Raw genomic sequence first — 72,089 nt, 5'->3', positions numbered from 1 at the left:
AAAAAATTTTTTTTCAACGTTTATTTATTTTTGGGACAGAGAGAGAGCATGAATGGGGGAGGGGGAGAGAGAGAGGGAGACACAGAATCGGAAACAGGCTCCAGGCTTTGAGCCATCAGCCCAGAGCCCGATGCGGGGCTTGAAATCACGGACCGCGAGATCGTGACCTGGCTGAAGTCGGACGCTTAACCGACTGCGCCACCCAGGTGCCCCACACCACATCTTCTTTATCCATTCATCCATCGATGGACATTTGGGCTCTTTCCATACTTTGGCTATTGTTGATAGTGCTGCTATAAACATGGGGGTGCATGGGTCCCTTCAAAACAGCACACTGGTATCCCTTGGATAAATGCCTAGTAGCACAATTGCTGGGTCGTAGGGTAGTTCTATTTTTAGTTTTTTGGGGGAACCTCCATACTGTTTTCCAGAGTGGCTGCACCAGCTTGCATTCCCACCAACAATGCAAAAGAGATCCTCTTTCTCCACATCCTGGCCAACATCTGTTGTTGCCTGAGGTGTTCATGTTAGCCAATCTGACAGGGGTAAGGTGGTATTTCATTGTGGTTTTGATTTGTACTTCCCTGATGATGAGTGAAGTTGAGCATTTTTTCATGTGTCAGTTGGCCGTCTGGATGTCTTCTTTGGAGAAGTGTCTATTCATGTCTTTTGCCCATTTCTTCATTGAATTGTTTGTTTTTTGGGTGTTGAGTTTGATAAGTTCTTTATATATACTAACCCTTTATCTGATATGTCATTTGCAAATATCTTCTCTCATTCTGTTGGTTGCCTTTTAGTTTTGCTGATTGTTCCCTTCACTGTGAAGAAGTTTTTATTTTGCTGAGGTCCCAGTAGTTCATTTTTGCTTTTGTTTCCCTTGCCTCCAGAGACGTGTTGAGCAAGAAGTTGCTGCGGCCAAGATAAAAGAGGTTTTTGCCTTGCCTCAAGGTTTTCTCCTTGAGGATTTTGATGACTTCCTGTCTTACATTTGGGTCTTTCATCCATTTTGAGTTTACTTTTGTGTTTGGTGTAAGAATGTGGTCCAGGTTCATTCTTCTGCATGTCGCTGTCCAGTTTTCCCAGGACCACTTGCTGAAGAGACTGTCTTTATTCCATTGGGTATTCTCTCCTGCTTTGTCAAAGATTAGTTGGCCATAAGTTTGTGGGTACATTTATGGGTTCTCTATTCCATTGATCTAAGTGCCTGTTCTTGTGCCAGTACCATACTGTCTTGATGATTACAGCTTTGTAATACATCTTGAAGTCCAGGAGTGTGATGCCGCCAGCTTTGTTTTGTTTTTGTTTTGTTTTGTTTTTCTCTCAAGATTGCTTTGGCTGTTCAGGGTCTTTTCTGGTTCCATCCAAATTTTAGGATTATTTGTTCTAGCTCTGTGAAGAATGCTGGTGTTACTTTGATAGGGATTGCATGGAATATGTAGATTGCTTTGAGTAGTATCGACATTTTAACAGTATTTGTTCTTCCTATCCAGGATCATGGGATCTTTTTCCATTTTTGGTGTCTTCTTCAATTTCTTTCATAAGCTTTCTATAATTTTCAGTGTATAGATTTTTCACCTCTTTGGTTAGAGTTATTCCTAGCTATTTTATGGTTTTTGGTACAACTTTAAATGGGATCGATTCCTTGATTTCTCTGTTGCTTCATTGTTGATGTATAGGAATGCAACCAAATTCTGTGCATTGATTTTATATCCTACAACTTTGCTGAATTCATGAATCAGTTCTAGCAGTTTTTTGGTGGAATCTTTTGGGTTTTCCATGCAGAGTATCATGTCATCTGCGAAGAGTGAAAGTTTCACCTCCTCCTGGCCAATTTGGATGCCTTTTATTCCACTGTGTTGTCTGATTGCAGAAGCTAAGACTTCCAATACTATGTTGAATAACAGTGGCGAGAGTGGACATCCCTGTCTTCTTCCTGACCTTAGGGGGAAAGCTCTCAGGTTTTCCCCATTGAGGATGATGTTAGCGTTGGGTTGTTCATATATGGCTTTTATGATGTCGAGGTATGATCCTTCTATCCCTACTTTCTTGAGGGTTTTTATCAAGAAAAGTTGCTGTATTTTGTCAAATCATTTCTCTGCATCTATTGAAAGGATCATATGGTTCTTGTCGTTTCTTTTATTGATGTGATAAATCACGTTAATTGTTTTGCAGATATTGAACCAGCCCTGTATGCCAGGTATAAATCTCACTTGGTCGTGGTTAATAATTATTTTAATGTATTGTTGGAGCTGGTTGGCTAATATCTTGTTGAGGATTTTTGCATCCACGTTCATCAGGGAAATTGGTCTATAGTTCTCCTTTTTAGTGGGGTCTCTGTCTGGTTTTGGAATCAAGGTAATGCTGGCTTAACAGAAAGAGTTTGGAAGTTTTCCTTCCATTTCTATTTTTTGGAAAATTTTCAAGAGAATAGGTGTTAACTCTTCCTTAAATATTTGATAGAATTCACATGGAAAGCCATCTGGTCCTGGACTCTTGTTTTTTGGCATATTTTTGATTACTGATCCGATTTCCTTACTGATTATGGGTCTGTTCAAGTTTTCTATTTCTTCTTGTTTCAGTTTTGGTAGTGTATATGTTTCTAGGAATTTGTCCATTTCTTCCAGATTGCCCATTTTATTGGCATATAATTGCTTATAATATTCTCTTATTATTGTTTTTACTTTTGTTGTATTGGTTGTGCTCTCTCCTCTTTCATTCTTGATTTTATTTATTTGGGTCCTTTCCTTTTTCTTCTTGATCAAACTGGCTAGTGGTTTATCAATTTTGTTAATTCTTTCAAAGAACCAGCTTCTGGTTTCATTAATCTGTTCTACCTTTTTTTGGTTTTGATAGCATTAATTTCTGCTCTAATCTTTATAATTTCCTGTCTTCTGCTGGTTTTGGGTTTTATTTGAAGCTCCTTAAGGAGATTTTTCCAGCTCCTTAAGGCATAAGGTAAGGTTGTATATCTGAGATCTTTCTTCCTTCTTTAGGAAGGTTTGGATTGCTATATACTTTCCTCTTATGACTGCCTTTGCTGTGTCCCAGAGGTTTTGGGTTGTGGTGCTATCATTTTCACTGACTTCCATATGCTTTTAATTTCCTCTTTAACTGCTTGGTTAGCCAATTCATTCTTTAGTAGGCTATTTTTCAGTCTCCAAGTATTAGTTTCCTTCCCAAATTTTTTCTTGTGGTTGATTTCGAGTTTCATACCATTGTGGTCTGAAAATATGCACGGTATGATTTTGATCTTTTTGTACTTTCTGAGGGCTGATTTGTGTCCCAGTATATGGTCTATTATGGAGAATGTTCCATGTGTACTGGAGAAGAATGTATATTCTGCTGCTTTAGGATGAAATGTTCTGAATACATCTGTTAAGTCCATATGGTCCAATGTGTCATTCAAAGCCATTGTTTCCTTGTTGATTTTTTGATTAGATGATCTGTCCATTACTGTGAGTGGGGTGTTGAAGTCTCCTACTATTACGGTATTACTATTGATGAGTTTCTTTATGTGGTGATTAATTGAGTTATGTATTTGGGTGCTCCACATTTGGCACATAAATGTTTATAATTGGTGCGTCTTCTTGGTGGATAGACCCCTTAATTATGATATAATGCCCTTCTTCACCTCTTGATACAGTCTTTATTTTAAAGTCTAGATTGTCTGATAGAAGTATGGCTACTCTGGCTTTCTTTTGTTGACCATTAGCATGATAGATGGTTCTCCATCCCCTTACTTTCAATCTGAAGGTGTCTTTAGGTCTCAAGTGGGTCTCTTTTAAGCAGCATATAGATGGATCTTGTTTTCTTATCCATTCTGTTACCTTTCTTTTGATTGGAGCATTGAGTCCATTGACATTTAGAGTGAGTACTGAAAGATACTAGTTTATTGCCATTATGATGTTTGTAGAGTTGGAGTTTCTGGTGGTGTTCTCTGGTCCTTTCTAATCTTTGTTGCTTTGGGTCTTTTTATATATATATATATATATATATATTTTTTTTTTCATCTTTTCTCCCCTCAGAGCATCCCCCTTCAAATTTCTTGCAGGGCTGGTTTAGTGGTCACAAAAACTCCTTTAATTTTTGTTTGTCTGGGAAACTTTTTATCTCTCCTTCTATTTTGAATGACAACCTTGTTGGATAAAGAATTCTTGGCTGCATATTGTTCTGATTCAGCACACTGAATATATCCCGCCATTCCTTTCTGGCCTGCCAAGTTTCTGTGTGTAGGTCTGCTGCAAACCTGATCTGTCTTTCCTTGTAGGTTAGGAACTTTTTTTCCCTTGCTGCTTTCATGATTCTCTCCTTGCCTGAGTATTTTGTGAATTTGACTATAAGATGCCTTATTGATGGTCGGTGTTTGTTGAATCTATTGGGAGTCCTCTGTGCTTCCTGGATTTTGATGTCTGTGTCTTTCCCCAGGTTAGGAAAGTTTTCTGCTATGATTTTCTCACATAACCCTTCTACCTCTATTTCTCTCTCTTCCTCCTCTGGGACCCCTATGATTCTGATGTTCCTTTTCCATGAGTCACTGATTTCTCTAATTCTTAAATCATGTTCATTTGCCTTAATCTCCCTCTTTTTTTCTGCTTCGTTATTCTCTATAAGTTTATCCTTTATATCATTGATTCTCTGTTCTGCCTCGTCCATCCTTGCCACCGTGGCATCCATCCATGATTGCAGCTCAGTTGTAGCATTTTTAATTTCATTCTGGCTATTTTTTATTTCTTTTTCTCCGCAGAAAGGGATTCTAGTCTATTTTCGACTCCAGATGGTATTCTTATTATTGTGATTGTAAATTCTGGTTCAGACATCTTGCTTTTATCTGTGTTGGTTAAATCCCTGGCTGTTGTTTCTTCGTGCTCTTTCTTTTGGGGTGAATTGCTTCATTTTGTCATTTTGAAGGGAGAAAAGGAATTAATGAGGTAGAAAAATTGAAATTAAAAAAATTAAAATTAAAAAATATATTAAAATTGAAAATTAAAAATTAAAAACACACACACACACAAAAATCGATTATATGATGCTAGATCCTAGGTATGTTTTGGTCTGGGTGTTGAAAGTGGTTTGACAGTTTAGAGAAACAAAAAAAAAGGGTGGGGGGGAAGGAAATTTTTTGAGAATTTGAAAAAATGAATACACTAAAGTAGACTAAAATGAGATGATGTGTGTTAAATGGAATTTGAAATAATATACACAAAAGTTGAGAATATAGTAGAAAAAATTAAAGAGAAACATTTTAATAAAAATTAAAAAGAAATATGAATTTTTTTGTTTTCTGTATTTAAGAAAAAAGAAAAGAAACGAAAAAGTGAAAAAAGATAAAAAGGAAAAAAAAAGAAATCGTTTGAAAATTTGAAAAAGTGAATACACTGTAGTAGACTGAAATAAAATATTAGGAGTAAGATAGAATTTGAAAAAGATTACATAAAAGCAAAAAATACAGTAATAAAAAGTTACTAAAATATTTTTAAAAGAAAATGAAAGTAAAAATGAAGTTTTTCTCTTTCTGCATTCAAGAAAAAGAAAAGAGATGAAAAAGAGAAAAAAAAAGAAAGAAGAAAAGTAAATTGTTTGAAAATTTGAAAAGGAGAGTACACTGAAGTGGACGAAAATAAAATGATGGAAGTAAAGTAGAATTTGAAAAAAATTACACAAAAGTAAAAATAGTAATAAAAATTAAAGACAGATATTTTTAATAAAAATTGAAAATAAAAATGTCTTTTTTCTCTTTCTGTTCTCAAGAAAAAGAAAAGAATTGTAAAAGAGAAAAAGGAAAAAGAGAAAAAAAAGAAAAAAGAAAAGAAATTTAATAGATGAACCTGCTAACAGATTGAAGTAGGACTGAAATTGCTTTGTTTTCCCCTAGAGGTCAGTCCATGTAGCTCTTTATAGTCCATAAATTAAGCTGGTGGTGAGGTTTGTGTTCTTGAAGAGGGAAGTTGGCCCAGTTGGGTGGGGCTCGGTGTAAGAGCTCCGCTCTCCACTAGATGGTGCTGCTAGACTAATGTGGTAGATTGTTGCAGTGCTCATAGGTATGCACGCTCATGCGCGGGAGCAGTGAAAATGGCACCACCCAGCTACCCAGTCTGTTTTTGCAGATCAGCAATTGCACACCTGTCCTTGGTCTTCAGCTCTCTTCCACTCTCCACTTTTCCACTCTCTGTGACCAGGCCCCAGGCAGTACATCTCTCCCAAGTTTTGTCTCAGATGCAGCTGTTTTTCCCCGCCCCTTACTTCCGAAGGACTGAGGCTTTGACCTGTTTTGCCCCTCTGCAGGAGGGTCTCACCAAGCAATGGTCGAATCAGCAATGGTCGAATGTCGGCTGCAGCCAGGAACACCAGGAACACTGTTGTTGCCAGTGCCCCGAGACTGCGGCCAGGTGCCAGCCATCCCCAGAAAAATTTCACAAGATAGTGTAGCAGTAGCGTCTCAAGGATTATGGAGACTTGCAACACACATCTGGCACCAGGCTTCACCCTCAGTGACCTTGCCCCAGCACCAGCGAATGTGGCTGCCTTCCAGGGTCTGCTGGGACCAGGTGGCTTCAACAGTCTCTACCAAATGTCCTCTAGCAGTGGAATCGCTTTTCCCCATGTGGCCTGAGAACCTCCTGGACTCCACTCTGTTCCTGGGGATTCTCCCTTCCCACCAGAGCACCGCCAGGTGTCGAGCTGCGGAGTTGCAGCCTATGCGCTCCCCTTGTTTACAGTCTTAATGGAATTTAAACCCTCTCCTTTCTCCTTTCTCCCTTTTTAGTTTAGTCCCTGCTGCTGTTTCCAATTTTCCACTTTCTCTCCAGCTGCCTTTGGGGGGGGTGCTTTTCCCATATGCTTCTCCCCTTCCCAGTCTCTGTCCTCTCTCTGCCCACAAAAGGGGTTCCCTACCTTTCGTGGCTTCTTGATCCACAAGTTCAGCTCTTCATGTCTCATACCTGCTGAATTCTGTGGTTCAGGTTGTGCAGATTGGAAGAAAACTTCCAATCAGTTTTCTAGGTATGTAGGATGGTTCAGTGTTGGTCTGGCTGTATTTCATGGATGCGAGACACACAAAAAGCTTCCATGCTGTTCCACCATGTTGGCTCCTCCTCATTTGGACATTTCTAAAGACTAAGATTGAGTTTGACCTGTTTGTGAATTATATACATGTAATAATACATATAACAGATGTGCTTTTGTAACTGTTTTTTCCCTTAACATTGTTTAATGATATTTATCCATGCCACTGAATTATAATTTATTCATGTTGATCCATTTCTTTCTTCAACTCACTCCAATAAGTCTCTTTCTATACCATTTCACCTAAACTGTTCTTGTCAAGCTTGTCTATGACCTTCATCAAGGTTAGACCATTCCTCTTCTCAGTTTAAGGCACTAGACCCTCTAAAATTTTTTTATATTTATTCATTTTTGAAAGACAGAGAGAGACAGAGAACAAGCAGGGGTGGGGCAGAGAGAGAGGGCGACACAGAATCCGAAGCAGGCTCCAGGCTCTGAGCTGTCAGCACAGAGCCCGACATGGGGCTTGAACTCACGAACCGCGAGATTATGACCTAAACTGAAGTCACATGCTCAACCAACTGAGCCACCCAGGTGCCCCAAGTACTAGACCCTCTAAACTTCTTCCCTCCTCCTCCTCCCTTCCATCTCCAGTTTATTCATTCAGTTCATAGATAGGTCCTTAGGCATGACCCCACAGCAATAAAGAGCATACGTGTGCAGATCACTAAATTTTGTGGAAACCATGGAATGTATGTGAACATATCTAAAGGTAGTGTACGTATTTACTATAGTTCATCTGAGATATGCCAGATTCCTCTATGTAACCACTGAATATACATATCAGAAAATGAAATAAAGATTTGGTTGGTTTTAAAATGATTCCAGAGAGAAACATATGTAAAAAGAATCTGTCTCTTTTTTACAAAAGGTAATCAGAAAGTCAATCTCTGGTCCTTGGTCAACAAAATTTCATTTAGGTACAAAAGGATAAAAGAATTACGGAATCAGGGTATTTTTAAACTTGTTCAAAATTCTGGAACTTATGTCTTTCATTGTAGTAGAAAATTGATCATCTGGGAGAGGCATTAAATGGAAATAAAATTCTTTCTTTTATTGCTAGGAAAGATGTACTTCTTTAATTTCCTCAGATGTTAGACTATCTTTGAAGTCTTATCTTATATGCTAAAGCATATTTTTTGAATTATCCAAAAGGGCCCTGTTCTTATTCTCATTTTAGTTATTAGCCTGGAAATTGCCACCATTCTGGGTTCTCTATGACATTCTATATTATAGCCAAACCCAAGAGCCAATTTACTTATTAGTGGCACGTGAGTGAAGAGACCATAAAGTCAGATAGTTTTACATTAGGCTTGGGATCAGTGCCCAGAATTACCACTTCCATGTAAGAACTACATTCTAAGTCTTGCAGCTACTCTTACTTCTGAAAATTAGGTAAAATCACCATTTTCCTTTGAATTACCTAGATAAATTTTCTCTTTTAAAAAGTACATTGAGTATATCAATTATTCTGATAACTGTGTGAAAATTCTTCATTTTGCTAGAGGAGTTGAGAAGAAACTTTTCCTACTGAGGCAGTTTTGCCACATGCAATTATGTACTCTTGAGAATACGTCAAATTAAAAAAAAACCTTGGATTTCCTCTTTCCTCTGATCTCATTGATTAATATGAAGATATTTTCAAAGGCTGACAACTCCTGTAAGTGTGGAAAGACAGTGAGTGACTCTACATTGTTGGGATACAGAAAAGGACCTGGAGTGGCTACATTTGTGTTGCATGAAATGCACTGTGATATCATGTGTTCCCTCTTCATCACAGCATCCAATACTAGCCAGAGGATACTATGGTCCAGCCCTATTAATATTAGAGTGTGCTTTGTCGTCATTGGGTAGCCCAAAATACTAGAGAGGTATGGTATGTTTACACTCCCCATTTCACATGCCTCTATTTTTATCAGCTCAAATTTGACTTAACAGAATGATGATCTAGCATCCATGGTAGGAAATTCAAGGGAATTATTATTTTTTTTTAAGTTTATTTATTTTATTTTTGAGAGAGAGCAAGAGTGAGGGAAAGGCAGAGAGAGAGAGAGAGAGAGAGAGAATCCCAAGCAGGCTGTGCACTGTCAGCACAGAGCCCGATGTGTGGCTCAAACTCACGAACTGTGAAATCATGACCTGAGCTGAAATCAAGAGTCTGAGGCTTAAGTGACTGAGCCACCCAGGTGCCCCTCAAAGGAATTATTGATTGATGAAGCTAAAACATAGGAAGGGAGACTCTGAACAAGTTGTCAGTCCAAGAAATATTGGTGTAAGGACAGTTTGCTCCTTGAGAATTAACTGTTAGAAAGTCCAAGGACAGGTAATCTATAAAGGGTAATCAGAACTTGAATCAATGTAAGCAGGTAGAAACTTACGATCTCATCTGCCTTCACATCTCCGCTATGCTGGTTTTGCACGGTGGTGATTCTGGGTGTGTGTGTGTGTGTGTGTGTGTGTGTGTGTGTGTGTGTGTGTTTGCCTGCCTGCCCACACCAGAAATTATGGTAACTTGGTGGACTTAAAGTCCATGCTCATACTTTGATGTATATGAAAGGTACATCAAAAATGATCAATTTCATAGTTTTCCCAGAGCTTTATAATGAGGTATTTCCTTAAATATGGATGAGGGCCAAAAAATTTCAAAAGTTATGTATGAGAGTGACTCGTGGTTATCTGCCTGAAATCTACTCTCTACTTCTTCATCAGTTAAGGAATCCCAATTTTATTCACAGTAGCAATATTCCCATCTCAATCATCCATGCACCTAGGTGTGGTCCTGTGACATTTTTCTTTTAAGTTTATTTATTTGGGGGGTGGGAGAGACAGGGGGAGAAAGAATCCCAAGCAGATGACATGGGCTCTAACTCACGAACTGTGAGATGATGATCTGAGCTAAAACCAAAAGTCAGATGCTCAGCCGACTGAGCCACTCAGATGCCCTGTAGGGTCTTAGGACTTTAAAAATAATTTTTTTAATGTTTATTTATATTTATTTTTGAGAGATAGAGCTAAAGTGAACAGGGGAGGGGCAGAGAGAGTGAGACACACAGAATCCGAAGCAGGCTCCAGGCTCTGAGCTGATGGCATAGAGCCCGACGTGGGGATTGAACTAGCAAACTGTGAGATCATGACCTGAGCTGAAGTCGAATGCTTAACCAACTGAGCCACCCAGGCACCCCGGGTTGTGTGACTTTTGATCAATAAGAGCAAGCAGACTTAATCAATGTGAGGTATCGCATCAGAATTCTAGGTATCTTCTTCAAAGTGATATGACCTAATTGGGTTAAGCATCCTTTATGATTTCCTCCCCTCCCCTTTCTTATTGCCTGAAGTGTGGCTATGATTTCTGGAACTGTAGTAGCCATCATTAAAAGTGTCCTTTCGTGTAAGGATGGCAGTCATATGCAAAGAGGGTGGAGGGGAGATGAATGATCCTAGGTCCTCGGTGAGTTTGTTGCTACTGTTCCTGCTTATGACTGTCAGTCTCTGTTCTTTTTTTATGTGAGGGAATAAGTAAGCCACTGGTTTTTTGAGGTTTCCTCTTTTTAGCAGCCAAATCGAATCGTAAATTATATATGTTGAAACAGAGAAAGACTTAATGATAAATGCAAGGAAAACTTTTGATCAGAGGCAGAAATATGACATTTGTATGACATATTTATGTGACAATTTTGACACTCCTTTTAATCATAGAAAATAATTCACATAGTCCTCATTTCATAGTTTTCTCAAGTGATGATTAAAAAGCAAGTATTCTTATACAAGATTTCCTGACTGCCAAGACATTTGTGCTCTAGGGTGTGTGTGTGTGTGTGTGTGTGTGTGTGTACGCATGCATGCACAAATGTATATGTGTGTGTGTGATTGTGCATGTGTGTACATGTGCTACGGGCAGGAGAGAAAGAAGAGCTATTCTTATTCTTCTGTAGATGCATAATGGCAAACTGTAAAACTAGATTTTTTTAAAGTATTTTATTGTAAAATTTAAAACTTGCAGTAACTTTTCCCAAGTCATTTAAGAAACTACAACTGAATGTGCAGTGTTTAGATACTGGCTTTGTTCTTAATTAGATATATTCATGAATCATGGTGTTCCCTCTCATTTGAAATAGATTCCGAGCCTCAAAATAAAATGGTATTTTAGACTTTTAGTCTTAGTTATTCTCACTGCACTTATTCAGGTGTATGTATGTGCACATGTAGGTTTCTATTATCTAGAATTGTTTTTGTCACGTGTTCATGTTTGCTGCTTCTGTCTTTATACATAAACGTGTGTGTGTGTGTGTGTGTGTGTGTATACACATATATGGGGATGCTTAAGACATGGTCAGGATATATATGTAAATATATATATCTCCATCCCCCATATACATTTGTATATTTCTACCTCTTAGATCATTTTGTGCTTTTTATTAACACTCACTTTTTACCTTTGTGGCATTAGCTGATACATGAAGAAAAGGAAAACGGGATATATAATTCCTCCCCCCAATGCTTTCTATCCCCTTTTCTACTTTATTCTTATTATGCACTTATGATCTAACATGCTATATATTCTATACATTTCTATTTTTTTTATTTCCTGCTTTTCCCATTAGATTATAAATTCCATGGAAAGGCTAAGGTTGGGTTTTTGTTTTTGTTTTTGTTTTTGTTTTTTCTTCCACTTTATTCACAGTTGTATTCCCACCACCTAGAATAGTATCTGGTGCTTTGTAAGCAAATAAATATTTGTTGAATGAATGGATTAATTCCAGTCAGTGGTGAAGATAGTTACTAATTGAAAAGTCCTTTTTACAGAAATACCACATTAGGATTCAGTTCAACGAGACATTCATATTGCTCATTTCAGCAGTGGCATCAGATAATAACATTTTAGGAGGAGGCCTCTTCCTGATGGTAGATTCTTTTGAACATCCCTTACTTTTTATGTTTCCCAAGTCATTTTGGAGGTGACTATTACATGCTTAAAAATTCTAACTTCCAAATAATTTGGGAAGTAATAAAATGTAAAGGATGTCTGAAAAAAATTAGCAAGAGGCCCCTTCTAAAATGATATTATCTTTGACTATTTGCGATAGAGGATACCTTAGAGGGAAATGAGTACAGTTTTCTTCATTAGGAAACTGAGGCCCATGAAAGCTAAATGGTGTGTCCAAGATAACTCAGTTATGAGTAGAGCTACTGACCAAAGCCCAGGCACAAAAGTGAAGCCAGACAGCTTCATTGGTTAGTTGGAACCAGAAGTTGTGTTCTCATGTTTAGGAATTTTATGACCTTGAGCAAATGATGTGGCATTCCTTAGTGTCATTAATATTAGTAACATACATTAAAGGGTAGATGTGAATAAACCATAAAAATTTAACAATCTTTGTTTTTATTCATTTCTCGTACTATTCTTATTACATGTTTCTGTGTTTACTTGGTATTTTATGAAGTGAAATTAGGTGACTTTGGGAGGGAGAATTTGACAGACTTTTTGTCATATGAATTGCTATCTAAAAATGAGTAAAACCCTTTAAAATACTTTTAAATTTTTCAGTGGTTCAATTTTGGATAATGTCAAATACAATAGGATACTATTAATCTAATGTTATTAGTATTGCATATTCTTTTAGAACCATTTACTATTAAGCTGTACTATTCATGTATATGATCTCTTTACTATTTTGAAATAAGGAGGTTCTGTCCAGTACATATTTATCCTGATAAAGGACACAAGCTACTTAAATTATAAGACATAAGGACAAAGGATATGTTTAATTCCTTTTCCCTTAGAAATTTAGTTTCTGAGTTATTACATTTTATAAAATCCACTAAGTGTCTTGAGATTAATAACTGACTTTATTTTGGTGCACTGTGCCTTAAAGCCTGTCAACAAATATTTTTGAGATTCTGTGCTACATGCTAAGAATATAAAGAGGAGGAAAGTAGTATTTGACCTCGCTAAACTCAGCACTTATTCAGGTGCCTGAATAATTATATAAGATACAGCATGTGATGGGAGTGCCCAGGGAGGCCTCCTCACAGAACACCTGTGTTCAAACCAGGCTTTCTGGAGGATGTGGTTACATGTGAGCAGTTGTCCCACCATTGGAGGATAAGAAGAGTGCTCTTTCAGGCAGTGGAGCAGCACCAACAGACCATTAAGTAATACACAAGAAGATGAACAAGGTACGGGGTTAAAAATTGCTCAGAAGGGCTCAAGTGCAGCGCAATATGGGGGCGTGACCATGACAGCTAGAGTGGCGATTAAACCTTGCCCTTTTTCCCTAAGCCTTTTGAGATATCTGAAAGCAAAGCATTTTTCACAAGATCCTCCAAAGTAGCCATTCTGAAAGTTTACAGAATATTTTTTAAGTTTTTTAATATTTGAATTATTGGGTAGTATTTTGTGGGATAGCATCCTAGGACCTAGAGGGGTGACAAAACAATTTGTCATCTTGGTAATACTGCTGGTGACATATTTAGAAAGATCATTTAGATTTGAAGGTATATTGTGATGAAGGGTAGAAATTAAGTTTTTTTTAAGCCAAACTACTCAACGATAAAAAGGAAATAAAATATGTAAGTTATTTTTCTTATTTTCAGTTTATTGCACCTAACACACATGGGTAATTTCTTGGTATATTTGTCACCTTTTTGTGAACAATATTACGTGCACACTTTCAGTTTATGTAGATACTGTATAAACTTTAAAATTCATTTTCATTTGTCAAGAACTCTGAATATTTCCAAATTTTTGGTAACATTTTACACAGTAGTCAAGCATGGCCACAATCTTTGTGTATAGTGAAAGACATTCATGATTACTGCACTGTAACAGCAAAGAACAGTGGGTGATTTATCGTGATACCATGGCTCTTGTAGTTTAGGCCTGTCATTCTCAACTACAGTCAACTATTAAATACCTAATTAAGAACAAAGATGGTCTATTAGGTAAAACCTTTTTTACATTAAGTAATAAACCCAGACAGTTTTCAAAATTCTTTCTATATATAAAACAATAGGGAAAAAATATCTGTGATTTTGAACTCATCATAATTCCACAAAAATTCCGATTCTGGAAAATATGTACTTTGATACCAACTCTTTGACACAATAACATGCTTAGAACTATGTCAATGCCCGGGTGCCTGGGTGGCTCAGTCGGTTAAGCATCTGAATTTCACTCAGGTCATGATCTCGTGGTTCATGGATTCAAGCCCTGCATTGGGCTCTGTGCTGATGGCTTAGAGCCTGGAGCCTGTTTTTGATTCTGTGTCTCCCTTTCTGTGCCCTTCCCCTGCTTGCACTCTGTCTCTCTCTCAAAAGTAAATAAACATTAAACATTAAAAAAAAAAGAACTATTTCAATACCATGTCACTTCTTAATCTAAATGATTCTTGAAAATTGATATGTAATATCTATAATGGCCGTGCTTTGAGTCATTTCCTGGATATTAATGAAAGAATGGATTAAAGACCCTCAACATTTATGTATTTATTTATTTATTTTTAATTTTAAAAATTTATATTTTAGTTAGCATACAGTGCAACATTGGTTTCAGTAATAGAATTCAGTGATTCATTACTTACATATAACACCCACTTCTCATAACAAGTGCCCTCCTTAATACCCATCACCCATCTATCCCATCTCCCACCCACCTCCTTCCATCAACCCTGTTTTTTCTCTGTCATTAAGAGTCTTTTGTGGTTTCCCTCTCTTCTCTCCCCCCACCTCTGCCAATGTGTTCATCTTAAATTTGTTTCTTAAATTCCACATATGAGTGAAATCATATATTTGTCTTTTTCTGATTGACTTATTTCACTTAGCATAATACATTCTAGCTCTGTCCACATTATTACAAATGGGAAAATTTCATTATTTTTTGATGACTGAGTAATATTCCATCATATATTTGCACACTGCATCTTCTTTATCCATTCATCAATTGATGAACATTTGGGGTCTCTCCATAGTTTGGCTATTGTTGATAATGCTGCTATAAACATTGCGGTGTATGTACCCTTTCGATTCTGTATTTTTGTATCCTTTGGGTAAATATCTAATAGTGCAATTGCTAGGTCATAGGGTAGTTCTATTTTTAGTTTTTTGAGGAACCTCCATATGTTCGCCAGAGTGGCTACACCAGTTTGCATTCCTACTAGCAGTGCAAGAGGTTTCCCCTTTCTCCACATCCTCGCCAACATATGTTGTTTCTTGTGTTGTTAATTTGGGCCATTCTGACAGGTGTGAGGTGGTATTTCATTATGGTTTTTATTTGTATTTCCCTGATGATGAATGATGTTGAGCATCTTTTCATGTGCCTGTTAGCCATCTGGATGTCTTCTTTGGAAAAGTGTCTATTTATGTATTCTGTCAATTTCTTAACTGGGTTGTTTTTCAATCTTTAAGATTATTTATTTCAGAGAAGTGGTCTGAGGTGACATCATTGTTGCTTAATTAATATTTTTTGGACTGTTGATGTTTTCAGAATAGAATACTGTGTTTTCAAAGTATGCATGCTTTTTTTTTATAGAGCACTGAAAGTAGTAATTTTTAAAGAAACCTTGTCTTCCATGTGTGATGGGAGAAGAAATCTAGGTAGAAATGGAGATTTGATTTAATTTTGCTCTGGGACATTCTCTTTAATGTATCATTCCTGTGTTTCTTGTCATTAGGCTCCTATTAGAAACACATAAATAACTATGCTGAGTTTGGAACTTGAGTCAAGTTATCCTGAGTTTTTAAAGGTGCTTAAAATTTTGTAGCAAAATATCTTCCCACACTGAAAAATATAAAATAATATATATATATTTGCCTTTGTAAATTATCATTAACTTTTATTCAATTCAAAAGCAAATATAAAGAATACAAAATTGGAAAGCATTACCCAATTAAAGTGTTGGAGCTGTCCTAGAAGTTACCTACTTTTGTATTTGAGTCTGTTTGCTTTGTTCACAAGAACACTAATTGTTATCATTGATAATTATCTATGAGTTAGATACTGGATTTGGCATGTTAAATACTGCAATACAGCAACATGTCTCTGACACTACCTACCCAGGATCGTCACAGACTCCACAGCTTTAATGGCCCAGTCCCCACCAACACTGTTACCACTTCAGATGCAGCCACGAGTTCAGGGGTACCTGCCCTTCTGACCAACTGTGCAAATTCAGGGGTTTCCATGACCCCCCCTCAGGTTTGATGATTCACTAAAATGTCTCAGGAAAACACAATTCTTACAATTACAGTTTTATTATAAAAGATACAAAACAGGGACAAGGCAAATAAAAGGACACCTAGGGAAAAAAGTATGGGAGGATCCCAAAGGCAGAGCTTCTCTGTTCTCTCCTTGTGGAATCTGGGTGTGTCATCCCACTGGCATCCTGCTGACACATCACTGAGTTTACTAAACAGGAAGGGTCACTGAGCGGCAATGTCCAGAATTTTTATTGAGATTTCATTATGTATACTTGACTGATTGTACCATTGGCCATGTAATTAAACCTGATCTCCAGTTTTCCTCACCTCCCTGGTGCTGGTGAGGTTGATGTCACCTGCACAAAGCCCCAACCTTATAATCACATGTTTTGTCTTTCCCGGGTGACAAGCTCCTGCCTGGAGTTACTTCATTAGCATAAATTAATTCATATTGAGGGGCCCACAATGAATAACAAAGACCCTACTCTCACTTGGAAAATTCCAAGGATATAGAGGCCATCTCCCAGGACCCAGGGACAAAGACCAGATTGATTCTTTATTATATAGCAAATGTATATGTTCTTTGATTATTTACAGCAACCCTCAAGATATGCATTTTAATTAATATTTTATAGGTGTGAAAGCGAGGCTTAGAAAAGCACAAGTGCCCAGCAAAAAACACATTACTGCTAGTGCTGGGGTCAGGATTCAAACCCAGGTCTTCCCTATTTTAGTGTTCATTCATCTGGGACTCTATATCAGCTCTATCCTCCTTGATGCCATATTTTTCCATCTTAGCTTGGTTTTTCCTGCAGCACAGGCTCAAAGAGATTAAAAAACCTGCCTGATATAATGCAGCTCATATGGAGTAGTGCTGGAATTTGAGCCAATATTCATCTTAACACAGCGATTGTGTACCTAGGCCCGCTGTAAGAGAGGAAAAAGAACAGGTCACACAAAATGTAAATCCCGTACACCTCTGGGACTTCTTTCTCCAGTACTAAAGAACACCTTGACTTTGGTATTTTTAAAACTTCAGATATGCATATTTTCCCTTTCCTGGAAACTGTAGTTTAAAAAAAGATTAGTGTAAGCTGTAAAATAATTGTCCTTGAATTTTTAGACAAAAATGAAAAAAAAAATAAGGAAATTGCAGGTTATGTGTCCTCTCATCTCAATATTCTTCCCATTAACATTTATTCTAATATCCAAGATTACAAAGGAGTCCTTATATCAGTCTCATACACAGTATTATAGATATGTTTTAAAATTTATTTAAATTCAAGTAAGTTAACACACAGTGTATTATTGGTTTCAGGAGCAGAACCCAGTGGTTCATCACTCACATGTAACACCCAGTGCTCATTCCAAATGCCTTCCTTAATGCCCACCACCCATTTAGCCCATTCCCTCACCACCTCCCCTATAGGTATTGTTTTTATTTCAATGTTTTCTCTGGTTTAAAGTGGTACATATCTTAGTGTGCGAAAAAAGTCTAGAAAGCAGCAGAATTAGGGTGTATTCAACCCACTATAAGCCAAAACATTATAAAATCTGTATTTCTAAATACCTTGCTGAGTTTCACATATAAATGTATTTCATATTTGAAAAGTGTTTCATATTTGATATCTTATTTTCTTATCCCAAGGTAATTCTGCTTTTTTTCCCTTTTTTCCCCCTCTTTTACATTTTATAAATAACTACAAATGCTGTTATTGTTAATTCACAGTTACCCACTAAACACATGTACACACATACACAAAAGAAAGCTTTACACAATTGGGGCTTGTGTGTTCCAGCAATGTACAAAAGCACATTCAATATAATATAGTCCAACAAACTATGGTAACTGATATTCATTCAAAAGAATGAATATATCATTCATTGATATATCAAATATATCAATGTCCTGATATATTTGCAAAGATCAGTCCATACATTCTTGATGTATACTAAAGCATTTTATTAAGTTGTTGTCTTTGTCTCGATCATTATCAGTTAACTTTCATGTGAATGGCAGATGCTCCTTCAAACATCTCTTTCCTTCTCCCTCGTCACTCTCTAAAATCCCATCCATCTGGGTCCGTCCTTTCTTCCTCTTCCCTTTCTGTTGCTTCTGTTCTCTCTCCAGTCCTCTGGAGAACTGTGGGTCATTTTAAATTTGTTTCTCTCTACCTTTTGTCTGTCTCACAAATACCCAGGAAATGGGCTGGCAAAGAAATTACTGTATTTAGCAGGCAGATGAGAGATCAAGTTTCTAAATTCTGTCCTATCCCATGGTTTCCCATCCAGTTCATATATATTTCAAACCCACTCTAAAAAGTTAGGCAACGATTATACATACAAACACAGTTGTCTTAAAGGAAAAATTTTCCCTGTTTTAAAATTTAGGATTAACTCTTTTCTCATTGGTACCATCTGACCTCTTGACTACTAAAATAACTTTATGAAAAGCTTTTGCTCTTGTGAATCTGTTGTGTTCTGGTTCTCCTGGGAATTCTAGATTTATCATAGTGGAAACAGAAAAATGGTCAAGGTAAGAACACTTCACTAAATTAGTAGAGATTATCCCTTTATAAAAATTGGTGAAATCACTGAATGTTAACAATGATCTCTTCTGCTTGTATGAGGAAATTATACATTAAAATACGCGGTCTCATTTTAATGAGATCCATGTTTTATAGGATTGATATAAAAAGATAGCAAGTGCAAACAAGTGTTTGCCAGGCTTGAGAGGACACTCCAATTAAAAAACATTTAAATGAGGGGTGCCTGGGTGGCTCAGTCGGTTGAGCGTCCAACTTCGGCTCAGGTCATGATCTCACAGTTGTTAGTTGGAGCCCCGCGTGGGGCTCTGTGCTGACAGCTCAGAGCCTAGAGCCTGCTTCACATTCTGTGTCTCCCTCTCTCTCTGCCCCTTCCCTGCTCATGCTGTGTCTCTCTCTGTCTCAAAAATAAATAAACATTAAAAAAAAATTTAAAAAAACATTTAAATGAGACATTGGAAAACATGGAAATTTCTTGCTAATAAAATTATTTGAAATATAAGGATATATTTATTTGCATTTTGTCCAATTAATTTTTTTCTCCTCTTACAATAAGACTTTGGACCTTCTCAATACTCTTAAGATATAAAAGAGAACAGCAACAATTTTTACCCTTTTTAGGTGTTATACTGGTATAAAATTAATAACAGCAATTGTTTTAATATACTTTATTATATCAAATATACTCACTATATTTCCTTATATAAAATATTTTGAAAAAATAATTCCTCCGTAAAATCACAAATTACAAAACACAGATCAACGTTGAAAACATATTCACAGACCTTGAACAAGTCATTAAATCTGTCTCATTAGATGGGAAAGAAACAAAATGAAACAAAACAAAAATTGGCAATTGTTGTGATGTTAACCTGCCGACCTAAGTTAGTAAAACGACTTAAAATAATAATATGCTAATGTTTTTTATCCTCAACTTCTCTCCCAAATGAGAACAATATGTTATGAATCTATGGAGAAAGATGCTACATGCTTATTTTGGGAAATGAGTGTCTACTCTCATTCACTTTAAAATTCTTATGTAGCTCTTTGGGCAAATGTTCATCTGTCCATATATACATGACATATAGTGTCTTCACAATTTGCTTTTCTTTTCATTTATTTTTTTTCCCTACAATGCCCTTCCTAATAGAAATACACTCATCCATTAAGATTCATGCCCATTTACTACATGTAATTTAATCCCAGTATCTCTAATTAGGATTAACCTTTCTTGGCTGACATGTTTTTATATCATAAAAATATTAATTCTTAACAAAATTATCTCTGAGTGTAATCTAGTGCAAATAAAATCTATTTTTTTAATTTATATTTTTGATCTGTTGGGGTCGGTGGAAAATGGAAAAGTAATATCTTATAGAAGAATAAATGTGAATATTATAAGTAGTCCTTAAAGGAAACATTAGTAAGGTTAACTTCACCCTATAATCAAGGCAGTGTGGGGTTGGCATAAAATTACCCAAATAGATATACTTATTAAAAATAACACTGACAAGATGATAATGCATATTTCACCTAACATCTGTCTTAGTTTCAATATTCTACGTCTCATGTATGAATATGATGTTGCCAAGGAATTGGAGAAAATGTGTGGAGAATTCAACAATAAATTGCCTTGATTTTGCTATTAAATTACAAGCCAAATTGTAGCATTTTCCTCACTTACTGATGGGAAAACTGAAGTTCAAGGAACCTTGATAATCAGAAGGAAGCAGAGTAGGACTTCAGTCAAATCAGGTCTGCCCAACTCCAAGAGCAGTCTATCCTCAATGAGTCACATTCACCAAATTCTCTTCCTTTTAGTTTTACTTTCTAATTCTTTTTCTTTTTTCTTTTAAACTAGATCGAAACCAAGTCTGCTCCCCATTTTTGAAAGTAACATGTTAATTAATATTTAAGTGTATTTCATACTATAGTTAATTTTACAGTAATATGTGAATAACATCACTTGTTCTTAACCACATAAAGACATACCTCAAAATTAGTAGTTTAAACCAAAAGCAAATCTAATTATTTCTCACATTTATGTTGTTGACGAGGCTCAGCTGATCAGTTTTGGCTCAAAGTCTCTCAGGTGGTGAGTCAAATGGTTGCAGGGGCTGGAGTCATCTGAAGCCTCATGTAGGCTGGATGTCTAGGACGTCTCACTCATATGGTGGCCCTTGATGTTGCCTATAAGCTCAGATAGGGATGTTGACCAGAATGTTCACACAGAACTTCTCCTTCCCCTTGTGGCCTGCATTTCTCAGAGCTTAATGACCTGAGCTTGGTCTTGAGAAGTAGCTCCCAAGAATTAGTGTATAAGAGGCCTAGCCCCGTAACTGTAAGTTCTTTTATGCCTTAGCCTTGGAAGTCTAAGAATGTTACTCTGTAAGATTCTATTTGTCAAGCAAGTCACAAAATCTAGCCCAGTTTTAAGGGGAGGGGACTATACACGTTTGTAAATATGGGGAGGCATGTTTTATTAGGATATCTTTGGAAACTAGATACCATAATTACAAATATGTTTTATGGCAGTCTCTGCCCTCATTATTACTTTCCTTTTATTCTTTTCTACTTCCTTCCACAATTCATATTAACAATTTCACATATATATATCCCTCCAAGTTTCTACCCATAATTTATGATCATAAATTTTTGCACATTTAACACATATTCGCTATTTTATTTTTTTAATAAAAAATTTAGATTGTATACCTACATTTTCTATGCTTAAATTTTTTATTGAATATTTTATAGAGATCTCTCTGAACCTTCTTTAGTCTTAGTAGATGCAAAAGTTCTATAATGTGGATATGCTATACTTTATGAACAATCTAATTATAAGGAGGCATTCACTCTGTTTCCATTTTTGCATTAACAGTGACTTCCTAGGGGCTCCTGGGTGGCTCTTTCGGTTAAGCATCTGACTCTGTTTCGGCTCAGGTCATGAACTCACAGTTCATGAGTTCTATCCCTGCATTGGGCTCTGCACTGACAGTGTGGAGTCTGCTTGGGATTCTCTGTCTCCCTTTCTCTCTGCCTCTCTCTCTCTCAAAATAAATAAATAAACATTTAAAAAAAAACAATGACTTAAACATCGTAGTTAATATATTACTTCATGAATGCTTTTTTTAAAAAAATTATTTTTATTAAGATATAATTGACATAAGATTATATTAGTTTTAGGTATATAACAATGATTTGATATTTATATATATTATATATATTGTAAAATGATTACACAGTAAGTTAATATCCATAACCATACATAGTTTTTGTTTTCTTCTGATGAGAACTTTTAAGATCCTACTCTTTTAGCAACTTTCAAATATACAATATAGTATTGCTAACCTATTGTCACTATGTCTATTCATATCATACCCCCCCAAATTATTTACTTTATAAATAGAAGTTTGTAATTTTGGTCTTCCCTAATTTTGTCCAATACTCCCACTCCCTCCCACTTCTACTAACCACCAATATGTTCTGTGTATTTATGAATTTGGTTTTATTTTAGAATTCACATATAAATTAGGTTATATGGTATTTGTCTCTGACTTATTTTACTTAGCATAATGCCCCAGGGTTCATCCATGTTGTCAAAAATGACAGGATTTCCTTCCTTTTTTTATATCACTGAACAATATTCCATGTGTATGTGTTAAATTTTATTACACATTGAGTTAATTTTTATTACAGTTTCTTTATCCATCCATCTATCATAAACAGGTTGTTCTGTGTTTTGGCTATAACAAATAATGTTGCAATAAGTATAGGGATGCATATATCTTTTTGAGATAGTGATTTCTTTTCCTTCAGATAAATACCCAGAAGTAGAATTACTGAATCCTATGGTGGTTCTTTTTTAATATTTGAAGACCCTCCATATCTTTTTCTATAGTGACCATACTAATCTACATTTTTAACAAGGGTGCACAAAAGTTCCCTTACTCTACATTCTTCCGGTTCTTTGTATTTCTTTCTTGATGATAGTCATCCCAACAGGTTTGAGGTGATATCATGGTTTTGATTTTCATTTCTCTGATGATACGTGATGTTGAACATTTTTTATGTACCTGTTGGCCACTTGTATGTCTTTGGAAAAATGTCTGTGCAGATCCTCTGCCATTTTTAATCAGACTTTTTGTTCTGAAGTTGTATGAGTTATTTATATATTTGGAGATATATATATATATATATATATATATATATATATATATAATATACATACAATCATATACATAGTTGGCAAGTATTTTTTTTCCCATTTGTGGGTTGCCTTTTCATTTTGTTGGTGGTTTCCTTTGCTCTGTAGAGCTTTTTTGTTTGATGCAGTCCTACAGGTTTATTTTTGCTTCTGTTGTCTTTGCTTTTGGTATCACATCTTAAAAATTATTGCAAAGACAGGATGTCAAAGAGCTAACTGCCCATGCTTTCTTCGAGAGGTTTTATTTTTTCAGGTCTTGCATTCAAGTCTTTCATCCATTTTGAGTTAATTTTTGTGCATGGTGTAAGATAGGCATGTAGTTTCATTCTTTGCATTCAGCTCTCCATTTTTCCCAGCACCATATATTGAAAAGACTATCCTTTATCCATTGTATATTCTTGGCTATTTTGTCACAAATTAAATTTTTTAATGTTTATTTATTTAATGATTATTTATTTGAGAGAGAAAAAGTACAGGCAGGGGAGGGACAGAGAGAGAGAGGGAGACACAGAATACCAAGCAGAATCCAGGCTCTGAGCTATTGTGCAGAGCCCAATGTGGGGCTCAAACCCACAAACCATGAGATCATGACCTGAGTCGAAGTCAGACACTTAACTGACTGAGCCACGCAGTCTCCCCTGTCACAAATTAGTTGAGTATATATGCATAGGTTTATTTCTAGGCTATCCATTCTGTTCCATTGATATATATCTATTTTTATGTCAATACTATATTTTTTAAATTACTATAGCTTTGTAATATAGTTTGAAATTAGGAAGTGTGACGACTCCAGCTTTGTTCTTCTTTCTCAAGATTGCTTTGGCTTTTTGGGATCCACATAAATTTTAAGGTTATTTGTTCTATTTCGGTGAAAGATGCCTTTGGAATTTTGATAGGGATTGCATTGAATCTGTAGATTGCTGTGGGTAGTATGGGGCATTTTAACAATATTCATTCTTCCAATCCATGAGCATGGAATATCTTTACATTTACTTTTTTTTTCTTCTTCAGTTTCTTTAATCAATGCCTTATAGTTTTCAGCATACAGTTCTTTCACCTCCTTGATTAAATTTATTCCTAACCATTTTATTATTATTATTTATTTTATTCTAATGTTTATATATTTTTGAGAGAGGGAGGGAGGGAGGGAGAGAGAGAGAGGAGAGAGGACATGAACAAGTGAACAAGTGGGGAGAGAGCAGAGAGAGCGAGGGAGAGACAAAATTTGAATCAGGCTCCAGGCTCCGAGCTGTCAGCACAGACAGGGGCTCAAACTCACAAACTGCAAGATCATGACCTGAGCTGAAGTTGGATGTTTAACCGGCTGAGCCACCCAGGCGCCCCTATTTATTATTATTTTAAATGTTTATTCATTTTGAGAGAGAGAGCATGCATGAGAAGGGAAGAGTCAGAGAGAGAGGGAGAGTAAGAATCCCAAGTAGTGATGTCAGTACAGAGCCTGACATGGGGCTTGATCCCACAAATTGTGGGATCACCACCTAAACCAAAATCAAGATTCAGACACCCAACTGACTGAGCCACCCAGGTGCTCCTATTTTTATTATTTTTGATGCAATTATAAGTAAGATTGTTTCCTCACAGTTTCTTTCTGATAGCTCATTATTAGTATATAGAAACAAAACCAATTTTTGTGTATTAATTTTGCTTTCTGCAACTTCACCTAATTCATTTATTCCAACAGTTTTTGTTGGAGTCATATACATATATATATATATATATATATATATATATATATATATATGAGATATCATGTCAGTTGCAAATAGAGACAACTTTCCTTATTTCTTTCTGATTTAGATGCTTTTTTTTTTTTTTTTTTGCATAATTCCTCTGGCTAAGAATTCCAGTACCATGTTGAGTAAAAGTGGTTAGGGACACCTGGTGGCTCAGTCAGTTAGGTGTCCAACTCTTGGTTTCTGCTCAGGTCATGATCTCACAAGTGGTGATTTCAAGCCCTGTGTGGGGCTTTGCATTGACAGTGTGGAGACTGCTTGGGATTCTCTCTCTCTGCCCTCTCTCTGCTACCCCCTCTAAATAAATGAATAAACTTTAAAAAAAAGTGGTTGGCATCCTCATCTTCCTGATTTTAAAGGAAAAGCTTTCAATGTGTTGCTATTACGATGTCAGCTATGATCTTGTCATCTATGATCTTTATTATATTGAGGTATGTTGACCCACTTTGTGAGGGTTTTTATCATGCATGACTGTTGAATTCTGTCAAATGTTTTTCCTGTATCTATTGATATAATCATATGATTTTTATTATTTATTTTGTTAATGTGGTACACCAATGTGATTTGTGGATGTTGAACCATCCTTGCATCTTTTGAAAAAACTCCCATTTGATAATCTTTTAAATGTGTTGTTGAATTTGGTTTGCAGATTTTTTACTGAACATTTTTGGATCTTTGGTCATCAGAGATATAGCCTGTAATATTTCATTTTTGTTTTTATTCTCTTATAGTGGCCTTAATATTGGTACCAGGTTAATGCTAATCTTATAAAATGAGTTTGAAAGTGTTCCCTCCTCTTCTAATTTTGTGGAAGAATGTAGGAGGGATGAATATTAATTCTTACTTAAATGTTTGGTAGAATTCACCAGTGAAACCACCTGGTTCTGGACCAGGTTTATTGGGTGGTTTTGATTATTGATTCAATATCCTTTCTTTTGATTGTTCAGTTCAGATTTTCTATTTCTTCATTATTAAATTTGGCTATTTGTATCAGTCTAGATATTTGTCCCATTCTTCTCTGTTCTCTAATAATTTGGCATGTGATTGTTCATAGTAGCCTCCTATGATCTTTGCTTATTTTTGTGGTATCAGCTAACATCTCCTCCCTCATTCATTTCTTTTTGCTTGATGAGTCTAGCTAAAGGTTTGTCTCCTGTGTTTAACACTTTGAAAAATAATTTAGTCTCATTGGTCTTCTCTATTATATTTTTAGTGTCTATTTCATTTAATTTCACTTTGAATTCTGTTATTTTTTTACTTCTACTAACTTTAGTATTCATTTGCTTTTTTCTAGTTCTTTGAGGTGCAAAGTTAGGGTGTTTATTTGAGTTCTTTTTTTTTTCTTAATGTAGGCATTTATCACTATGAATTTTCCTCTTAAAACTTCTTTTCTGCATTCTATATATTTAAATATGTTGTGATTTCATTTTTGTTTGTCTCAAAAAATTTATATTTTTTCTTTGTTCCATTGGTTTTCTGGTAGCACGTTGTTAATCTCCACATACTTGTGAATTTTCTAGTTTTGTCTTGTGGATCTGCTCTAACTTTACTACATGTATAACATTCCAATATGTGAATGTGCTGAACTTTGTGGACCATTTATTACAGGTAGAAATTCACTTTGCTGTCATTTTTGCCATTATTAGGAAAGATTTAATAAACATCCTAGTTATATATTATTTCATAATATATTTTGAAGAAACAGATCTCCAGGAATGTGTAAAAGGTATCTATCGATCTATCATCTATAATGTACTTATTTTAAATATGTTGCCAGAGAGCTTGTTGAGAAGGCTTTGATATTTCTTATTTTGACCAACAGGTTCGAAACACGTCTTTTCCCCATTTGTTTCCCAGTGGTGATAGTTTTTTGGTTTTTGAGTTTTGCCATTTTGATGGGTATAAAATGATATTCCACTATTACTTTAATTTGCATTTACATTAATACCATATGCTGTTCTTACAAAAAGGGTGTATTCAAGAGATAATATCAGGAAGGAAAAAGTTAGAAGGCAGCAAATTTGTGGCAGTGGATAGCTTACTTCTCCTGAAAGTGAACACATGTATGAAATAACTGGACAAGTTATATTACCTCTAATTTAGTCGGCCACAGCTCTTTTTCTCCAGTCTTTCAGTTTTTTAATTAAAGTATAATGGACATACAATGTTACAATAGTTTCGGGTGTACAACATATTGATTTGACAATTCTACACATCACTCCATGTTCAGCACAATAAATGTAGTCATCATCTCTCATCATACAAAGTTGTTACAATATTATTGACCATATTCCCTATGCTGTACTTTTCATCGCCATGACATATTTATTTTATAACTGGAAGTTTATACCTCTTAATCCCTTTCATCTTTCACCCATCTCCCATCCACCGCCCCTTGGACAAACACCAGTTCTGTGTATTTAAGGAGATACTTTTGTTGTTCATTCATTTTGTTTTTTAGATTCCACATATAAGTGAAATCATTTGGTATTTGTCTTTCTTTGTCTGACTTATTTCTCTTAGCATAATGTCCTCTAGATTCATCCATGGTGTTAAAATGGTGACATATTATTCTTTTATTGGCTGAACAGTGTTCCGTATATATATATATATATATATATATATATATATATATATATATACATATATGTATATACACACACACACACACACATATATATATATATATATACATACATATATATATATACACATACATACATATATATATAAAGATATATATATATACTTCATCTTCTTTATCCTAAGCAGTGGGCACTTGAGTTGTTTCTGTATCTTGGCTTTTGTAAATAATGCTATAACAAATATAGGGATTCCTATCTTTTCAATCGGTGGCTTTTTGTTTGTTTGTTTGTAAATATCCAGTAGTGGAATTATTGGATTATATGGCGTTTCTATTTCTAATTTTTTGAAGTCTCCTCCGTACTGTTCTCCACAGTGGTTGCATGAATTTATGTTCCCACCAAAAGTGCATGGGGGTTCCCTTTTCTCTACATCTTGCCAGCACTTGTTTCTTATCACTTTGATTATAGCTGTTCTGACTGCTGTGAGGTGATATCTCATTGTGGTTTTGATTTGTATTTCCTTAATGATGAGTGATGTTGAGCATTTTTTCACGTGCCTGTTGGCCATCTGTATGTCTTATTTGGAACAATGTCCATTCAGATTCTCTTCCCATTTTTTTTAATCTGGCTTATTTGTGGGTTTGTTTTGTTTTGTTGTTTTTTTGTTTGTTTGGTTTTGGCATTTGTTTTTAATATATTTTGGGTAAAACACCTTATATTTGCAAATATCTTTGCCCATTCAGTAGGTTGCCTTTTTGTTTGTGGATGGTTTCCTTTGCTATGAAAAAGCTTTATTTTAGTGCAGTTTCAATAGTTCCTTTTTTTTTTTTTTTTTTTTTGCTTGTTTGTTTCCCTTACCTGAGGAGATATATCCATAAACATAATGGACAGTATAGAAGATATATACAATATATAAGATATTAACTGCCTATATTTTATTTTAGGAGTTTGGTGGTTTGAAATCTCACATTTAGGCCTTCAATCCATTTTTAGTTTATTTTTGTGTATTGTGTAACAAAATGGACCAGTTTCAATTTTTTTGCATGTAGTTGTGAGTTTTCCCAACACCATTTATTGAAAATATTGTCTTTTCCCCACTGTGTGTTCTTGCTTCCCTTGTCATAGATTAATTGACCATATAGGTGTGGATTTATTTCTGGGCTATCTTGTTCCATTGATCTAGCTGTCTGTATTTGTGCCAGTAATATACTGTTTTGATTACTATAGCTTTGGAATATATTTTGAAAGCTGGGATGTGGTACCACAAGCTTTCTTCTTCCTCAAGATTGCTTAGCTATTTGAGTTAATTTGTGTCTCCATAAAAATTTTAGGATTATTTATTCTAGTTCTGTAAAAAATGCTATTGGTATTTTAATAGAGATTGCATTGAATCTGTACATTGCTTTGAGTCATATTATTTTCCTCTAATCTTATAATTTATCCTCATTCCCGGGGCGCCTGGGTGACTCAGTCAGTTGAGCGTCCGGCTTCAGCTCAGATCATGATTTCACGGTTCGTGAGTTTGAGCCCCACGTCGGGCTCTGTGCTGACAGCTCATGGTGCCTGCTTCAGAATCTGTGTCCCCCTCTCTCTCCACCCCACCCCTGCTTGTGCTCTGTCTCTCTCTGTCTTTCAAAAATAAATAAATAAAAAAAAATTTAAAAAATAATTTATCCTCATTCCCTTGTCTTTCTTCACCTCATTTCTCTCCTCTCTTCTCTTCCCCTTCTCCTATTTGTTTTTTCCCCTTACCTTCTATTTTACACTTTTTCACTACCATTTCTTTCAAGTTTTTCTCTCATTATTAGGAATTTGTCATACAGCTATCTTTACAGAAGGACACAAAATTATACTTACAGAAATTTTCATTGTGAAAATATTTGGAAAAAATGGGAACAATCTATGGAAAACATCATTGACTAGCTCAATTAAAAATTCCAACCCTTTAATAATTTAATTTAATTTAATTCATTATTTCCTTAGTCAACTTCCCATGCCACCAAGAGTGGCCATTTCATATCTCTCTGACAATGAGATCTAAGCAGAAACATGTTAAGGAAGTTTGTGGGAAAGTTCTCACTTTCCTGATGAAAAGGACAGACAATTATGATGCATTCTTCTTCCTTTGAATGTAGACATGATGATGATCTAGGGGATTTTGTAACTTTGAGGATAAAGGCTAAAAGAATCATAGTCACCAACATCAATATCAAGGGGCTATTAAATAAATCTGCCAAATGTTCAGCTACAGACTTTTTGTTTATATGGAAAAAATGTCTTTTTGTCTAAAATACTATATTTGGGCATCCTGTTCTGCTGCAAAAGAGATTCCTAACTGATATATAGTCTACTCTCCACCAATTAGGGGCTGTTAATTAACTATGATGTACTCATAAAATGAAATGTAGTCATGTAATAGAAGATAAAACTACAGAAATGGACATAGGGAGATGCCGATACCAGGCTCTGAGCTGTCAGCACAGAACCTGACATGGGGCTTGAACTCATGAACTACGAGATCATGACATGAGCTACATTGGATGCTTAACTGACCTAGCCAAACAGGTGCCCCCTAGGACACACTAACATTCAAAAAAGAGGTTAGATTTTTAAAATCCAGACATCTTTTCTATCCACCCAATTGTTTTATATTCTCTACTACTAGGCAACATAAGAGTGTAGTAAACACCCTGATCCTGGAGTTAGAAAATCTATTTTCTACATCTATTTTCTATCTCTGTCTCTAACTTATGTTCTAGATCTTGGACTATCTGTTTGCTTCTCATTTTATTAAAATTTAAGGCAAATTACTTGCCTGAGGGTTTTTCCCCACTTATCTGGTTTTGATATTCAGTAATAGACGGAGAAGGGTGTGGTATTTGAGAGTACTCACTTTGGGCTACCATATACTACAAATGTAATAGTTTATTACTCAGATTGATAAAAGGTAAATTTGTGGGTTTAGCTCAGCATACCAACTTCTCTCTGAATAATGGACTTTATGGGGTGCAGTTGCACCAAATATCAGTCTTCAGTGTTGTACATCTTGTTGAAGATATGCTTCAAAGTGGATTGATAAAATGGGGTCACATTTTATCTTCAATTATCAGAAAAAAATCCCAATAAATATTTTGTCATATAAATTGTGAATAATATTTTAGAGAAATCTGTCTGGGTTGTAGCATTGCTGAAAATGGTATATTCTCTTTTCTCTGGGTTAAACTTTCAGAGTTTAAGTATTCAAATTTTGCTTTTTCTGTGTTTTTTTTTTTTGCTTTTATTTATTTATATTTTTGGTACTTTAAAAACAATTTTTAAATAGGCTTCATGTCCAGCATGGGGCTTGAACTCACCCCCCTGAGATCCAAAATTGCATACTGTACTGACTGAGCCAGCTAGGTCCCAAAATATTCAGATTTTCTAATTTTATTAAAATATATACATTTTAAAAGTGATAACCTTAAAACTTCAGCTACTTCTTGTATTTTTTTCTTAAGTATTATTTAGTTATTTAGGGAAATTTTTCATACATGGATTAAATTACTTATAAAAAATTCTTGGCAGTAAATTTTGTGAGTGTAATCAAATAGTGAATACGGGAATTTAAATGTTGAAAATTCCCTCAAACATTTATAATACACAGATTATTCCTTGTTTAGATTTTTCTGTGGTAAGCCCATATAATTTTATAATTTAGATTATAATGAGAAAAGCACAAAAGCCTATGTTCCATTCACTGGGAATTTTTTTCCCCAAGTAATTATTTGGAATAAATACTTTTCAAAAAAAAGTACAATTATATTTTCAATGTGTCTTGAAGACTGGGTCTATTCTAGGTCTGCCTTTGGCTATCTTCGGGATTTCTACAGGCTGATACCACCATCCTTTCTTGTGGAAGCAGGACTTGAGCACTTTATAACATTAGTTTGTTAATGTTTAATAGTATAGATTATAGATTTCCTTATAAGTAAAAAAAGAACCCTTAATATCACTTTCCCACAGATCCCATAAGAGGAGTTCATATTAAGTCTATGCTACCCACCTTTATAGTTTGGCTTTGTTTTTAAAGCCATATGTTAAAACATATGGCCAATCATCTCCTAAAAGTTACATATTTTAATTTACTGATAATGGAAAAAAGTATAGGACACTGTAAATCACTTACTGTATAAACTGTTAGGAAGAACAGAGATTATTTTTAGGTCAGATTAAATATTGATAATATTATCACACAAAATATGGTGTAGGGATGCCTGTCAGTCAATCGGAAGACTCTATTTTGGCTCAGGTTAGGATCCCAGGGTCATGGGATCCAGCCTCACATCGGGCTCCGTGCTGAGTGTGGAACCTTCTTAAGTTTCTCTCTCTCTCTCTCTCTCTCTCTCTCTCTCTCCCTCTGCTCCTCTGCCCTCCTTGTGCTGTGCTTTCTCTCTCTGTTAAAAAAAAATATGACCTAAATAATACATCAAGGACATTAAATCAGTGGCTTAAGCATATTCTATAGATTTTTATGATCAATAGAAAATGCTATGTATAAATATTTTAATATAATCTAGTGTTCTATATTTATAGAGGCATGAAAAGCATCACAATAAGTTATGCTTTCCTGTGAACAATCATACTCTTACCTGAAATATTACTGAAAGAATCATCCTCAAACTATTCTAAATAGTAGTTACTATCCAATAAAGTGTTAAAAATGTAATGGCATTTTAATCTTCAATATTGATTTTGGGGCAAATATAACTTGCTAGAAATTTAAAATTTAATTGATATCATTAAAAGTTATGAAGCTAAGGAAGTTTATATTGTTAAATTGATATATATGGTATTGGTGCTATGACTGGACTGCCATAAAATTATTCTTAATAAGTTAACCATTTCAAAAAATGTCTATATTTAAATGTCCATCAGGTACCAATATAATTTATTAAACTCTCCCTCATCCTTATAAACCAGGTATATTCAATATATATATGCACATATATTTAATACATGTGCACATACATTTAATACATAGGTATTATTATAATATTGCATATATATTTAATATATAAGTATTGAATACAATCAGGATGACAAAATGGAAATAAAAGTAAAAGTCTAGGAAGTCATCAATGAGAATGCAGGTCAGTGGTCTTATACTTTACTAACATTAAAACACATATTTATTTTTAAGCTCCTTGGGGCTAAAGCAAAGAAAAAAGAAATTAGACCTTTGAAAAAAAGTCCAATTAACTTTGCCATAGGAGAGGTAAAATGCTTTTAACACTTAATTACAGAAAAGTTTATTTTCTGCAATGCAAGACAGAGCACATTTGAATTATATAATGGTCATATCTTCTAAATACCCCAACAACAAATATTATATCAGGTTTAAGTTATTATAGTATTTATTCTCCAATAAAATCTGAGATTGTAAGAGTTAACCACAATTCAATAAAAAACAATTCTGCTGGTTCTCAAGACAGTATTGTCTAATTAACAATTAAAAACATGTGATTATGCAAGTCATTGTTTGATGAATTTGATTTCATAAATTGCTAGATAAATTGTGCATTTATGTAGATATATTAAACAATTTATTGGATGTGAACTTATCTAAACAAGCTTTTAATATATACGGATTTGCTTTTAAAATTCTCCTTCTACCTCTTTCGATTTTGTTGATTTTGTGTACTCTGCTGTTGTTGGAATAATGTATAAATATCAACTACACACAGTTCATTGATAATGCTGTTCAGGTCACCTCTAACCTTATTGATTTTCTGCTTATTATTGTAAATTATTATTTTTTTATAGTTTATGTATTTTGAGAGAGAGACAGCATGTGTGCATGCACATGTGTGGGGGAGGATCAGTGAGAGAGGAAGAGAGAGAATCCCAAGCATAGAGAATCCATGCTGTCAGCACAGAGCCTAATCCAGTGTGGATCTCACAAAGTGTGAAATCATGACCTGGGCTAAAACCAAGAGTCTGATGCTTAAAGGACTGAGCCACCCAGGTGCCCCAATTACTGTAAATTATTGACAGAAGTGTGGTGAAGTCTCCAACTCTATAGTGATTTCCTATGTGGTTGCATCATTTTACATTCCCACCAACAGTGTATGAGGGTTCTGATTTCTTCACATACTTGCCCATACTTGTTGTCTTTTTGTTTATAGCCATTGAGTGAGTGAAAAGTGGTATTTTATTTTGATTTCAATTTGCATTTCTATGATGCATAATAATAATACTGATTATTTTTCACAGGCTTAACCATTTGCATATCTCTTTTGAAATATATCTATTAAGTTTCTTAGTCCATTTTTAATTGGGTTGTCTTTTTATTATTGAATTTTTTATATATTCTTTATATACCCTGAAACAAGCACATTTTCAGATATATATGATTTCTAAATATATTATCCCATTTAGTGGGTTTTTTAAACTTTATTGACTATGTTTTATTTCTAGTTTTATTGACATATTGATATATAACTCTATAAGTTTAAAGTAGATAGCATAAAGTTTTGAACTATATATGTTGTGAAATAATTGCAACAATAAATTTAGTTGACATCCATCATTTAATATATATATGAAAAATATTATATATATATATGAAAAATATTTTTTGTCTTGTGATGAGAACTCTTAGGACCTATTCTCAACAACTTTTATAAATATCACACAGCAGTGTTAACTATTATCATCATCTCATCAGGTTGTACATTTCTACTACTTATATATCTTAGAAGTTTGTACCTTTTGTCCATCTTCATCCAGTTTCCCCTTATGGGCTATCATTTCTGTCCCATTGATGGATGTGTTTATTTTTATGCCAATACTATACTATTTTAATTACTATAGCTTTGCAATATACTTTGAAACCAGGAACTTTTCATACTCCAGTTTTGTTCTTTTTTCTCAAGATTGCTTTGGCTATATGGGGTATTTTTTGGTTCCATATAAATTTTAGAATTGGTTTTTCTATTTCTGTAAAAAAATGCCTTTGGAATCTTGATACAGATTTCATTGAATCTATAGTTTTGGGTAGTGGGAATATTTTAACAATATTAAGTCTTCTAATTTATGAACGCAGAATACCTTTCCATTTATTTGTGCATTTAATTTCTTTCATCAATGTTTTTCAGTGTATTTTCAGTGTAGTGATGCTTTCACTTCCTTGGTTAAATTTATTCCTATGTATTTCATTATCTTAATGCTATTGTAAATGGATTGTTTATTTTTCCCAAATAGAAATATATAGAAATTCTACTGTTTTGGATGTTCAATTTTTATATGCAACTTTATTGAATTTGTTTGTATGATCTCAGAACTTTTTGTGTTTTTAGGGTTTTAGGGCCATATCTATCTATCTATCTATCTATCTATCTATCTATGTATCATATATAAATGCCATCTGTAAATAGAGACAATTTTACTTCTTCCTTTCCAATTCTTATGGCTTTTGTTTTTCTTGCCTGATTGTTTTGGCTAAGACTTACAAGTGTTAGGTTAAACAATAGTGGTGAGAGTGGGCACTCTTGTGTTGTTCCTGATCTCACAGGGAAAGCTTTCAGCCTTTCACCATCCAGTATGATGCTAGCTGTAGTGTTGCCATATATGGTCTTTAATAAGTTGAAGAAAATTCCTTCCATTCCTAATTTAAGAGTTTTTATCGTGAATAAATGTTGAATTTTTCTTCAAATGTTGTTTTGCATCTGTTGAGATGATTATATGATTTTCTTTCCGTTCTATTAATGTGACACACCAAAAATGATTGATTTTCATATGTTGAAACATTTTTGCCTTTCCAGGATAAATCCCACTTGATCATGGTAAATGATCCTTTTAATGTGCTGCTAAATATATTTCACTAGTATTTTATTGAGAATTTTTGTATGTGTGTTCATCAGGGATATTTTCCTATTACAGTAAAACCTTTGATTGGGAGTAACTTGTTCCACGAGTGTTCCAGAAAATAAGCAAACATTTCTAATACATTTTAACTTGATAAATGAGTGATATGTGGTACAAAATGTTACATGATCACAACTGAGCCAATGGTTTTCTCTCTCTCTCTCTCTCACTGCAGGATTGCGGGTGATTGTCAATGCAATGCTGCATTTCTGCAAAATCCTCAAAAGGAGGCAAAAGCAAGTGTCATTGGATAGATTCCTTGTTAAAGCTGCACACACACACACACACACACACACACACACACACACAAAGATTCCATTGAGCCAATAGATAGCGGTGATTCCATTAGTAATAGTGAAAGTCGTCCTACACAATAACCCCCCTCTCCTGTCTCCCTCATGCCAGCCATGAAGGTTTTCAAAGGTAAGTGCAGGTTAATTTGTTTATTTTTCTTTATATTTTGTATTTTCTTTATTATTTTTTTATTATATTACAGTATTGTAATCATTTTATATGAATATTTTTGGGTTGTGGAACAAATAATCTCAGTTTCCGTTTTTTCTTGTGGGGAAATTCATGTCGATATCCAAGTGCTTTGGACTACAAGCATGTTTCCAGAATAAATTATGCTCACAAACCAAGGTTTTACTGTATTGTAGTGTGGTTTTGGTATTTTTTGGCAGTTTGAGACAGATTGGTGTTAATGGTTGTTTAAATCTTTGGTAAAATTCACTTGTAATCTATTCCTGGCCTTTTTTTCATTCAGAAATTTTTGATTACAAATCCAATCTCCTCACTAGTGAGTGGTCTAATCAGATTTTCTATTTCTTCCTAATTCAATCTTGGTAAATTATATGTTTCTAAGAGTTTTTCTGCTTCATTGAGTTGTTCAGTTTGTTGGCTTATAATTGTCCATTGTGGCCTCTTATGATCCTTTGTATTTCTGTAGTGTTAGTGGTAATGTCTCCTTTTTCATCCATAATTTTGTTGTTTTTTCCCCCGTGACTGGTCTAGCTAAAGGTTTTTCAATTATTTTTTTAAATGTCTTATTATATTATTTACTTTTGAGAAAGAGACAGAGTGCAAGTGGCAAAGGGGCAGAGAGAGAGAGAGGGAGACACAGAATCCGAAGCAGGCTACAGGCTCTGAGCTGTCAGCACAGAGCCCGATGTGGGGCTTGAACTGCAAGATCATGACCTGAGCCTAAGTTGGAAGCTCAACCAACTGAATCACCCAGGGGCCCCAAGTTTTTTCAATTTTGTTTTCGTTTTGAAGAAACAAATATTAGTTTCTATTTTTTTTTTCAAATTTTTCCCCTTTTCCATTTCATTTACTTATCCTAATCCTTTTTTTCCTTTCTTATGCTAACTTTGCACACATTTTATCTTTTTCTAGTTCCTTAAGGTATAAACTGTTGTTTGCAATTATTCTTGTTTTTTAATGTAGATATTTATTGATTAAATTTCCTTTTTGGAACTGTTTTTGCTGCATCTCATAAGGTTTGGTATGTTTTGTTTCCATTTTCATCTCTCAAGATACTTTTTTTATTTTCCCATTAATTTCTGTTTTGATCCATTGGTTTTTCAGCCAAGTATTGTTTAATATATATGTATTTGTGACTGTTTGATTTCCTCCTGTTATTATTTTCAGTTTCATACTATTTTGGTTAGAGAAGATATTTCTTATGATTTCAAACTTCTTGAATTTCCAGTGTTTTTTTTGTGGCCTCCATATGGTCTATCTTTGAAAATGTTACATGTACACTTGAGAAGAATATGTATTCTGCTGTTTTCAGATAAAATGTTCTGCATATGTCTGTAAGTTTCATTTGGTCTATAGTGTTGTTTAAACCTACTGTTTCCTTGTTGACTTTATGGCTGGATAATCTATTCATTGTTGAGAATGGGATATAAAGTCCCCAAGTAGTATCGTATCGTGTATTTCTCCTTTTTGCTCTGTTAGTTTTTGCTTTATATATTTAGGTGTGCAATGTTGGGCACATAATTATTTACAATTGTTATGTCTTATTGATGGAATAATCCCTTTGTCATTATACAGTGAGCTTGTTTGTCTCTTGACCATTTTTAAATTCTATTTTGTCTTATATATGTATAGCTACTCCTGCCTGTGTATGTGTGTGTGTGTGTTACTATTTGCTTATAACATTTTTTCTATCCCTTGTTCTCAGTGTATGTATCTTTAAGGTTAATGTGGGTCTCTTATAGGCAGCATATCATCGGGGCTATTTTTTTAAGACCATTCAGCCATTCTATTATATCTTTTTATTGGAAAATTTAATCTGTTTGCATTTAAAGTAACTGTTGAGGGGCACCTGGGTGTCTCAGTCATTTGGGTGGCTGACTTTGGCTTGGGTCATGATCTCGTTGTTTGTGGGTTCTAGCCCCGCATTGAGCTCTGTGCTGACAGCTGGGAGCCTGGAGCCTGCTTCAGATTCTGTGTCTCCCTCTCTCTCTGCCCCTCCCCTACTTGTACTCTGTCTCTCAAAAATAAATAAACATTAAAATTTTTTTTTAATTTAACTATTGATAGGTAAGGTCTTACTATTGTCATTTTAATTGCTTTCTTGCTGCTTTGTAGATCTGTTGTTTCATATGCTGCTTATGTTTACTTTTTGATGTCTTTTGGTATCATTATACTGGACTGATCATGTTCTTTTGTGTAATTGTTGTTTAACTAGTAACAGACTTTTGAAGCTAAAAATAACTACTTTAGCTTCTAAACTAGAGCTGTAAGTGGATTTTGCACCACGATTACCATATTAGAAAATCTAGCTTTCAGTACATATTTATCATTACCAGTGAGTTTTATGCTATCTTCTCATATTATTATGATATGTATTAGTGTTTTTTTTTTTTCAGTTCTACTGAAAGGACTCACTTTAGCATTCTTTGTAAGGCAGCCTAGTAATGATGATTTATTTCAGCTTTTGTTTGTTGGGTAAAGTCTCCATTTCTCCTTCATTTCTAATTTTTTAATGTTTAGTTATTTTTGAAGAAGAGAGAGAGTGTGATGGGGGATGGGCAGAGATAGAGGGAGACACAGAACCTGAAGCAGGCTCCAGGCTCCCAGCCGTCAGCACAGAGCCCAATGTGGGGCTGGAACCCACGAGCTGTGATATCATGAACTGAGCCAAGGTAGGATGCTTAACCGACTGAGCCACCCAGGTGCCCCATCATTTCTAAAGGACAGCTTTGCTAGATGTATACTTCTTGGTTGAAATTTTTTTATTTCAATATTTTGAATATATTCTCCTGTTATCTTTTGGCTTAAATTGTTGTTATTGTTGTTGTTGAGACAATAATGTGTTTTAGTGTAGCCTTATTTGGGTTCGATTTATTTGGGAGACATTTGGGCCTCATAGAAATGCCTGTCCATTTCTCTCCCCAGGTTTTGGAAGTTTTCAGCCATTATTGCTTTAAATATACTTTCTGTTCCTTTTTCTTTTTCTTTCTGGAATTCCCATCATGTGGATATTATTTATTTGATTATGTCTTATAAGTCCTAATGGTTTTCTTTATTTTCCTTTTTTGCTTCTATAATTTTAAATGTCCTGCATTCTAGGTCATTGATTCTTCTGCATGGTTAAGTCTCCTTCAGAAGCCATTGAATTCTTGAGTTTAGTTATTGTATTTTGCAGCTCTAGGATTTCCATATGTTTTGTTTTTTATGAACTTTTCATTTTGTTCAGGCATTGTTTCCTAATTTTTTGTCTGTGTGTTCTTGTAATTCACTAAACTTCTTTAAGAGGATTATTCTGAATTATCTTATAGTTCATAGAGCTCCCTTTCTATATGGTCAGTTCTCAAAGCTATGTATTAGTTTTCTTTGCTGGTGTCATGTTTATCTGATTTTTCATGATCCTTCATTCCTTACATTGGTATCTGAACGTTTGAGTTTGGTATCAGCTCAGTTCAGGTTTCCAGATTTGTCTGCTGGTAAAATCTTTGGGCAAGTGAAACATGCTATCAGTGTCTATGTTTAGGTGAGGCCACTGCCCAAGTTCTTCAGCCCACAGCAGGGGAGGGATTTATTGCTGGCTGAGAACAAATGTATAGGCTGTTGGCTTTGATTTCCTGCTTAAATAAGACTGGAAGATGTGCTCTATGGTTGTCTGGGTTCTCTGTTCAGGCCTATTAGACAGGACTGGGCACTACACTCAACTGAAGTTAGAGCTATAAATTAGTTGGCAGTGGAACAAGACAGGTCTCATGGCCTGCACAGTTCACTGGGACCCAAATCAGGCAAGACTGTGAATTGAATTCCCTGGCCAGATGGTGCCACTGGTTTTACTCTGCAGATGGGGAAAGCCACACAATGTGCTTTCTTTTAAATGTCACTGTAGGTAGGGCTGTTGGATAGGCTACATAGCTTCTTGGACCATTGTCTAGATCCAGAAAAGTTCTTTGGTTGAGGACCCAAATCGGACAGACCTGTACCCCACCAGTTTCACTGGTAAGACTGTACCAGTGGTTCTGACTTGGTTCTGTGGATAAGCAAAGCTATTGGCTGGGACTACTGCTTGGACACTGCACGTAGAAACTCAGTCTGCCAATATCCAAGTGCTAATATTTGCAAGCCCATTTTGCCTTCTCTATTATAGTGAGATTCCCAGTAGCCAAACCCTACAGATTATCCTGTAATCCCCGTGAGACTAGATGAGAGTAGGAGCCCCCAAGTGGCAAGCCATAACACTGGAGGAGTTTGATGTCCACCCACAGCTCTGTTTTCCCTCTGGAGGAACTATAGGTTCAGGGGAGACCTCCTGGTGTGGTATAACACTGTCCTGGAAGAGAGCAATGCAGTCTTCATGTATCTTTTCCTCTTTCCCTTTTGATACAGTCTGTTTTGGTCTCTGTGGTGCAGGGGGTGCTTCAGCCTCACCCCCATGTTCTAGGATTCTCTCGGTGGTGTCTTGTCCATAAATAATTGTTCTTCTTATGAGAGGGGGCAAAGTCAAGAATGACCTATGTCATCATTGTCATAGACTCTAAGTCTAATGTTCTCTCTTGGCCAGCAAGATAGAAGACTCAGGATTAAAAGCGAGAGATGACTAGTGTCTGTGAAAAGACAAGAGCCCCGAATAAGGGTCCTTGCCCTGTATTTATTAAGATCAGAAGGCTTACAGGGGCGTCTGGGTGGCTCAGTCGGTTAAGCGTCTGACTTTGGCTTAGGTCATGATCTCATGGTCTGTGAGTTCAAGCCCCACATCAGGCTCTGTGCTGACAGGTCAGAGCCTGGAGCTTGCTTCAGATTTTGTGTCTCCCTCTTTCTCTGCCCCTACCCTGCTTGCACTCTCTCTCTCAAAAATAAATAAATAAACAAACATTAAAAAAAAATTAAGATCAGAAGGCTTACAAATGTGATGGGTGTGCCCAAAGAGACAATGAATTGGTGAACATTAATTCATGGGCATGAGGGAAAAGGGGGTTTTGAAGATATATGGTGTTTGGGGTTTGGGTCAATATAAAACAAAATCCTGGTCCGGAGCAGATGGGCAGATGGCTGTTAATGGCAGATAAGAGGTGCCATGTCTGTTTATCTTAGCTAGCCTAGGGGGTAAGACAGAGCAAATAACCTCAGGGTTAACAAGGCACCTTTTCTTTTGCTAATCAGCTCCTCTCTGGGCAGCTTCACCCACAGCAGTGCAGCAGTCCACAGCCCTATATACCTGTTTACCTAATTTGTTCCTTCCTTCCTGTGAAAGCAGCTTTCTGCTATAGTACTAAATTGGGGGGGGGGGGTGCTTTTTCACCCTGAATGCCTAATTTTGCTTACCTCATATACCTTTTTATTGGGGGCCTTTGCCCCTCCCTATCTTGGGGGTCTTGGCCCCTCCCTACTTTATTCTGGGGTCTTATCTTGGGTGAGAGTGTCCTATGGCTTTGTAATTCTTTATGCCTTGTTAACCCATTGGTGAAAGCCCAGGGAATTTCTAAGCTTATTCCTCATGACCATCTTGGTGATATCACTTCCCCCCTTCTTATTTTCTTGATGATGTCTTATAGAACATAGAAATTTTGAATTTTGATTGAGTTCAAAGTAACCATTGTTACATCAAGGTCATGATTTACACCTATGTTTTTTTCTAATAGTTTTAGAGTTTCAGATTTTATAGTGAGGTCTTCAATCTATTTGGAGTTAATTTTTATGGGTGATATAGGGAAGAGGTCCAATATTGTTGTTTTTAATGTGGATATTCAGTTTTTCAGCACCATTTCTTGAAAAAAAAACCTGTTCTTTACATATTGAATTGCCTTGGCACCCTGAGTGAAATCACATGTATGGGCTTATTTATGGACCTTCCATTCTATTTCATTGACCTCTTTGTCTTTATGCAAGTGTCACAATGTCTTGATTCCTTTAGCTTTGTAATATGTTTTAAAATTTGGAAATATTTTTTTCAATTTTGTTCTTTTTCAAGACTATTTTGGTTATTATGCATCCCTTAAATTTCCATATAATTTTTAGGATTAAGCTTTTCAATTCTGCAAAGATTTTTACAAAGAATCTGCAAGTTAAAGAGTGTTGCTATCTTAACAATATTAAATCTTTTACCTATGAACATGGATGTTTCTGGGTTATTTATATTGTTTTTGATTTTTTTCAACATTTTAGTTTTCAGAATACAAGTTTTACTTTTTTGGTTAATTTTATTAAATATTTTGTTCTTTTTGATACCAAATAAAATTGTTTAATTTACTTTTAGATATTTCATTTCTTGTTGATTTTTATTGATCTTATACTCTGATACCATGTTGAACACATTTATTACTTCTAGTGATATTTTTTAAAGCTAATTCCCTAACATAGTCTATATATAAGGTTATGTTATCTGCAAATAGAGATTGTTTTACTTCCTTACAGTTTGGGTATCCTTTATTTCTTTTTCTTGTCTAGTTGCCCTGGCACAATCAACATTACAATGTTGAATAGAAATTACCTTGTAACAGTCACATATATGTTTTGGTTCAAACGTGGTGTTTCAAATAATATATTGTAGTAACTCTGGATACTGATTCTCCCTGACTACTGGGCATTATTGTTGCTTATTTATTCAACTGACTGGACTATTTGAGAAAGGTCTATTTCTCCTACAGTGTATAATTTCTGATGTTGCTCTTCCACAGAGTGTCACCCCAGACAGGACGACTTAGATGACAGTCATTTGAGCTGTATGCTCTTTGCCTCTTTCCCTGATCTATTAAGCCATTCGTGACTTGGTATCACGCTCAGCTGTTAGTCCTCAGTTATAGTTACCAGCTTATTGCTATAGTATTTTTCATAATGTGTGACATAAATTTCTCTATAGTCTGATTTAATTTAATTGGGTCAAATTTCAAGGGAATGTGCATTCTAGGTTTAAATAAGTTAGTAAATATCCTATGGATAATGAGTTCTCATTGTTAAAGATGAGTTATAAGTAAAATAGGGAGTAGACAAAAACCTGTAATGCTGGTTGAAATCAGAAATATCAAGATGTACTCATAGTTTTTAAAAAGATGACAGATGCAGAAATAAAAATATATATGAAGATACATATACATATTTCTTAACTATATCTATCCACTGAGAGAACAGTAACATATCAGTGTCAGTAAGGACAACTAACATTCTGATCTTGATATCTGAATGTTCTTCTTTAATAAAAGGAATAAGGACTTCTTGGAGGATAGTTTAATTTTAAGTTTGGGGTAAACACTGCATAAGAAAACCTAAAACAGGGGTACCTAGGTAGCTGAGTTGGTTAAGCATCCATCTCTTGATTTTGGCTCACTCATGATCTCACAGTTGTGAGATGGAGCCTGGAACCCCATGTGGGGCTCTGTGCTGGGCATGAAGTCTCCTTAAGGTGTCCTCTTCCTATCCCTCTGTGTGTGAGCACGCACACTGTCTTCAATCAATCAATCAATCTTTTTGACTAGAAATGAAGGGAGTGCTCAAAGAGGAATTGTTATATAGCAAAACTACAAAGAAGTCAGTTTATAGGATACTTCTGGGCAAATATGAGAAGACAGTTATAGAAATAAACTATAATTTTTGGAATACAATACTCCCTAAGTACACTTTGATATAAATAATAATTTAGATGAATGTAAATTAATAAACATTATTATATGATATAAATGGGTAGTCAGATTCTTTTTTTAAAAAATAGAGTATCTATTGGAAAATAAAATATAAAATATTCAATGTCACTTCTGTGAATAACCACAGATTATGATATTTTTAGCTTTAGTATCTATAATCTATCATTTTATAAAATAGTAACTCATAATTTTTAAAATAAACTTTCCATTTTCTTTTAAAAAAATTTTAATGTTTTTATTTTTGACAGTGAGAGAGACAGAGTATGTGCATGGGAGGGGCAGGGAGAGAGGGAGATACAGAATCCAAAGCAGGCTCCAGACTTTCAGCTGTCAGTACAGAGCCTGACACAGGGTTCAAACTCATGAACCACCATATGGTGACTCATTTAACCTACTGAGCCACCCAGGCGCCCCAAACTTTCCATCTTCTTATTACATATTGTGTGCATACTAGAAAATAGGAACAAAACATTAAAAAACCCTCAAAGACCCAAATTTGAAATTTCAAAATATATTGCTCAATGCCTCTTTGACCATTCTTTGTAACCAATAATTTAAAAAATTTCCAACATACATAGAATCATTAAACTAGTAATAGCACATATTTTAAGTTACATGAGTTTCAATTTTATTTTTCATTGACAAAGAATAGGAAAAATCATAAAAATATGCTGTAATTATTTCTATAATAGTAAATATTAAAAATATTTTTCTTTTACATTCTGATTAAACTCCTACTTAAGACTTAACCTGGATAGCTACAACAACTGTAAATGTAAATATTTTCTTTGTAGATATATTTGCTTTTATTATATTCAGTTATAGGGTTAATTTTCTTGTGGTATTTTCAGTACAGTTGTAATTTATTGTTATATTTTTAAAGGTCATAATTTTCTAACTGAAATTATTTTGTAGCATTTTCACATCAGCACATCAAGAAATATATACCTGGAGCTCCTATTAGCTTATAATAATCTTGTGCAAAATACATTACAACTTTTCAAAATAAGGCTTCTTGCTATTTCTTAGAAAATAGGAATTATTTTCAAAGAAAAAAATTCTAAAGCCTAAAAGGGGTTAAGTACTTTATTGGATAGCCAACAAATTCAGGAATTTTCTGTTCCTGTCTCTAACAGTGAACTGATAAGAATATCTAGTTAAATATAATGTATTCATCTAAGAAAGCAAGCTAAGATACATACCATATATCTGTTCTTTAATTCTCATGTGTGTTTTGGTTTTTAATGCTATTCTTTATGCATCTAATTTTGAAAACCTTTCTTCAGAACAATAGAATGGATAGAAAATTTTTCTCTGTATTCAATTTGTAAGTCTCCTAGCTCAATCTCATCTAATTATCTTTAGGTTTGTTTTTGTATTCATTAATCAACTTGAGTTCGTTCAATGATTTATTGAATAAGCATGAAATATGATCCTAGGTGTTACAAACCTGCTTTCTCCTAGAGCCATATGTGGATGGGTCCCTGGTTAATTCAAGATTATAAGAGCATAGCTGGATTGTAGAAGTGCTTGTGTTTCTTCATTTATTTTTATTGTCTTTTTAAAGTCAAGAATACATTAAAGTAATGGCATATTTTGAGTTCTACTTAGTGGATTGCCTTAGGGGAATTCATTGTGAACAAATGTGGAGTGCCAGACAAATTATGCCTTCAGAAAGCATATGGATATTGATAAATAAATATAATTAACACAAATACACATGGCAAAAAGGTTAAAAAACAATTTTAAATCATGGGCATTACAGTTGGACACTTGAGTTGAAATAATGGCTCATCTCCACAATTTTGAGGCTCTCTGGATCAAGGGTGACTTTCGTAATGTTCAATATTTCTCTGAAATAATATTTAACCTTACATATTATCATAAATAATATGAGATAAAGTACTTAGCATATAAAGGAATGTTTCCTTTATAAGTATTTATTGAGTGCCAGCTTTAGAATTCTTCCCAACTTTAAGGGTATAGAAGGAAAATAGGCACAATTTTTGCTCTCATTAAAATTTCTTATTATAATTTTACAATGAACATTAAGATAATTTCATAGCTGAGTGCAACTTAAACTTTCAGAAACACTTAATTCCAATTATATGCCATAATATATTTCTAGAACATAGAAGCTGAATTACTTAAGCTTATGAAGCTGTAAGAAAAATTTTAAATTCTTTCTAGAAATATATAATTTAAAAAAATATTACACAATAGAAATAACTGTTTTGTGGTATTACTTATACAATTCAAACTTGTTCCAGGAAGATAGACTAGACATAGTTCCAATCAAGAATTCAACCCACACATTCTATCAACATGTTTCTTGAGTCAACAAGAATTAAAAAGAAAAATCATTATATTAATAGACTTAAAAATGATATTTGATGACATTTACCTGAACAGAAAAAAAACCACAACTAAATATTAAGGAAAAAAATCCTCTCTATAATAGAAGGAAATAGTTTAAGTCAAAATCTAGCAGCAAATGTTAGAATAAATTTTGTTTTTTTTTAATTTTTTATTTTATTTTTTTTTCAATATATGAAATTTACTGTCAAATTGGTTTCCATATAACACCCAGTGCTCATCCCAAAAGGTGCCCTCCTCAATACCCATCACCCACCCTCTCCTCCCTCCCACCCCCCCATCAACCCTCAGTTTGTTCTCAGTTTTTAAGAGTCTCTTATGCTTTGGCTCTTTTCCACTCTAATCACTTTCTTTTTTTTTCCTTCCCCTCCCCCATGGGTTTCTGTTAAGTTTCTCAGGATCCACATAAGAGTGAAACCATATGGTATCTGTCTTTCTCTGTATGGCTTAGTTCACTTAGCATCACACTTTCCAGTTCCATCCATGTTGCTACAAAGGGCTATATTTCATTCTTTCTCAATGCCACGTAGTACTCCATTGTGTATATAAACCACAATTTCTTTATGCATTCATCAGTGGATGGACATTTAGGCTCTTTCCATAATTTGGCTATTGTTGAGAGTGCTGCTATAAACATTGGGGTACAAGTACCCCTATGCATCAGTACTCCTGTATCTCTTGGGTAAATTCCTAGCAGTGCTATTGCTGGGTCATAGGGTAGGTCTATTTTTAATTTTTTGAGGAATCTCCACACTGTTTTCCAGAGTAGCTGCATCAATTTACATTCCCACCAACAGTGCAAGAGGGTTCCCGTTTCTCCACATCCTCGCCAGCATCTATAGTCTCCTGATTTGTTCATTTTGGCCACTTTGAATGGCGTGAGGTGATATCTGAGTGTGGTATTGATTTGTATTTCCCTGATAAGGAGCGACGTTGAGCATCTTTTAATTTATTATTATTATTTTTTTATGTTTATTTTTGAGACAGAGAGAGACAGAGCATGAATGGGGGGGGGGGCGGCAGAGAGGGAGACACAGAATCGGAAGCAGGCTCCAGACTCAGCCATCAGCCCAGAGTCCGACGCAGGGCTCGAACTCACGGTCTGTGAGATCATGACCTGAGCTGAAGTCGGACGCTCAACCGACCAAGCCACCCAGGCACCCCGACGTTGAGCATCTTTTAATGTGCCTGTTGACCATCCAGATGTCTTCTTTAGAGAAGTGTCTATTCATGATTTCTGCCCATTTCTTCACTGGGTTATTTGTTTTTCGGGTGTGGAGTTTGGTGAGCTCTTTATAGATTTTGGATCCTAGCTCTTTGTCCGATATGTCATTTGCAAATATCTTTTCCCATTCCGTTGGTTGCCTTTTAGTTTTGTTGGTTGTTTCCTTTGCTGTGCAGAAGCTTTTTATCTTCATAAGGTCCCAGTAGTTCATTTTTGGTTTTAATTCCCTTGTCTTTGGGGATGTGCCAAGTAAGAAATTGCTACAGCTGAGGTCAGAGAGGTCTTTTGCTGCTTTCTCCTCTAGGGTTTCGATGGTCCTGTCTCACATTCATGTCCTTTATCCATTTTGAGTTTATTTTTGTGAATGGTGTAAGAAAGTGGTCTAGTTTCAATCTTCTGCATGTTGCTGTCCAGTTCTCCCAGCAACATTTGTTAGAGACTGTCTTTTTTTCCATTGGATATTCTTTCCTGCTTTGTCAAAGATTAGTTGGCCATACGTTTGTGGGTCTAGTTCTGGGGTTTCTATTCTATTCCATTGGTCTATGTGTCTGTTTTTGTGCCAATACCATGCTGTCTTGATGATGACAGCTTTGTAGTAGAGGCTAAAGTCGGATTGTGATGCCTCCTGCTTTGGTCTTCTTCTTCAAAATTACTTGGGCTATTCGGGGTCTTTTGTGGTTCCATATGAATTTTAGGATTGTTTGTTCTAGTTTCAAGAAGAATGCTGGTGCAATTTTGATTGGGATTGCATTGAATGTGTAGATAGCTTTGGGTAGTATTGACATTTTGACAATATTTATTCTTCCAATCCATGAGCACGGAATGTTTTTCCATGTCTTTATATCTTCTCCAATTTCCTTCATAAGCTTTCTATAGTTTTCAGCACACAGATCTTGTACATCTTTGGTTAGATTTATCCCTAGGTATTTTATGGTTCTTGGTGCAATTGTGAATGGGATCAGTTTCTTTATTTGTCTTTCTGTTGCTTCATTGTTAGTGTATAAGAATGCAAATGATTTCTGTACGTTGATTTTTTTTATCCTGCAACTTTGCTAAATCCATGTATCAGTTCTAGCAGACTTCTGGTGAAGTCTATCGGATTTTCGATGTATAATATCATGTCATCTGCAAGAAGTGAAAGCTTAACTTCATCTTTGCCAATGTTGATGCCTTTGATTTCCTTTTGTTGTCTGATTATTGATGCTAGAACTTCCAACACGATGTTAAACAACAGCGGTGAGAGTGGACATCCCTGTCGTGTTCCTGATCTCAGGGAAAAAGCTCAGTTTTTCCCCATTGAGGATGATGTTAGCTGTGGGTTTTTCATAAATGGCTTTTATGATCTTTAAGTATGTTTCTTCTATCCCGACATTCTCGAGGGTTTTTATTAAGAAAGTTGCTGAATTTTGTCAAATGCTTTTTCTGCATCGATTAACAGGATCATATGGTTCTTATCTTTTCTTTTATTAATGTGATATATCACATTGATTGATTTGCTAATGTTGAACCAGCCCTGCATCCCAGGAATGAATCCCACTTGATCATGGTGAATAATTGTTTTTATATGCTGTTGAATTCGATTTGCTAGTATCTTATTGAGAATTTTTGCATCCATATTCATCAGGGATATTAGCCTGTAGTTCTCTTTTTTTTACTGGGTCTCTGTCTGGTTTAGGAATCAAAGTAATACTGGCTTCATAGAATGAGTCTGGAAGTTGTCCTTCCCTTTCTATTTTTTGGAATAGCTTGAGAAGGATAGGTATTATCTCTGCTTTAAACATCTGGTAGAACTCCCCTGGGAAGCCATCTGGTCCTGGACTCTTATTTGTTGGGAGATTTTTGATGACTGGTTCAATTTCCTCGCTGGTTATGGGTCTGTTCAATCTTTCTATTTCCTCCTGATTGAGTTTTGGTAGCTTGTGGGTGTTTAGGAATTTGTCCATTTCTTCCAGGTTGTCCAGTTTGTTGGCATATAATTTTTCATAGTATTCCCTGATAATTGCTTGTATTTCTGAGGGATTGGTTGTAATAATGCCATTTTCATTCATGATTTTATCTATTTGGGCCATCTCCCTTTTCTTTTTGAGAAGCCTGGCTAGAGGTTTATCAATTTTGTTTATTTTTTCAAAAAACCAACTCTTGGTTTCGTTGATCTGCTCTACAGTTTTTTTAGATTCTATATTGTTTATATCTGCTCTGATCTTTATTATTTCTCTTCTGCTGGATTTAGGCTGTCTTTGCTGTTCTGCATCTATTTCCTTTACGTGTGCTATAAGATTTTGTATTTGGGATTTTTCTTGTTTCTTGAGATAGGCCTGGATTGCAATGTATTTTCCTCTCAGGACTGCCTTTGCTGAATCCCAAAGCATTTGGATTGTTGTATTTTCATTTTCGTTTGTTTCCATAAATTTTTCAATTTCTTCTCTAATTGCCTGGTTGACCCATTCATTCTTTAGTAGGGTGTTCTTTAACCTCCATGCTTTTGCAGGTTTTCCAGACTTTTTCCTGTGGTTGATGTCAAGCTTCATAGCATTGTGGTCTGAAAGTATGCATGGTATGATTTCAATTCTTGTGTACTTATGAAGGGCTGTTTTGTGACCCACTATGTGATCTATCTTGGAGAATGTTCCATGTGCACTTGAGAAGTAAGTATGTTCTGTTACTTGGGGATGCAGAGTTCTAAATGTATCTGTCAAGTCCATCTGATCCAATGTCTCATTCAGGGCCCTTGTTTCTTTATTGACCGTGTGTCTAGATGATCTATCCATTTCTGTAAGTGGAGTGTTAAAGTCCCCTGAAATTACCACATTCTTATCAATAAGGTTGCTTATGTTTGTGAGTAATTGTTTTATATATTTGGGGGCTCCTGTATTCGGCACATAGACATTTATCATTGTTAGCTCTTCCTGATGGATAGACCCTGTGATTATTATATAATTCCCTTCTTCATCTCTTGATACAGCCTTTAATTTAAAGTCTAGTTTGCCTGATATAAGTATGGCTACTCCAGCTTTCTTTTGACCTCCAGTGGCATGGTAAATAGTCCTCCATCCTCTCACTCTCAATCTGAAGGTGTCCTCAGGTCTAAAATGAGTCTCTTGTAGACAGCAAAGGGATGGGTCTTGTTTTTTTATCTATTCTGATACCCTATGTCTTTTGGTTGGAGCATTTAGTCCATTTACATTCAGTTTATATCATAGAAAGATATGGGTTTAGAGTCATTGTGATGTCTGTAGGTTTCATGCTTGTAGCGATGACTCTGGTAGTTTGTGGTCCTTGCAACATTTCACTCACAGAATCCCCCTTAGGATCTCTTGTAGGGCTGGTTTAGTGGTGACAAATTCCTTCAGTTTTTGTTTGTTTGGGAAGACCTTTATCTCTCCTTCTATTCTAAATGGCAGACTTGCTGGATAAAGGATTCTTGGCTGCATATTTTTTCTCTTCATCACATTGAACATCCACTGCCATTCCTTTCTGGCCTGCCAAGTTTCAGTAGACAGATTGGTCACGAGTCTTATAGGTCTCCCTTTATATGTTAGAGCACGTTTATCTCTAGCTGCTTTCAGAATTTTCTCTTTATCCTTGTATTTTGCCAGTTTCACTATGATATGTCATGCAGAAGATCGATTCAAGAAGGGCGTTCTCTGTGCCTCTTGGATTTCAATGCCTTTTTCCTTCCCCAGATCCAGGAAGTTCTCAGCTATTATTTCTTCAGGTACACCTTCAGCACGTTTCCCTCTTTCTTCCTCCTCTGGAATACCAATTATGCGTAGATTACTTCTCTTTAGTGCAGCACTTAGTTCTCTAATTTTCCCCTCATAGTCCTGGATTTTTTTATCTCTTTTTCTTGGCTTCTTCTTTTTCCATAATTTTATCTTCTAGTTCACCTATTCTCTCCTCTGCCTCTTTAATCTGAGCAGTACTTGTCTCCATTTTATTTTGCAACTCATTGATAGCTTTTTTTAGCTCCTCCTGGCTGTTCCTTAGTCCCTTGATCTCTATAGCAAGAGATTCTCTGCTGTCCTGTATACTGTTTTCAAGCCCAGCGATTAATTTTATGACTATTATTCTAAATTCACTTTCTGTTTTATTGTTTAAATAATTTTTATCAGTTCGCTGGCTGTTATTCGTGGACATTTTTCTGAGGGGAATTCTTCCGTTTTGTCATTTTGGATAGTCCCTGGAGTGGTTAAGGACCTCGGGGCACTTCCCTGTGCTGTCTTGAACAACTTGCTTTGGTGGGCGGGGCCGCAGTCAGACCTGATGTCTTCCCCTAGCCCACTGCTGGGGCCACAGTCAGACTGGTGTGTGCCTTCTCTTCCCCTCTCCTAGGGGCAGGATTCACTGTGGGGTGGCGTGGCCCTTCTGGGCTACTTGCACACTGCCAGGCTTGTGGTGCTGGGGATCTGGCGTATTAGCTGGGGTGGATCAGCAAGGTGCACAGGGGTGGGAGGGGCAGGCTCAGCTTGCTTTTCCTTCAGAGATCCGCTTTGGGAGGGGCCCTGTGGCACGGGGGGGGGGGGGGGTGGTAGTCAGACCCACTGGAGGGATGGATCCGCAGAAGCACAGCGTTGGGTGTTTGCGCATGCAAGCAAGTTCCCTGGCATTAACTGGTTCCCTTTAGGTATTTGGATGGGGGATGGGCGAGGGTGATGGGGCTGGTGAGCGCCTTTGTTCCCCACCAAGCTGAGCTCTGTCCTCCGGGGCTCAACAACTCTCCCTCCCGTTGTCCTCCAGCCCTCAAGTTCTCTGAGCAGACCTGTTAGCTTATAACCTTCCAGATGTCAAGTCCCACTTGCTGTCCGAACACACTCTGTCTGGCCCCTCAGCTTTTGCAAGCTAGACTCAGGGCCTCTGCTTGGCAGGCGGGCCGCCCCTCTGTCCGGCTCCTTCCCACCAGTCCGTGTAGGGCGCACCGCCTCTGCGCCCTTCCTACCCTCTTCCGTAGGCCTCTTGTCTGCGCTTGGCTCTGGAGACTCCATTCTGCTAGTCTTCTGGTGGTTTTCTGGGTTATTTATGCAGGTGTAGGTGGAATCTAAGTGATCAGCAGGATGCGCGGTGAGCCCAGCGTCCTCCTACGCTGCCATCTTCCCAGGATCCTAGATTAACTTATGTAACTATTTTTTACTTATATACGTGATTTTTTATAAAAAATCATGAATAAGATATAAATGATCTAATTTCCTGTCAAATCCCACAAATTTAACATAAAAATTAGGATGTAGTTCTGATTATAATCCAGTACTATATTTGGGGGGCTAGGAGGCAAAGGAGAATTGGAAAAAATCCCATAAAGCTACAGAAGGAATCTTAATTCTGACTGAGCATAGCTAAGAATACTATAAGAAAGAATGGAAAAAGGACTTGATTATAAGGAATGAGGCTATATGATAAATGTCACAATATAACACTGAAGTAGATCAATTAGATCAGTGAAATTTAATATATTGGATATATACATATATATCCCCCCACACACATCAGTTTAATGAGAATGAAAAAGTGGTATTAAATTCAACAAAAAAATATTTTTAGTCAATTTGTCATGTGATGTTGCAGCTAGTGTCTCTATGGAACTAAAATAGTAAATTTGAGATCCTATTTTACATATTTAGACATATTTGCCTACATGTCTAATATAAAGAATCTTTTAAAAATTAAAAATTAGGTATTTTTAATTGCTAAGAAAAAGACAAGAGATCTTCAAGAAAAATAAACACAACTATAAACAGATAATTTACAGAGATGCAAACTTAATTCCCAAAACTTGAAAAGTACCCAATCTCACTTTTCATCAAAGAAATACCAATTAAATAGGAATCAGCTTTTGTTTCTAATTCTCAGAGTGGTAAATATTTTAAAAGTTAGAACACCCAGTCCTGATGAGAATACGAGAAAGGTGTACTCTATTATGATTTGTTATAGCTTCCGGTATAATAAATGTTACTCTTTGGTTTTACTTTAATTTTAATTACTGATCATTTAATAAGAAATCCAAATACTTGGACTCTATTCCATTAAAAGAACAGCCCCAGTAAATGACAATATATATGCTTGGTTGTTTAATAAAATATTGTTTATCATGGTAGAAAAGAGCTTTAAAAGAAATATGTGACTCTCAAGAAGAGTGTTTGTTTTTGTTTTGTGTGTGTGTGTGTGTTTAGAATATTGTGTTACTCCCATGCCATGGGATGTCTTGAAGCCAAAGGAAACGATAAACAAAGATAGACATATATTAGGTGACTTAGAGAAATTTCCATTATCTAGTATTAGTGAGAAATGCAAGGAAGGTGCCCAGAATGATGAGTGATTATAATCTGATCTTCATTTCAATCAATATGGATGCCATTGTCTAACACTGTTCATTTCATATTTATAACAGATATATGTCTCTATACTTATGTATGTTTGTATAGTCATTTGTACATTTTTTATTCCATTAACAAATACATCTGAAGAACTTCTATGACAAATTAAAAAAAAAAAAAAACAATCCCTGCCTTCATGGTTTCAGTTAGATGATGATAGGTACTCTTGAAAAAAACAGAGAAAGATATGGATATGGAGTAGAAGATGACATATAGAATTTAATAGAAAATGGTAGCACCTTAATATAATGATATGTTCTCTTCCATCTCTGGTTCTTATATCCATTCCCAAATCCTCTTGGAAGTGACATTTCTATGTCTGCACTCATGTACTCATCTCTTTGGTATTCTTTAAGGTCATTTCTCAAAACAACTTGCCCATTTACTGATTTGTTATCAGAATTGGGTTTCACTGCTCCCAACCAAGAAAACTGCCCATGTCCATCTTTTTTGTAGGAAGATATTATGAAGTCAAAGTTGTACCATATTTTATAGTTATAATAGGCCAAAATGTATTTAATTTTCTTCAAGGTGAATTCTCTGATACACAAAGTGTCATGCTAATTGAAAACTTTTTCACATGACAACTCTCTGACTTCTGAGATCTTTCAAATAATTAAAGTGAATAAGGCTAAAAGCTTTCCATATTCATTATATCAATGGGCTTTCTCCTCACTATGCATTTTCTCTGACTGGGGTGATAACTTACCTTTGGGTACAAAGAAAAAAACCATAAAAATGTGTCAAGGGGAACCTGGGTGGCTCAGTTGGTTAAGCGCTGACTTCGGCTCAGGTCATGCTCTCACTGTTTGTGACTTCCAGCCCTGCATCAGGCTTTGTGCTGACAGCTCAGAGCCTGGAGCCTGTTTCAGATTTTGTGTCTCCTGCTCTCTCTGCACCACCCCCACTCATGCTCTTTCCTAAAAATAAATAAACATTAAAAAAATTTTAAAATATGTATATAATAATACCAACATGTATGAGAAAAATTCAATTCATGTAAAATTAGAAAAAATATTTTTATAATGTATTTATATTATGAATATATAAGTATATCACTATATAAACATTTATGAATATTTATAGTAGAGTCCCCAGAATCAAAATGATGGTTAATTCATTAAGATAACTTGGAATTTCAAGGACTTTTGAATTTACTTTCCTATACACTTATATATTAATTTTTGATAATTTTAAAGTAAATATTACTAAAAATATCAAGATAACAGAAGGTAATATGCTAATAGTTATTTGCTAAACATAATTCATAATTGTGTTGTTATATTGGATACCACAAAGTATAACATACAAAATACAATTTGTTTAAGCCAATTCTGTTGACCACAGTGGTGTAAATATTAGCAAAAGGTGACAAAGGGATGAGTTATTAAAACAGAACATTTATTAAGTAATAATAAAAACAATAAGGAACTTCTTTTCATTCACTAAACAGGCAAATATTTAGGAAAATACACTCTTGTTTGTGATATGTAAATAGAAAATTTTTATAAAGGGCAATTTGGAAATATGCAATAAGTGGCCTAAATACCTAAATATTTGGCTAGTATTATCAGATACATACTTTAATATGTATCTGATAATGAAAATTAGTAAAGTACTATAATATTGATTAGATACAAAATATGGTATTTTTTCTATTCAGTGCACTTACCTGTATATTTAAATATTTTAACATATAAAAGAATACTAACATAAGTATCTTGTCAAATATTATAACAAGTTTTTAAGTCTTTATGTAAATCTTTTTAAAACACATGACTCCTATTTATATCTAACAGAATAGACTTAGAGGTAGAACAATAATGAATGGGTAGATTTGAAAAAGTGACTTCAATACTCATCAAAGGCATAAAAAATGTAATCTACCTTTCTAACACTGATTATAGACGATCTATATATTTTTCCTTTTTCCCTCTACAGTGAATATTTTAATATGAAAATTTCTTTCGTAAAAATGTAAAACAATTGACATAAAGAAAACCTGATTGTAAGATTTGTAGAGGTAGAATTATGTGATTTGATATTCCAACTAAATTATCAGATCATAGTTTGTCTAATTGTGAGAAGTATAATTTTAACCAAAGGTGAATATTTGGAGCAAATAGGAAACGCAGCAGAATGAGAGAGTGAAAAGTCTTATGAAGGGAGAAGTCCTATGAGAGAGAATGCGTAAATTAAAAAGGGAGGTAAGCTACTGAAAGTTTTTATTAAAAGGCTGAGTTTTCTTGGGGTGCCTGAGTGGCTCAGTCATTTAACCAGCCAACTGTTGGTTTTGGCTCAGATCATGATCTCAAGGTTGGTGAGTTTGAGCCCCGCTTCAGGCTCTGCACTGATAGTGCAGAGCCCACTTGGGATACTCTCCCCCCTCCCTGAACACCCCCCCATTCCTCTCTCTCTGCCCCTCCCCCATTTGGATCTGTATGTGTGCTCTCTCTCTCAAGATAAAGAAACTTAAAAGGAAATATAAAAGCCTGAGTTTTCCAGGTGCCTCTGTAGTAATTTTATATTTGGCAATCCAATATTCTCCTGTGCTGTCTTGAAATTGCACACTTCATAGAGCTAACACACTGCATGATACCAAGTTGAAACTGTGTAGGAGCAACGAGGGAAGGACAGTATTTTCCATCGTCTGTGAAATGCAAACTCATTATTATTTTGCAGTGATAGAAGAAAATTACCCAATAACCCAAAAAACAAACAAAAAAATTCACTGGGAGATATTATATTCAGCTACATCACATAACAACTCCCAATCCTCATGGATTAAAATAATTTTAATTGCTCACAGCTTTGTGAGTCAGGAATGCAGGGAGGGCTCAGCTGGGTGGCTCACTTTTGCTCCCCAGGACATTGGGAACCATAACTGAGAAGCCTGGAAAATTCATTTTCAAGATGACCCATTCACATGTGTTTCAAACTGATGCTGACTCTCTGTTGGGAACTTAGCCATGACTGTCAACCAAAACTGTCAACTAAGGGTTCTTGGTCCCTCTTCATGTGAACCTGTTTTCCTCTCTACATCTTACTATGAGAATTTCAAGAAGCTGCCAATCTTAGTCTCAGAAGTCCCGCAGGGTCACTTCCATTACACTCTTTTAAGCAAGCCTTTTAATAAATTTAAACAAGTCACTTATTCAGCCTAGGCTCAAGGGGAGGGAACATGATTTCTTAATTAGAAGAATAGCAGAACATTTTTGTTTTTTAACATTTATTTATTTTTGAGGGGCAGAGAGAGAGGGAGACACAGAATCCGAAGCAGGCTCCAGGCTCTGAGCTGTCACTCGAACTCATGAACCGTGAGATCATGACCTGAGCTGCAGTTGGATGCTTAACCAACTGAGCCATCCAGGCGCCCCGCGTTATTTTTAATCTAACTACAGGAAACTTGCGTTCTGGCTCCCTTTTATTGCCAGTATTTACCTGAAGTTCTAAATCATACTTTAACTTCTGACATAAATTTAGTTGAAAACTGTCAGTAACATTCTGTACCTAAATCTAGAAAATATCCATTTGTAATGCTATGTTTTTCAATAGCAAAACATTTAAAAGCCTATCTATCCATGTTTTTTTATGTGTTTTAACTCATTTAATAATCTAAACTCTGTATGCAAGATTTTAATATTGGTTTAAAAATATGGAGATATTAAGTCATTTGCTCAACGCCACACATAGAAAATGGCATATCCAAGTTTCAGAAACAGGCCATCCGACCCTGTGAAAAAACTCCTAATGTCTTACATTTATTTTGGTAATATTTAAGCAAAAACAGTCACATTAAAGACAAAAGAAAAAACAAAAAAAATCTTTAAGTACAGTCTGAACCCTCATTTCAAAAGACTATCAATTTTTCTCAAATACCTGAGATTTAATCTGGTTCTCAATGAAGGTATCACTTGTATTTATTTTATGTGTATTCCAAAAACAATCAGCTAATTACAGCAATGCTATCATCTCTATATGCTAGAGAAGGTCTTTAAAAGATAGAACCTCAAAGTATTTTTCTTCTAGTAGTTTCCTTAGCATTATCAAGCTATTATTTTGGCATTATAACCATTAAGTGTCAATTAAAGGATACTTGAATTAGTAATGCCTTCATTTATCCACTTTTATGAAAAGTCTTGCTACAAGTTTGAGAATTATTAACTCTGTTGAGAATTCTATGAAATACTTTCACTAGTTTCAGGGAAAAAATAGGCATTTAAAAAACATTTGTTGAATACATTTGACATAGATGATATTATGTAGGGGAAACCAGAATATTAATGGGTTAAATACATTTTCAACAACTACCATAACAAAAGTTTGAGTAAATAGGTATCATTTGAAGGAATGAAGATAGCTGATATCTTTCTTAAAATGAGATTTCATTTATTCTTAATGCTAGGGAAAATTTTGAAAAATTTCTTCTTCTTGGCACACATTTTTTTTAGAAATTTCTTAGAAGCAAATAAAAGCACAACACCTGTCACAGAATGAAAAGGGCAGAATAATGTGCTAGAAAATGACACTCCCATAGTGAGAAATCTAAGCAGACTTCTTAGCTGTATGTCTTATTAGGAAAACAAGAAGCATGCTTTAATGTGATATTAGTGATTTGGATGCAGGAGGTATACTCATTTTGTAGTGTGTGGAGTTAAAAGCATTCCATGGGCATCAAACTGGCTTTAATGTCTAAAGCTCCTAAGAATAACTGATGCATCTAAGACAGTTGACAGTGTTTTACAAGTGCAGAGACATCTTTCTACAGCTGACAAACTCATTTTCATATAAATTAAAAAAGCTTGTCCATGTTAAGTTTTATAAGTGTACATTATAAAAGAGAAATTACATCATTTTCCTGATTAAATTGCAGAGTTTATTTAAAAAATTGACCAAGCAAGCAACAGAAGCTTTAGATGTTTAAGGTGGGGGTCAGTTTGTGAATTTTGTGGAGTACTACATAGTGCTTTCACAGTATACTTTGAAACCTGCAGTCCTTCTATAAAACTGCAATAATATTTTCTTTGATAAATAACTGCACAAATAAATAAAACAGAGCATAGAAGAGGGGTCAGTGATTTAGCCTCAGTATTCTGTTGGCAATAATCAACAACTTATCCAGGCTATTTCTGCCTTGTCAAAGTGAGTTAACAAGGCTCAAAATCCTTGTCTGATTATGAAAATTAGATATAGCTTCATCTTCAGGTTTTGCCGATCTGAGCTCACAAAGCAAACCATCATATTGACATCATGTGAAGTGTCACTAACAATGATCTTCATTAGGGGAGTTATGTGGCAACAGACTACAATTTATGGATTGCTTACTCTCTCCCTTTTATTATGTTAACATTTATTTCCATCATCTTATTTTTCACACAACTCCATAGTATAGGCTTCCATGTGAAGGCTGTTCTTTAAGCCAATACTTATAGTTCCATGCCCTTAACAGGACCTGAATTTGAACATAGACCTACTTGATTCCAACATCTTACTCAATTCTTATATCATACCATTTGTTGATAGTAATGATTTTTTCAAGACAAAAACATCAGAGGTGGACTGAGACCAGGAGCACTCTAATTAAACCCTACCATCTGACTTCTTGGTGGTATGGAAAAAGCAATTTCTTTGACTATTTGAAAACAATCTCCTACCATAAACTTGAGAAATAGCATGATAGACAGTGAGATGATAGTACCTCCTCCAACCAAATCTCTACTCAGAACTTCAGAATGTGACCTTATTTGGAAATATGGTCTTTGCACATGTACCTAGTTAAGGATCTCAGAAAGAAACATCATGGACCGTAAATCAAATGACTGGATTTATTTATAAGAGAGAAGAGTGGAAGATTTGGACACAGAGAGACACAGGGGAAAAGGCTGCATGAAGACAGAAGCATAGAGTTATGGTGCCAAAAGGCAAGTTACACCTGTGGCCACTAGGAATTGGAAGAGGAAAGGTCAGGTTCTGTCCTAGAGTTTTCAGAGGGTGCATGCTGATGACTTGATTTCAGGCTTCTGCACTCCAGAACTGTGGGAGAATAAATTTCTGTTATTTTAAGATGCTCAGTTTGTGGTAATTTGTCATGATAGCCTCAGGAAATGAATACATCACATACATTATTTTATCCCATACAAATTGAAGATTAGTCTAGTATAACACCTAAAAAAATAAATGTAAAAAATGTTCTGTTTTTTATAAAACCATAAAAAAGGGTTATTTTATAAATGACTTAATTGATGAAGTTGTGCCCCCCCCCACAGCTTTAAAAAAAATCACAACAAAATGATTTTTTTGAAAGTTTAACATTGATTTAACAAACACACCAGCTATAGTAATAATGCACACTCACTAACTGCTAAGATATTCCTTAGGTAGACTTGGCCTTACTTTAAGGTGGTTTTTGAGAAAGAGAGAGAATTAAGATATGCAACTAACAAACTTGTATACTCTATATATGCAGAAGTGTGTGTGTGTGTGTAGATGCATATCTATATACATTTATACATATAAATATATAGAAAGAATAGACTGTTAATCAGGACAAATCTGTTGATTGTGCAGGTTAAATCTTATTTGATGAATAGCCTTATTGATTTTTGGTCAGCTTGTTTTATCAACTATTGAATGAGATGTGTTAAAGGCTTCTTTGTGAGTGTGGATATTTTAAAGGTATGGTATCAGATATATAAAGAGTTAGGATTGTGATACCTTCCTGAAAATTTGACTGGTTTATTCTTATGACATGTTTCTCATCTCAGTGTTTTTTGCCATAGGGCATTTTTGACTGATATTAAAATAGGTGCATTGCTTTCTTTTGGCTATTTTTAAATGTTTCTTTTTGTCCTTTATTGAATTCTTCTTATATTGAAGGGGTGTCTCATATAAGCTTCATATAGTTGCTTTATATATTTTTAATCCAGCCTGATATTCCTTTTATTATTTGATTTTCCCTTTGCTAACTTACTAATGGTCTGTATTTTTGTTACTATACAGATGACCAGTTCCTTGAGATATCTCACTAAAATTATTTTTATCTCCTGTCCAATTATCAAAGCATCTTTGAATGATTAAAATTAAGAATTTTTAAGAATTTTAACTTTCTTGAAGTGCATTATAACAATGCAAAGAATACAAGAAAATTATTAAGATATTATTTCATTCAGTGAATGAATATGTAATTAGTATATATTTATATAGACATATGTATTAGCACTTTAACTTTATTCTTTCTTAAATTTTGTATTATCTTCTGAGATCATTGTTATTTATGCTGAGATCATTGTTATTTACCTTTTATATATCCTCATTTGTCAAAATTTTTGGAGATTAATGCTTTCATTTTCTGTTTTTCTAATAAGTATATTTCTTTTATGTTCATGTTTGAAAGACTTCCATAGGGTATAAAAATATGGGTTGAAACTTATTTTCTTTTAGAAATTTAAATATTTCATTCTGGTATTCTATTATGGTTGCTTAATAATTACTGAGAAATCCTTTGAAGGTAATATTTTCCTTCCTTTTGGCTGCTTTTATGTTTCATTAAAAAAATTCAACAATTATAAAATGATGTGCCTAAGTGTGAATAACACGCAGTTAGAAAAAGCAATGACAGGAGCGCCTGGGTGGCTCAGTCAGTTAGGCGGCTGACTTCAGCTCAGGTCATGATCTCATAGTTTGGGGGTTTGAGCCCCATGTCAGGCTTTGTGCTGACTCTCAGAGCCTGAAGCCTCCTTCACATTCTGTGTCTCCCTCTCCCTCTGCCCCTACCCTGCTCATTCTCTGTCTCTCTCTGTCTCTCAAAAATAAATAAATGTTAAAAAAAAAAGAAAGAAAAAGCAATGACAGGTCCTAAAGATAAGGTCTTGGCTTGACATTGGTTTTATTTAGAAGAATATTTCTTTAAAAAGATAATGAATAGTGTATAAAATATCAATTTTCTTTTCTAAAGGTGTATGTTTTAAGGAGTTTTGGGTAAGAAAAAGTGGAAGTTGAAGAATATTAAAACTTTAAAGAAAAACAATCAGTATATGGATAATTGATAGAGATTTTTCACTCTGCTACTTTATATTTATAGAAATATTTAAATGCAATGAAAACCTCAACTTTCTTCTCTACAACATACCTTTTAATTAGATAAATTCCAATTACAGATGTTCTGTTTTTCAATATTTAAAATGGACAACATTGAGAGAGATTTTTGAGGTAGAATATCCAGGCCATCGTGGATGTGGGGGAAGAACAAAAGAGAGAGAAAAATCAATGTTTATATTAATAATTTTTGGTGTGGCCAACTAGATGAATGGTGGTGCCATTTACCAAGCTGAAGAAAACTGAGATAGGAAACTGAATACATTTTGGGTATGCTAATTTTTTCTCTATGCGGTGTATATAAAATGTCATTTTGCATATGCATCTATTATCCAAATGAATGTCCTTTCCTTGAGAAATACAGTCATCTTCATATGATTAGTACTTCAAAAAACTGAATTGGTTGAATATTCCCAGAACAGGTTGTAGAGAAATAAGTGAAAAGCCCCCAGACTACGCATTCCAGAATTCAGAGATCAGGAATAGGAAAATAAGTCCAGCTCCAACTAGTAGTCACAAGTACTAAGAACACAAAATATTTCAAGAACAAAGGAGTGTGTAAAATCAAGTAGCTTATGTGTCATGATATATTCAAAGTGCCTGAATATGAAAAACCTGTAAATATCCTATCCAACCAGGCTATCATTCAGAATAGAATGAGAAAGAGTTTTCCAGACAAACAAAACCTAAGGGAGTTCATGACCACTAAACCAACCCTGCAAGAAATATTGAACGGGACTCTTTGGAAAGGAAAACCCAAAAATGACAGTATGAAAGTAGAAAACACGAAAGCAGTAAAAATGAATATTTCTGTAAAACATCTATCAAGGAACTCCCAAAATAAAAGGATGTAAAACATGGCAGAAGAAAAGTAAAGAATAGGTTCAAACTTAAATGACCATCAACATAATACAGAGGGCTATATGCAGAAGATGTTATATACAAACCAATGGTAACTACAAATAAAAACTAATAAATATGTAAGAATAAAGAGAAAGAAATCCAAATAAATCACTAACAACCAGCAAACAATGAGAGAAAGGCAAGAAATGATCAGAAAAAATTTTTAGGAACAGCTACAAAACAAGGAATAAAATGGCAATAGATATATATCTGTCAATAATTACTTGAATGTTAGGACACCTGAGTGGCTCAGTCAGTTAAGCATCCAACTTCGTCTCAGGTCATGATCTCACAGTTTGTGAGTTCGAGTTCCACATTGGGCTCACTGCTGTCAGTGCAAAGCCCACTTTGGATCCTCTATTCTCTGCTCTCTGCCCCCTCCCTCCTTGCGCTCTCGAAATAATAATAATTACTTGAATGTAAATGTACTAAATGCTCCTATCAAAAGCCATAGGGTGACAGAATGGATAAAAAAAAAAAAAAAAACAAGACCCATCTATATGCTACCTAGAAGAGACTCATCTTAGACATAAAGACACCCACAGATTCAAAGTGAGGGGGCAGAGAAACAGTTATCATGCAAATAGATGTCAAAAGAAAGCCCGAGTAGTTACATTGTACAAAATAAACTAAAAAACAAAGACTATAACAAGAGACAAAGAAGGACATTATATATCAAAGGGGACAATCCATCAAGAAGGTATAACAATTGTAAATATTTATGCACCCAACATAGAGACACCCAAATATATAAAACAGTATTAACAAGTATAAAAGAACTAATCAGTAATAGCAAAATAATAGTAGGGGACTATAACACCCCACTGACATCAGTGGACAGGTCATTTAAACAGAAAATAAAATAGAAAACAATAGCTTTGAATGATACACTGACCCAGATAGATGTAACAAATTTGTTCAGAACATTCTATGCTAAAACACCAGAATACACATTCTTTTCAAGTGCACATAGAATGTTCTTCAGAGGGGTGCCTGGGTGGCTCAGTTGGGTAAGCGTCTGACTTTGACTCAGGTCATGATCTTGCAGTTTGCGGTTTTGAGCTGTACTGACAACTCAGAGCCTATTTCAGATTCTGTGTATTTCTCTCTCTCTCTCTCTCTCTGCTCCTCCCCCACTTGTGCTCTCTTTCTCCCCCCATAATAAATAAACATTAAAAAATGTTCTTCATAATAGATCACATATTAGTCCACAAAACAAGCCTCAACAAATTCAAAAAGATCAAAGTCATACCACACATCTTTTCTAACCACAATGCCATGAAACCAGAAATTAACCACAAGAAAAAATCTCAAATACATGGAGGTTAAATAATATACTAATAAATAATGAATGGGTCAACTAGGAAACACAAGAAGAAATAACAAAGTACATGGAAACAAATGAAAATGAAAACATGTATTTCAAACCCTTTTAGACACAGGAAAAGTGACTCTAGAGGGAAGTTTATAGCTATACAGGCCTAACTCAAGAAGCAAGAAAAATCTCAAACAACCCAAACTTATACCTAAAGAATCTAGAAAAAGAACAAGAAAAAAAACCCTAAAACTAGCAGAAGGAAGGAGATAATAATGATTAGAGCAGAAATAAAAAACAAAACAAAAATCCCATGGAACAGATCAATAAAACCAGGAGATGGTTCTCTGAAAAAGTTAGTTGATAAACCTCTAGCCAGGCTCATAAAGAAAAAAAGAGAAAGGACCCAAATAAATAAAATCACAAATGAGAGAGGAGAAATAACAAGCTAAAACAAAAAGAAATAGAAACTTTGAACAGACTGATTATCAGCAAAGAAATGGAATCAGTAATAAAAAAAAAAAAAAAAAAAACTCCCAACAAACAAAAGTCCATGACCAGATGGATTCACAGGAGAATTCTACCAAACATTTAGTGAGTTAATACCTATTCTTCATACAGTATTGCCAAAAAAAAAAAAAAAAAGAAAGAAAGAAAAGGAAGAAAAACTTACAAATTCATTCTGAGGTCTGCAATACCCTGATACTAGAACCAGATAAAGATACTACACAAAAGAACTACAATCCAATATATCTGAAAAACATAAATGCAAACATGGTCAACAAAATACTGGGAAGCCAAATCAACAATACATTAAAAAAGATCATTGACCATGATCAAGTGAGATTCATTCCTGAGTTGTGAGGGTGGTGTAATAGTCCCAAACCAATCAACCGGATACATCACATCAATAAGATAAAGGAAAAGAAACATATGATCACTTAAATGCAGATAAAGCATTTGACAAAGTACAATATCCATTCATGATAAAAATCTTCAATAAAATAGGTTTAGAGGGAACAGACCTCAACATAATAAAGACCATCTGTGTCAGCTAAAAACATCCTAAACAGGAAAATATTGAGAGCTTTTCCTCTGTCGTCAGAAATAAGACAGAAATGTTTGTTCTCACCACTCTTTTATTCAACATAGTGCTAGAAGTCCAAGCCACAGCAATCAAACCACAATAAGAAATAAAAGGCATCCAAAATAAGTAAGGAAGAGAAGTAAAACTTTCAGTACTTGCAGATTACATACTATATATATTTCTATATATATACAAAACACAAAAGACTCCACCACAAGACTGCTACAACTGATACATGAATTTAGTAAAGTCATAAGGATATCAAATCAATATACAGAAATCTGTTGTATTTCTACACACCAATAAGGAAGCAACTGAAAGAAAAATTAAGAAAACATTCCCATTTACAACTGCACCAAGTACAATAAAATATCCAGGAACAAACCTAACCAAAGAGGTGAAAAATCTGTACTTTGAAAACTGTAAAACACTAATGACAGAAATTGAAGACAACACAAAGAAATGAAAAGACTTTCATGGATTGGAAGAACATTATATTGTGAAAATGTCCATACTATGCAAAACAATCTACCATTTAATGCAATCCCTATCAAAAGACCACCAGCATTTTTCACAGTGCTGGGACAAATATTCCTAAATTTTGTATGGAACTACGAAAGATGTAAATGACAAAGCAACCTTGAAAAAGAAAAGCAAAACTGGAGACCTTATAAATCTGAACTTCAAGTCATATTACAAAGGAGTAGTGATCAAGACAGGAGGGTACTGGCATTATATGGTAAATTAATTTTCAACATAAAATAATATGCAAGAGAAAAAGAATGTCTCTTCCACAAATGGTGTTGGGAAAACTGGAGAGCAACATTCAAGAGAAGAAAACTGGACCACTTTCTTACACCATATACAAAAATAAATTCAGAATGGATTAAAAACCTCAATGTGAGATCTGAAACCATAAAAATCCTAGAAAAGAACACAGGCAGTGATTTCTCTGACATTGGCCATAGCAACTTTTTTTCTAGATTGGTCCCCTGAGGAGGGAAATAAAAGCAAAAGTAAACTATTGGGACTTCATCAAAAAAAAAAGCTGCTGTACACCAAAGGAAACAATAACAGAACTAAAAGGTAACCTATGGCATCGGAGAAGATATTTGCAAATGACATATCTGATAAAAGGTTAGTGTCCAAAATGTATAAAGAACTTCTAAAACTCAACACCCCCAAAACAAATAATCCACTTAAAAATGGGTAGAATACATGAACAGACCTTTTTCCAAAAAAAGACACCCAGATGGCCAATAGGCCTAAAAAGATATTCAACATCACTCATCATCAGGGAGACATAAATCAAAACTACACAGAGGTATCATCTCACATCTCACATCTCACATCTGTCAAAAACTCAAGAAACAACATATGTTGGTGAGGATGTGGAGAAAAAGCAATATTTATGCACTTTTGGTGGAAATGCAAACTGATACAGTAATGTGGAAAACGTAGAATTTACTCAAAAAGTTAAAAATAGAACTGCCCTATGATCCAGCAATCACATTATTGAGTATTTACCCAAAGAATGTAAAAAACATGAATTCAAAGAAATACATGCACCTGAATGTTTATAGCAACATATTTACAATAGCCAAATTTGGAAGCAGCCCAACTGTCTATCAGTTGATGAATGGACAAAGGAGAGGTGGTACACATACACACACACACACTGGAATATTATTCAGCCATAAAAAATAAAAAGTACCTTGCCATTTTCAATGACATGGATGGAGCTAGAGACTATAATGTTAAGTGAAATAAGTCAGATACAAATGCCACATGATTTCACTCATGTGTGGAATTTAAGAAACAAAACAAATGGGCAAAGGGGAAAAAATAGAAACCAAAAAAACAGACTCTTAACTATAGAGAACAAACTGATGGTTACCAGAGGGGAGGTAGGTTGGTGAAATAGGTGATGGGTGTAAGGAGTCACCAGGTGATTGAAATAAAAACTTAATTTTTTTTTAATGAAAGAATTGGTGTCCAGGAGACCATCAAAACTTTCATCAGGAGAGTTTCAGAAAAATGGTGGGACAGAAAAGAACTTATTAGGTTTAATAATGTGGTAAATTAGAAACTTTCTTTAGAAATAATTGGAAAAAATACAGAGAAATGGAATATGGAACAACATTTGTGACAAGGGAAGAGTATATCAGCAGAAAACCTGTTTGGAAGCTGTACTCTTACTCAGAGTAAGAGACTGACGATTTAGGAGTGACAATGTATAATTTAAGGTGTTAAAGTCAATGAGTCCACAGCACAAATGGCAAACTTTACATTTCACAAAGGGAATCACATGCCCATTTTAATCTGCCTTGTAATTCATTATAATTTATTGAAAAAAAGATAGGCATTACATATTTTGGTTATAGCAAATGACATACTTAGGATGTGAAGACTTCTGAATTGCTTAGGAAACTAATTACAAACTCAGAAGCTAAAAATGAAACACAAGAAGAAGGGTGATATGTGAGAAGTGTGTGAGAAATAGTCATCATAGAGACTAAGAGCAGGTGTTCAAGAGAAAAATCCTGAGATTACACGGTGCTGTTGAGTATCCATGTAAATCAGTGATCATGAACACAGAGTGAAATTATTCTGTGTATGATTTTTTTTTGCAGCAAAGTTTTCTGCACATGTGTAAGCATGGGGAAGTTTGATAAGTCCCTCCAGAAATATAGATTGTACAAGAGAGCTTACAACTTGTAAATTTTTTAAAGAAATTGAGTCTTCAATGATATTAAATGATTAATACAATTAATGCTTACATAAGTAAAATATAGATTGTTTGAAGGTTTTGGGGGTAATGCAATTTCTGCTGATAAAATCCCATGCTATAATATGGGAATAGGGTAAATGGATGGAATGGAACACAAGTTCACTAGTGATCTAGAGGTTAAGTATATTAGAGGCAGAAGTCACTGAGAACAGAAGGATTAGTTATGAAGCAGGTGGTAAATCTTCCTAATATAATACGGCAAGAGAGCAGATTGGCTTGTGGAAGACATACACAAAAAATGGTAGAAAAACAATGTCATAAACATAACTGAATGATGAAGGGATTTTATAAGTAGAAGGAGAAAGTGGTTTGGAGATACCACTGGATTGTGAGAAACTAACCCCACCTTATGATTCTGATGTGAATGGCATGAAGAAAAAAAATTCTATTTAGGAGAAAATTACTCTTTTCAAGGAAGGTAGCACAAATATTCTAGATGATGATGAAGATATAGTAGAATGATTTGGTCAAAAATAAATTCCCTGGGGCATAGTGGTATGATTTGGGAAAGAAGGGGAGAATAGTGGGAATGATGTGTTAAGACATATATAGAATGAGATATAGAAAATAATGTATAACATCTAAGAAGGCTAGACTCCTGGTGGAATTATGAAAAACCAGTAAGCATTTTTAATATGTATTAATGCAGTAAAGATGATAAATTTGATGGGAAATTTTCATGATATAGTGAACAAAACAGAATAATGCTTGCTCTGACATTCTACTGGGGAGTGACAGAATACAGATAATCTTATAGACTAGGAGGTAATAGTGCTCTGAATACAAATGTGGTAAGATGAGGAATATGGGGTGTTGGGGAAGTGTTATTTTACATATGGTATTTAGAAAGAACTCTTCAGTTAAAGTGATATTTGAACAGAGTATAGTGGTGCCAGGTCTGTGATAGGAGATAAAGTGGAAAGTAGTTGGAAGCCAGAATGTAGAGGATTTAGGAGCTCCTATAAAGTGTCTGACTTGCTGTGAGTGAGTGGAAAACCACTGCAAGATTTTGAGCCAAACGGGGATTTTATCAGAAAGAAATTTTAGAAGTGGTATTCTGGCTGCTTCGTTGAGAATTAGCCTTAAATGGATAAGAACAGAATGAGCAAGATCAATTTAAAGATTACTGGATTAATCCATATACAAGTTGAAGATGGCTTGGAATAGACAGAAAAGACTGGTTTCTTGATGTTGATTCTCTCTTCAAAATACATCATTTGGTGCTGTGTTGCAAGATAGGCAGAAGAGAAAAAAAATAATCAAGGAGACCACTAAGTTAATGTATGTTTTTCCTGTTAAACGGATAAAATAGAATCATTCTATATTAAGATGGAAAGACAAAGAGCAAATTTGTCGGTTGAGAATAGCAGTTTGGTTTTGGATATCCTAGTGGGATTGTCTAATAGGCTAAGTAGATAAGTATATACTTGAGTTATAATTTGAAAGTAAATAGCATGTAGTGGTATTTATATCCATGAGACTGGTGGAGGTCATGTGGAGAGCTTATATCGTTAAAGAGAAGGATTTGGAGAACAAAGTCCGGGAGACTCTATATTTTAGAGATTAAGAAATGAGGAGGAACCAGCAAAGTGGTTGACAAGGACTAGCTTAAGGTATAAGAGGAGAACTAAGTGGTGAAACAAAATGTTAGCTCTCCATTCCCTTTTTATCATACCTCCATTAACTTCATTTTCCTTATGATTTCACCTCACTTGTTTTTAAAATAACACTATGAACAGTTACTGAGATTCTAGTAATCACTATCTCATTTAATATGGTTTGTATTTAAAATCACTCTTTAAGCCTTTCTCTGGTATGTGTTAATAAAGATTAAAGAAAAAAAAAGCCATTGCAATGGTTTATCCAGATCTTGGCATGGCCTTTAAAGGTAGTTATTTCAGTTGTGATAAATGTGATTAATTTTGGACATGGCAGAAGCTTGGAATTGGAAAATAATCTTAGAAGGATAAATTTAAGATGCGGTACTAATGTATACTTTTTAAATGATTGAAAGGGTTAATAGTTTGCATTTATGAAGGAGAATTGTTCTGAGTATTTTTAGCAGAAAAAATAAATAATTTACCAAAAATAGAAAAGAGTTGATCACATAATTTTGAATTGCTGTTAAAAATTTCCAAAACTCCATTAAGCTGGAAAACACTATTTAAAAAAGTAGAGAAACCCATTTCTATAATTTTGCATTTTTGTCTAGGATTCTTTTTGTTTTCTTGGGGGCTAATTTAGCAGAGATTGAAGCTAATTTTGGGAAAAAAATATTCTCATTTGCTCATTCTTCCAAACACATAAGGGAACATCTGACAAACTTTAGTAAAATCTTACTGTCTGAGAGCTAAATAAATCCCACATATTAATGAAGCTCTGTAATGGTAATGTAACTCTGGAAATCTGGCTATTAGAAATAATAATGTCTCAGGGGAATTAAGAAGCCCTTGGCTATGTTTTGAGAGTTAGAATATGTCAAGGCCATAATGTTGCCTGGCTACTGAAATGATAATACACTCATTCTAAAATACTCCTTCTTAAAGGAAATGTGAACTATATTTAAGTTTTTGTTCAAATTTTATTTGAATAAAGAGTATCATCATGTTCCTCTAACTGTACATGCCAAAGATTTATAAACAATTTAAATTTAGACACTTCCAGTTTTTCTATTAATGAATTTAATTTTAGTACACCTGCCTGGATATATGTGTACACTGTAAAAGTCTAGGTTTATAAGTAAAAACTTTTATAAAATCCCAATTTCTATCTCATTCTTAACCTAATGAATTGTGTAAATTGCATCATTTTTGGAGATTGCATTTCCTGATCTGTAAAGTTGAGTTAAAAGTACTCTGCAGCATATTTTTAAAATTTATTTATTTAATTTGAGAAAGCACAATCGGGAAAGGAAAAGAGAGGGAAAGAGAACCTCAAGCAGGCTCTGCACTGTCAGCACAGAGCCCAAAGCAGGACTTGAACTCACGAACCATGAGATCATGACCTGAACCAAAATCAAGAGACAGATGCTCAACTGACAGAGCCACCCAGGCACTCCTCTTCTGCATGTTTAAAACAGCTGTTACAAGGACAAAATTTGATCTTTAAAGCACTGTTATACATATGATTTGTATTTATATAAATATATATATAAATTTAGAGTAAAAGTCTAGAAAAAATATCAGAATAATTTCTGAGTGGCTCCAAGAAGACAAAATCATTCAATAACTATTGAATATTGATCATTTTACTATGTGTCAAGCACCATATTAAGTATTAAGGATTCAGTGGAAACAATTTTCTGATATTCTAAAACTTACATTCTGGTGACATGAGACATGTAATGAGCAATATAAAAATACACTGGAAGATGACAGGTTATGCAAATAAAACCTTTTTAAAAGGGAAACTGGTGTGCCTGGAGGTTTACCATTTTAATTAAGATGGTCAACATCACTGGGAAGATCACATTTGAACAATAACTTAAAAACATGAAAAAAAAAAGTGTAAGGACATTTGGAGGAATAACATTCCAGAAAAAGGAAACTTCAGTGCAAAATTTTGAGATCATAGTGGAAGCCTAAAAAATTTTTCAAAAAAATATTTTAAACTGAACAAAAATGAAAATACAACAATAAAACTTTTGGAGATACAGCTAAATCGGTGTTAGGAGAGAAATGTAAAGCATTGAATGCTTACATTTAAAAAGTCTTGGGGCACCTGGGTGGCTCAGGTAGTGGAGAGTCCGACTTCAGCTCAGGTCATGATCTCGCGGTCTGTGAGTTCGAGCCCTGCGTCAGGCTCTGTGCTGACAGCTCAGAGTATGGAGCCTGCTTCCAATTCTGTGTCTCCCTCTCTCTCTGCCCCTCCCCCGCTCATGCTCTGTCTCTCTCTCTCTGTCAAAAATAAACAAACAGTCTCAACCCTCCCCAACTCATGCTTTGTGTATCAAAAATAAAACATTTAAAAAAGTTTAAAAAAAAAAAGGGGGTGGGCGCCAGGGTTGAGTGTCTGACTGGCTCAGGTCATGATCCATGATCTATGAGTTTGAGCCCCTTGTTGGGCTCTGTGCTGACAGCTCAGAGGCTGGAGCCTGCTTCAGATTCTGTGTCTCCCTCTCTGTCTGCCCCTCCCCCATAACAAATATATATCTATTTTTAGAGCAATACCTCCTGAAGAAGAACTAATGGCTGAATGAAAAGTTTCTGTACAAGAAAAGGCGGAGAAACCATGTAGAGAATGTTAAGAGATCCCAGAAACATAACAAAGGGAACTCTCACCCCCAAAGCTACAAAAGACAGTGGAGAAACATGACATACTCAAGGTCCCTGGGTAGATTCATCTGTCCTTGGGCACAGAATAAAAACTGCTGTTTAAAAGAGCAACTCAGGTACAAAGGAATGAACCCTAGATGTCAGTCAAACAGCAGCAAAAGAACTGCTAGAATTCTCTCTGGGTCAGAGCAGTTGGTGAATGCCATAGCTTATAGCCCCTCCCCACCTTGACAGTGTGGATGGGAGCAGGATCCTAGTAACCTAGTCAGTCTACCACTTCAGCCATCCCACTAA

The sequence above is a fragment of the Acinonyx jubatus genome, chromosome B1 (assembly GCF_027475565.1).
Source record: "Acinonyx jubatus isolate Ajub_Pintada_27869175 chromosome B1, VMU_Ajub_asm_v1.0, whole genome shotgun sequence".
Classification (NCBI taxonomy): domain Eukaryota; kingdom Metazoa; phylum Chordata; class Mammalia; order Carnivora; family Felidae; genus Acinonyx; species Acinonyx jubatus.
Note: the sequence above shows the minus strand (reverse complement) of the source record.